General features: G+C 47.7%; 3 protein-coding genes and 1 pseudogene across 7 annotated transcripts; 2 read left to right on the plus strand and 2 right to left on the minus strand.

The window, feature by feature from the left end:
- Positions 1–15,982: 15,982 nt before the first annotated feature.
- On the plus strand, positions 15,983–16,916 carry OR1I1 (olfactory receptor family 1 subfamily I member 1; the record flags this gene model as incomplete). Its single annotated transcript, XM_082651131.1, is given in 7 exon segments — positions 15,983–15,997; positions 16,001–16,242; positions 16,244–16,368; positions 16,371–16,546; positions 16,549–16,728; positions 16,732–16,768; positions 16,771–16,916. Coding segments are annotated over 7 exon segments (921 nt in total).
- Positions 16,917–27,763: 10,847 nt separating this feature from the next.
- Positions 27,764–33,611, plus strand: SYDE1 (synapse defective Rho GTPase homolog 1; the record flags this gene model as incomplete). 3 transcript variants are annotated; one of them, XM_082651115.1, is made up of 8 exons in its annotated part: positions 27,764–27,879; positions 29,445–29,786; positions 29,888–30,532; positions 30,711–30,925; positions 31,579–31,705; positions 31,919–32,079; positions 32,679–32,904; positions 33,206–33,611. In XM_082651115.1, the coding sequence occupies 8 exons, from the start codon at positions 27,792–27,794 to the stop codon at positions 33,607–33,609; spliced, it is 2,208 nt and encodes a 735-aa protein (XP_082507241.1). In that variant the 3' UTR covers positions 33,610–33,611. The 3 variants fall into 3 exon arrangements, with proteins under 3 accessions (XP_082507241.1, XP_082507242.1, XP_082507240.1); XM_082651116.1 differs by having other exon boundaries at positions 27,792–27,879; positions 29,631–29,786; XM_082651114.1 differs by lacking the exon at positions 27,764–27,879 and having other exon boundaries at positions 29,333–29,786.
- Positions 33,612–34,623: 1,012 nt separating this feature from the next.
- Positions 34,624–44,472, minus strand: ILVBL (ilvB acetolactate synthase like). Of its 2 annotated transcripts, none has more exons than XM_082651122.1 (16): positions 44,344–44,472; positions 43,664–43,808; positions 42,234–42,435; positions 41,984–42,111; positions 41,760–41,898; positions 41,560–41,671; positions 38,805–38,904; positions 38,573–38,670; positions 38,327–38,463; positions 37,212–37,346; positions 36,047–36,161; positions 35,788–35,957; positions 35,641–35,711; positions 35,487–35,558; positions 35,205–35,310; positions 34,624–35,075 (listed from the first exon to the last, which is right to left on the minus strand). In XM_082651122.1, the coding sequence occupies exons 2-16, from the start codon at positions 43,796–43,798 to the stop codon at positions 34,897–34,899; spliced, it is 1,899 nt and encodes a 632-aa protein (XP_082507248.1). In that variant the 5' UTR covers positions 43,799–43,808; positions 44,344–44,472; the 3' UTR covers positions 34,624–34,896. The 2 variants fall into 2 exon arrangements, with proteins under 2 accessions (XP_082507248.1, XP_082507247.1); XM_082651121.1 differs by having other exon boundaries at positions 44,096–44,356.
- An 8,194-nt stretch (positions 44,473–52,666) lies between these two features.
- Positions 52,667–56,393, minus strand: LOC309819945 (olfactory receptor 10T2-like; annotated as a pseudogene). The gene is made up of 2 exons: positions 56,334–56,393; positions 52,667–53,641 (listed from the first exon to the last, which is right to left on the minus strand). The product of its transcript is annotated as an olfactory receptor 10T2-like (transcript).
- Between the last annotated feature and the right edge of the window lie 14,703 nt (positions 56,394–71,096).

Genomic DNA, 71,096 nt, shown 5'->3' on the forward strand with positions numbered 1-71,096 from the left:
TGTGTGAAGGCAGGACGTAGCTACCGTGCCTGTGAACTCATAGAAAAATAGTGCTCAGGAAGCATATGCAAGTTCAGTGAAACATCTCCCCTTATTTTTCTGCAAAGCAGTCTGAGAAACTGAGCAGCTTGGGGACTGGGTGTCCTCACCCCACATCTGCCTGAGAAATAAGTCCGTTTCAGGTCTGAGATGCTATTGCTGTCACTGTGAATAATGTCAGCCCACACGTGGACATCAATCTTGTATTGATGGAAACCCAATATGGAATAAGGCAGTGGTTTTCAAGCTTTGCTGTACGTCAGGGCCATCTGTGGCTTTTAAAAGTCCTGTGGCACCATATACTTTGTGGACCTTTGTGTCTGACCCCTTTCACTTGAGCATGATGCTTTGAAGGTCCATCTATATTGTTGCATATATCAGAGCTTCATTCTTTGTGTCTGAATAATATCCCATTGTATGGATGTATGACATTTTGTTTATGCATTCATCCATTGATGGACATTTGGGTTACTTCCACTCTTTGGCTATTGTGAATAAGAATAGGCAAATGGGGCTTCCCTGGTGGCGCAGTGGTTGAGAGTCCGCCTGCCGATGCAGGGAAAACGGGTTCGTGCCCCGGTCCGGGAAGATCCCACATGCCGCGGAGCGGCTGGGCCCGTGAGCCATGGCCGCTGAGCCTGCGCGTCCGGAGCCTGTGCTCTGCAACGGGAGAGGCCGCAACAGTGAGAGGCCCACGTACCGCAAAAAAAAAAAAAAGAATAGGTAAATATATAGAGACAGAATTAATCCAGAGTTCTAGTTGAGAGAAAGGGAGAGTGGACTGCTTAATGGGTACGGGGTTTCCATTTGGGGTGATGAAAATGTTCCGGAATAGACAAAAGACATGGTTGCACAACATTGTGAATGTACACAATGCTACCGAATTGTACCCTTTATAATGATTACAATGGGAAATTTTATGTTATTTATGGCCTAGACCCCACTAAACTGCTTGGGCCCCAACTAAACCAGATCTCTGGGGTTGGGAGCCAGGCTTGAATATTTTTTAAAACTCCCTTGGTGCAGCCAAGTTAGAGAACCAGTGGTGTAAGGAAAGGAGGAAGAACCATGTGAATTAAACACCTACACTCCCCAGGGCTCGTTAAGTGCCGTTTCCTCCAACACCCCCCCCCCCAACTACACTCTCATCACTTCTAGTCATTTCCTGTCACCTCATCTGGTGTATTTCCATGTTAAGTGCATGTCACCATCGAATTACCTTGTTTATTCATTTGTTCAATTATTGTCTCTTCCTACAAAACCAGTAGTGTTCAACCTTGCAATGCATTCAAATCACCTGGGGCCCTTTTTTAAAAACATACCAATGTCGGGACCCCTGCATGATCACTTAAGTCAGAAACTTCTGGAGGAGGACACAGGCATCTGAAGTTTGGTTTTGTTTTGGTTTGGTTTTTTTTGCGGTACGCGGGCCTCTCACTGTTGTGGCCTCTCCCGTTGCGGAGCATAGGCTCCGGACGCACAGGCTCAGCGGCCATGGCTCACGGGCCTAGCCGCTCCGCGGCATGTGGGATCTTCCCGGACCGGGGCACGAACCTGTGTCCCCCACATCGGCAGGCGGACCCTCAACCACTGCGCCACCAGGGAAGCCCCATCTGAAGTTTTTAAGGGCTCTCCCAAGCAATTGCAGTATGCAGCCATGGTGGAGAAACACTACCCTGCAATGTAAGCCCATGAAGACTGTGACTACAGCCCCAGGAACAGCTGACCCAGAGCCTGGTCAGGTGATGCCAGGCCACTGTACAGAAAATATTTCATTGTATCCTCAGAATAGTTCCCCAAGTAGATTTTAGCAGGTGAGGCAATGCTGGCTCAGAAAAGTTAAGTGATCCGTCTGCAGCCAAGCCAGCATGGGAGTGTAGTCCAGGGACAACCCAGCCCCCTTTCTGTGCTAAACCAGGTCAGGGGGCTCCTCTGGGTTCCCACAGCATCCTGTATCCTCATCTCAGCATTGGTCACCCTGACCTCTGTCTATGAGCTGTCTGGGTACCCCCGCCAAGAGAACTCCATAAGGACCATTCACCATCAGAAGATAAAATAATAAAATGTTATCAGATAATAAGATTAGACAACTATTGAATTCATCAACTTAATTAGTTGATTAATTAGCTGACAGTTGCTCCAATCCACGGTGACCCATCTTTTTCTGCCTTACCATTCTGGTTCACACGCCACTAAGATTTCTTGAGCGCCCCCCGCCAAGTCCTGTGTTCCATGTTTTCATACTGCAGTCTTGATGAGGGAGGTGGTCTTATTCCCAGTTTATACCTGTAGGGTTAGGCAGCATGAGTGTCGATTCTGACAAAGCCAAGCTCCCAATTCACAGGTCTTTACTGAATGTTTTCCATGAAGTTTGCTAGGTGCTGAGTAAACAACAAGCGTGGCTAATGTTCTCACCAGCCAGCAGTCCTTTCAGGAAGACAGACAACAAGCCAGAATTATTAGAGCAGTGTGACTGACCAGTAGAAATGCAGGGAGCCCTGGAAATTGGGATCTGACCTAGTCCAGGGAGTGTTCAGAGGTGGCTTCCTGCAGAAGCTTCATTTCACCTGAGATCCAACTGATCTTTTAACAACCAAGAGTTAACAAATCACTCCCCAGTTCAGAATTCCTCAGTGGCTTCCCATTGCCTATCAAATAGGGGACCAATTCATTTTGCTTTGCCTGGGATTTCTCCAGGCTTTTTAGCACTTAAATCCCTGCATCTCAAGAAATCCATCAGTCTTGGACAAACCAAAATGGTTGTTCTCCCAACCAAATCCAGACTCCTTAGAGTAGCTTCAAGTCCCTTCACGATCTCATCCCCTCCTAGACTCACTTCTCACTACATGAACTCAACACTTACCTGCACTCACCCCTCACCACCTGGACTCACCTCTCACCACCATCACTTACACTTTATTCTCTAGCCACACAGAAGCAGGCGTGGTACCCTGAAACCACTGAGATCTTTCCTTCTCCTCTGCTACTGCCCATGCTGAGATCTCTCTTCATGGGCTGCCTCCCCCAAATGCCCACCTGGAAAGCACCTACTCATTCCTCAGGTCTCCGATGAAATACCAGCTCCTCTGGGAAGTCAACCTGCAACTCTATATAACCTTATGCATGCATCCCTCCAAAGAGTCTTTACACTAGTCTTTCTCTGGCTAATTGTCAGGTAACTCTAATATAATTAATCAGTTTTAGATTAATTAACTAACAGTTACCCCAGCCCGTAGTGACACATTCTTCTCTCACACACTGGTAGTGTATAAACATGTGTCTCATTGGAGCAGCCAGGGCCTTCTGATGTTTTTGTCATTGATAGACTGAGGAGAAATTGATAAGGAATCATCTCTGCCACCCCCGCTTTCAGGAGACTACTGGACATGCCACAGCCTTCATCCACCCCGCCCTTCCTCCTTGTGACCTCCTATGACTCTGAGCGCAATGTTCAAACACGGTGCCTACACAAGGGACTGGTTTATCTGGACCCATCTGCTTTTCTGTAGAAAGGTTACCTCAGGAAATGCCCTTTTCAACCCTGGGCCCATGGGGCTGGACACACAATGGAATACTACTCAGCCATAAAAAAGAATGAAATAATACCATTTGCAGCAACATGGATGGGACTAGAGATTATCATACTAAGTGAAGTAAGTCAGAAGAAGATGAATATCATATGATATCACTTATAGGTGGAATCTAAAATATAGCACAATGAACTTATCTATGAAACAGAAACAGATTCACAGACATAGAAAAGAGACTTGTGGTTCCCAAGGGGGAGGGGCGTGGGGGAGGCAGGGACTGGGAGTGTGGGGTTAGCAGATGCAAACTATTATACACGGAATGGATAAACAACAAAGTCCTGCTGTATAGCACAGGGAACTATATCCAATATCCTGTGATAAGCCAAAATGGAAAAGAATATTTTAAAAAGAATGTATATATATATATAATATATATACGCACATACATATATAAAACTGAATCACTTTGCTGTACAGCAGAAATTAACACAACACTGTAAATCAACTATACTTCAATAAAAAATACATAATTTTAAAAAATACATCATTTAAAAAAAAGGTTGCAAGAAGGAAGAAGAAGCATAGCTTAGCTAAAATGTTTGACATGGGATGAGGATTGGATATTGGGTCCAGTTTGATTGGGTCTTTCTCTGGTTTTTGTTTCTCTTCCAGTGAACAATGTGTGCTTTTTACACCATCACAGAACAACATGACGACATGTTTCCCAATCTCTGTGGATGAGTCTGTGCCCTCCCCAGTGTGTTGTTCTATCCTCTCCTGGAATGGTCAGAGCTTACCTGGCTCATTTGGAGGAAACATGAAAAGGGATGCTTCTCACACACAGCTCAACAGCCCCCAAGCCCTACCAATGCCCAGAAAACTTATGGTTGAGACCTGGTCTTTAATTAACACTTGTGACAGTACTAGGGATAATGAGGCATTTTGCAAGATCTGTGCGTGCTGTTGGTGACAGTGAGGATGCAGGAGGAAGAAGAAAAAGAGATGACATGAGATTGTAATCTTCACAAAGAGAGAGACTACATCAGTTTTATTTACCAATGTCAACCCAGCATCAGAGTACTCAATAAATATTTGTTTAATAAAATGAAGGAAGAGGAGAACTAGCAAGGAGAAGAAGGAGAGATGGAAAAGAAGCAAATATAACATTCTCCTATATGCCAAGAACTAACATTGTTGGGTGCTTTACATACAAAATACCTCTCTGAATCTCCCCAGCAGCCTAGGAGGTAGGTCTTCATCTGCCACATGAGGAAACTGAGGCTTATGGGAATATCTTGTGCTGTTGAGGATGCAGGGAAATGGGCACTCTCTCATATATTGTTTAAGATTGTTCATCAAATTGCTAAAGCCTTTTGGGAAAGCAAGCTTGAATTCAGAATTTATCAAAAATTTTGATGCTGGGGCTTCCCTGGTGGCGCAGTGTTTGCGAGTCCGCCTGCCGATGCAGGGGACATGGGTTCGTGCCCTGGTTCGGGAAGATCCCACATGCCGCGGAGTGGCTGGGCCCGTGAGCCATGGCCGCTGAGCCTGCGCGTCCGGAGCCTGTGCTCCTCAACGGAAGAGGCCACAGCAGTGAGAGGCCCACGTACCGCAAAAAAAAAAAATTTTGATGCCTATGCCCTTTGATTCCACCTCTAGGAGCCTCTCCTCCAGAAAAGGCTCAATCTTGTGCCTGAAGAGGAATGTGCAAGGTTGCTAATGGCATCATTACTTGTCGTGGTGAAAAACTGGAAACACGCGAACTGTCCATCATCAGGAGGGTGACTAAACAAATTACTGTACAACCATTCTATAGAATATTGTGCAGCTTATAAAACCAATGGTGTTGCACATGCACTGGAATGGCTAAAATGAAAAAAAAGAAAAGAAAATACCAAGTGTTCGTAAGCGCCCCCTTAGCCTTAGAACTTAGTTGTAGTTTAAACTCTAAGCCATTACACAAGACAAAATAATAATAGTTTAGTCATTAAACAAAGTCAAGGAACTTTAGTTATTCCTCACGGGCTATAGATAATATTCTGAGCCATATCCTGAGAGCTGTTTTGCAGATACTGAAACCCCCACCAGGTGGAGGAAGATGACTACATGATGACCAAATTGTAGCCATCACATAAGCTGCTCTATATCACACAGTTCCAAAAACTGGCCTCAAAGGAATGGGAAGAAACCCTGGCACTGAAGATTAAACTGTACTTAAAACAACCAAGACGACACTGATCAGAACACCACGTTCCTGATTTCAAGATGACCGTCAGAGCTGACTGTGCTGCTCTGCCCCGTCCCTCTGCCAAAACACTCCTGAAACTCCCCTTTAAAAGTTCTTGCCCCCTAAGCGGCACTTGTGAGTTTGTTCTTGGACATCAGTCCACCTTCTCCCCTGGTTGCCGGCCTCTGAAATAAAGCAACCTTTCCGTTCCTACCAACACTCGTCTCTTGAGTAGTGGCCTTTGAGTGGTGAGCGGCAGGACCTGAGTTTGGTAACATGCTGTCATGGATTTAGAGCCCTCATGCACTGCTGGTGGGAGGATAAAAATGGTACACCACTTTGGAAAATGGTTTGGCAATAGCTACTGAAACTATACATACGCGTTCCCTATAATCCAGCACTCCCACTTATAAGTGTATACCCAACAGAAATGTGTACATATATTCATTAAATGGGATGCGCTGGATGTGCATAGTTCCATAGCTCATAATCTCAAAAAAACACTAGAAACTACCCAAAGGTCCATCAATAATAGATTGGATACATGAGCTGTGGTATATTCACACAATGGAATACTAGAGAGCATATGTCCTCAATGGGAGTAATCTTTTACCTCCACTAGGGCAAAAATTAACTTGGGGGGAATAAAAAATATACAAATATATATATACAATATAGATATAAATAGAGATAGGTGGTTAAATAAATAGAGTATATCTGTGATATTAAATTTCATGGAGGGGCAATTAGGAAAATTGTGTAAAATGGCTTCTTGGTGGGGGGTACTAATGAAAAAAGGATTGAAAAATAAAGTGATAAGATTGAAGATCTACAGACATATGCAAAAAAAGCTGAATCTCCCATAAAAGAAGAATGAAATATTGTCATTTGCAGCTACATGTATGAACCTAGAGATTATCATACTGAGTGAAGTAAGTCAAAGAAAGACAAATACTATATGATGCCACTTATATGTGGAATCTAAAAAGTAATGCAAGTGAATTTATTTACAAAACACAAACAGACTCACAGACACAGAAAACAAACATATGGTTACCTAAGAGGAAAGGGAGGAGGGTTAGATTAGGAGTATGGGATTAACAGATACACACCACTATATATAAAATAGATAAACAACAAGGACTTACTGTATAGCATAGGGAACTATATTCAATATGTTGTAATAACCTATAGTGGAAAAGAATGTGAAATATATATATATCTGAGTCACTTTGCTGTACACCTAAAACTAACACAATATTGTAAATCAACTATACTTCAATTTTTATTTTTTTTAAGATTTTTTTGATGTAGACCATTTTTAAAGTCTCTATTGAATTTGTTACAATGTTGCTTCTGCCTTATATTTTGCTTTTTTGGTTGCCAGGCATGTGGGATCCTAGCCCCACCACCAGGGAATCAAACCCACATCCCCTGCATTGGAAGGTGAAGTCTTAACCACTGGACCATCAGGGAAGTCCTAATACTTCCATTTTTGAAAAGCTGAATCTCACAAACACAATGTTGACTGAACGAAGCCAGACACAAAGGAGAGTATACTGTGCGATTCCACTCATATAAAGTTCCCAAAACAGGTAAAGTTCATCTATAATGTTCTATACCAAAAGAATGTCTGGGGAAGCCAGAGGCAGAGTGATGATAATAAAAGAAGCTGGAGAAGGAATTCAGGGGCAGGGAGCTGGTCACATTGTTTTCCTTGATCAGGGCCCAATTGCATTGGTGCGTTCAGTGAGTGAAAATTCATTGACCTACGCACATGATTTGTGCTCTTTTCTGCATGTAGCTTATTCTGCGATTCAAAGTCTCTGAAGAGAAAACCAAAAATGAGTTTGTTCCATATGAACCGACATGGAAAGATGACTCAGACATAAAATTAAGTGAACGAAGCAGGTTATAGAACAATTTGGTAGAATGAGCCAACATATGTAACAGCTACGACTGTGTACGTCAGTGCAGAAGTGGAGATATGGAGAAAAACTGCCCAGTCTTGTGCCTGAATAATCTCAAAACAAAAGACCTGGGGGAAGGGGAAGGTTCCAGTTTTCAAAAGCTTGTTATTGTGGTAAAATATACAAAACATAAAATTTATTATTTTAACCATTTTTAAGTGTCTACTTCAGTGGCATTAATACATTCACATTGTTGTGCAACCATCACTACCATCCATCTAGAGAACTTTGTAATCTCCCCAAACTGAAACTGTATCCACTAAACACTAACTCCCCATTCCTCCTCCTCCAGCCCCTGGCACCCACCATGCTACTTTCTTTCTCTATGAATGTCAATATTCTAGACACCTCATATAAGCAGGATCATGCAATATTTGTCCTTTCGTGCCTGGCTTGTTTCACTTAGCATAATGTCCTTTAAGTTCATCCATGTTGTAGCATATGTCAGAATTTCCCTCCTTTTTAAGGCTGAATAATATTCCATTGTATAGATATACCACATTTTTTACCCATTCATCCATCACTGGACATTTGAGTTGTTTCCACCTTTGGGCTATTGTGAATAATGCTACCGTGAACACCAGCGTGCAAACATCTGTTCGAGTCCCTGTTTTCAATTCTACTGTGTATATACCCAGAAGTGGAATGGCTGGATCAAATGGTAATTCTGTTTACTTTTTTGAGGAGCTACCATACTGTTTTCCACAGTAACTAGAGCATTTGGGGGGAATGTTCCAGTTTTGTTGAATAATTTCGGTATTGTTTGAATATTCCAATCCTAGGTACAAGCTCAATAGATATGAAAGCATACATCTACACAAAAACTTGTATGCAGATGTTTATAGCAACATGATTCATAATGGCCAAAAAGTGGAAACCACCCAAACACCCATTAATGTATGGATGGTTGAACAAAATGAGGTATATCTATAGAATGGAATATAATTCAACCATAAAAAGGAATGACACGCTGATAAATGCTACAACATGGATGAACCTTTAAAACATTATGCCAAGTGAAAGAAGCCAAAACAAAAGATACATATTGTATGATTTCATTTATATGAAATGTCCTGAACAGGGAAATTTACAGAAACAAAAAGTAGAGAAATAGTTTCCTAGGGTTGGGATATAGGAGGTTGGGGGAGAGCGAAATTCAGGGCAATAATTAAAGGGTACAAGGTTTCTCTTTGAGGTGATAAAAATGTCCTAAAATTGACTGTGGTGGTGGTTGCACAACTCTGTGACTACAGTATAATCTATTGAATTGTACACTTTAAACAAGTGAATTGTATGGTATGGGAATTACATCTCATTAAAGCTGTTAACATAAAATAAGGGTACTATGCTAAGTGAAATAAGTCAGACAGAGAAAGACAAATACTGTATGAAATCACTTACATGTAGAATCTAAAAAATAGCACAAACAAAAAAGATGCAGACTCACAAATATAGAGAACAAACTAATGATTACCAGCGGTGAGAGGGAGCGGGCAATATAGGTATGGGAGAAAGGAGGTACAAACTATTGGATGTAAGATGGGGCAAGATGGGAATAAAGACACAGAACTACTAGAGAATGGACTTGAGGATATGGGGAGGGGGAAGGGTAAGCTGGGACAAAGCGAGCGAGAGGCATGGACATATATACACTACCAAACGTAAGGTAGATAGCTAGTGGGAAGCAGCCACATAGCACAGGGAGATCCGCTCTGTGCTTTGTGACCACCTAGAGGGGTGGGATAGGGAGGGTGGGACGGAGGGAGACGCAAGAGGGAAGAGATATGGGAACATATGTATATATATAACTGATTCACTTTGTTGTAAAGCAGAAACTAACACACCATTGTAAAGCAATGATACTCCAATAAAGATGTTTAAAAAAAAAATGCCAAAAAGGCAAAAAGCCATACTCTTTGTACATCATCAAAAAAAAAAAAAAAAAAAAAAGCCAGCTGGGTTACTTACAAGACAGAAACAGACTCACAGACTTAGAGAATGAACTTATGGTTACCAGAGAGAGGATGGCGGGGAGAGAAAATTAGGGAGTTTGGGATTGACATGTACACACTGCTATATAGCACAGGGAACTCTGTTCAATGTTCTGTAATAATCTAAATGGGGAAAGAATTTGAAAGAATTTGTATAGATACATATATATGTATAACTGAATCACTTTGCTGTACACCTGAAACTAACACAACATTGATAATCAACTATGCTCCAATATAAAATAAGAATTTTTTTAAAAAGCCAGTTGGGGAGAAGGTAAAAATAGAAGGATTCCAGGAGGTAGAGAGGCCTACTGGAGAAACAGAAATGAAAGTCATAACATGGACACCCCAACACCAAAAAATAAAGCCCACCAACAATTCGAACACTGTGTGACAGAGAAAGAGAAATATGGTATGATATCGCTTACACGCTGAATCTAAAAAGAAATGATACAAATGAACTTATTTACAAAACAGAAACAGGGACTTCCCTGGTGACACAGCGGTTAAGAATCTGCCTGCCAGTGCAGGGGACACGGGTTCAATCCCTGGTCCGGGAAGATCCCACGTGCCACGGAGCAACTAAGCCCGTGCACCACAACTACTGAGCCCACACACCTAGAGCCTGTGCTCTGCAATGACAGAAGCCCTCAATGAGAAGCACACGCACCACAACGAAGAATGGCCCCCACTCGCAGCAACTAGAGAAAGCCCATGCACAGCATCAAAGACCCAACACAGCCAAAAATAAATAAAATAATAAAAAATAAATAAATTTATAAAAAAGAAAATAGACACAGACGTAGAGAACAAATTTATGGTTATCGGGGGAAGGGTGGGGGGAAGAAATAGATTGGGAGTTTGGGATTGACATGTACACACTGCTAAATTTAAAATGGATAACAAACAAGGACCTACTGTACAGCACAGGGAACTCTGCTCGATATTATGTAACAACCTAAATGGGAAAAGAATTTGAAAAAGAATAGATACATGTACATGCTTAACTGAAGCACTTTGCTATACACCTGAAACTAACACAACATTGTTAATCAACTATGCTCCAATATAAAATAAAAAGTTTAAAACAAATAGAGGGAAAAAAACTATTCAAACACTGTGAGTCTGTTTCTGTTTCACAGGTAAGTTCATTTATATCATTTTTTTAGATTCCACATATAAATGATATCATATGATATTTGTCTTTCTCTGTCTGACTTACTTCACTTGGTATGATAATCTCTAGGTCCATCTATGTTGCTGCAAATGGCATTTCATTCTTTTTTTTTTTACTGCATTGGGTCTTTGTTGCTGTGCGGGGGCTTTCTGTAGTTGCGGTGAGCCGGGACTACTCTTCGTTGCGGTGCACAGGCGTCTCATTGCGGTGGCTACTCTTGTTGCGGAGCACGGGCTCTAGGCGCCCAGCCTTCAGTAGTTGTGTCACGTGGGCTCAGTAGCTGTGGCTCGCGGGCTCCAGAGCGCAGGCTCAGTAGTTGTGGCGCACAGGCTTAGGTGCTCTGCGGCATGTGGGATCTTCCCCGACCAGGGATTGAACCCATGTCCCCTGCATTGGTAGGTGGATTCTTAACCACTGTGCCACCAGGGAAGCCCCTCATTCTTTTTTATAACTGAGTAATTTACCATATGACTGAGCAAGTATATGCCGCTCCTGGGCATATATCTAGAGAGAACCATAATTTGAAAAGGTACATGCATCCCATTGCAGCACTATTGCAGCACTATTTACAGTAGCCAGGACATGGAAGCAACCTAAATGTCCATCGACAGAGGAATGGATAAGGAAGATGTGGTACATATATACAGTGGAATATTATAATTTAAAAACTGGCCTTGGTAAGCCTTACACCAGGTCAGTGAAGACCGATCCTTTCCTGTGACTGACAAGAAGTCATTTTCACAAGGGCGTGCTTTGAAACCCCAGTGCCAAGCACAACACATGACCTATGGTCAAGGTATCTTTGATACACTTATTTATGTGACATATATTTATTGATTATTTACTACTTCCCAGGAGCTTTCATTGGTGAAACTAACAGTATAAAGTCCCTTTCCTTGAGGAGTTTCCATCATGATGGAATGAGTGAAAGGACATGGATTCAGGCATCTGAGCGTCCTGGGGAGGGGCTTGGACCTCCAGACCACGCTGCCTGAGAACTGTAATGAGGCTCATTCCGGGCTGAGAGGGGACACTAGGGGGTATCTAGTGAGAGTGAATCCCTAGTGATGTCTCCACCTTGTCACCCACTCCGTCATCCCAAAGCACACGTACCCCAGAGAACAGGTCACAAGTGGCAAGAATACAAACCAAATAATTAGCATCTTCTTTCTTAACAAGAAGACACGTGACTGAAACGCCCAAGAGCCCCCAAACTCTAAACACCCTGCTGTGTCCCTGGCTCCCTGTTCACAACCACAGCTGGGGTGGGAACACATGATTCCCCTCAGCCCCCATAGACATCAGACTCGCCCCAGCCGTCACAGCTGAGTGCTCTCCTCATGCCATTCCTGGTGGCTTAGCACTGACCTCAGGATCCTCTGGGAGCCAGTGAAGAAGGAGTATGCCAAGACCATACTCTTGGTAATACCATCCTGGTAAGTCAGTGAAGGATGGAGAAGGGGAGTGAGCTGGATGGGACTGGGGAGGAGGAATTTCCTATTTCCCTTCCTGGATGGAGAGAGAAGGAGAGAGAGGAGAGAGAGAGAGAGAGAGAGAGAGAGAGAGAGGGAGAGAAGAGACTGAGACCAATTCTATACCCTCTGAGTGGAAAGGAGGTACAGAGGGCAAGCTCTCTGTAGCTAGTCATGTGGAGAAAAAGCATTTAGGGTCTGTGGTAGGGGGACACCAAAAACCACCTTTCTCCAATGTGGTGGTTCTCCAAGTGTGGTCCTGGGCCAGCAGCAGCAGTGTCCCCTGAGAACTTCCTAGAAATGTTGATTCTCAAGCCTAATCCCAGACACTCCGAGGCATGGGCACAGCTATAGGTGTTTTCACCGGCCCCCTATGTGACACTGATGTACACTCAAAGCTGAGAACCACTGGCCTAGCGCAACCAAGGACTTCATGTCAACAAACAAAGACAGTTGCAAATGTGTTTCCAGGAAGGGATTCACAGTAATGTATGCATCCCGGAGAAATCCGAGCATCACCCTACAAAAGCCTCAAACCCAACTCTAAAAATCCTTGCAAAGTAACTAAGTCTCTGCTGGAGACCTCTTGAGTTTACCAAGGAAGAGCTCGTGCTGCTCACCTTCCTGAAGCCCCCCTTTCACCACCTCTTCACCTCCAATGGTCCTGTTGCTCAGAGTAGGTATTTGCATCTCTTCCTTGTTCTTGAAACACCTTGGGGTCACCTGTCACCTTTCTTATACAGACTGACCTATATACTGTGTTCTCCCATTTACGTCAGTAAACCTTAAATCTTTACAGAGACCAATGTTCTTGGAAGGCAGGTATATAAGAATCTAAAACACTTGTCATTGAAGAGGTTAACCTAGAACATGTTGACAGCACAGAGTTTATCTTTGAAACACCGCTGCATATAGGGTGTGAGTGGCCATACTCAGAAGCAGTGGAGTTTGAGAGAGTGAAAATAAATCTCACTTGAAATAACAGCCCAAGTACCTGCAGACTTAGTGCCCCTAGCACCTCTTTCAGCCCCAGTCTTCTCTCTTCTTCTTTTTTTTTTTTTGGCTGCACCACGTGGCATATTGAATCTTTGTTCCCCACCAGGGATCGAACCCGTGCCCCTGCAGTGGAAGCGTGGAGTCTGGACCACCAGGAAAGTCCCAGCCCTAGTGCTCTCTTTTTCTTTTAATTTATTCATTTATGGCTGCGTTGGCTCTTCCTGGCTGCATGCGTGCTTTCTCTAGTTGCAGTGAGCAGGGGGCTACTCTTCGTTGCGGTGCGCTGGCTTCTGATTGCGGTGGCTTCTCTTGTTGCAGAGCCTGGGCTCTAGGCACACAGGTTTCAGTAGTTGTGGCTCACGGGCTCTAGAGCGCAGGCTCAGCAGTGGTAGCGCACGGGCTTAGTTGCTCCACTGCATGTGGGATCTTCCCGGACCAGGGATCAAACCCACGTCCCCTGCTTTGGCAGGCAGATTCTTAACCACTGCACCATCTGGGAAGCCCCCCAGCCCCAGTGCTCTTATCATCAGTTGTGGTCAACACCATCTCCCTCTCAGGGTTGTTGTGAAACCCGCACATTAAAAACTGTGGCTCCTTAGAAGGCGCAACACTTTATAGACATTGTCATTAAATGCCTCTGATGTGTTCTTGTCAGCAATTGGTTTTAAGACCTGGGGACCTAACCAGGTAAGAAATGAGGTAAGCAAAGGGAAATCCTCTCGTGGCTGGAAAGAGACAATATTAAGGTTTCACAAGGACCTGGTGAATCATGCCAGGTTGATTTTTTTTTCTATATCATCTGTGTATCATAGAGACATGTATATGTACATGTATATAGAGACAGTGCCTATAACCTAACACGTTCTCTATGAATGTTCATTAACTTAAAGGAAGGATAAATATACCCACTGGGAAATGGAGACTTAGAAAGGCAAATGCAACTGGCTTTGGTGGTCTTGTATGAATGCAACAAAGATTTGCTTTCTCTGGACTTTTGCTATGAAGCCTCTAAGTCCCAATAAATAATGGGGACTTTCCAAATAGATGGGGAGATAAAACTAGGATCAAATCCATTAGCAACTGAAAATGGGTGAATGACAATAGTATCAAACATGCCTATGTGTTTGCATTTCTTTAAACCTTGTTCTCTTGTGTTCATTCCTTTAGTCGATATTTTCTTATCAGTTCATGTCAGCATGTTATTTTACAAACTCGCTTTTCTGCATCATATTAACTCCAGGAATATACATATAGCACATTCTGCTTTCCATCAAGTAGGCATTTGATCACACCTTTCTCGTTGTTATGGAAACAGCTTATCTTTGAATAGTCGGTGCTGGGCCTGGAACTTTTTATTTTGAATAAGATTTTTGAACAGCTGTTTGACATGATATACACAACAGTGTATATTTTACTGAGGGTGCAAAACTGTTTCATTTGGCAGTGACAGTTTGTCTAGAACATAGGAAAATATAAAATTTCTTGTCCTGCGAAGCTACTGCTGAGAGCAAATATACTTCCAAAACGCCATGAGCTTTAAATCTCCAGAGATTCTCTTCTTACTGTGAAAGCTCTCTTTAAAACTTCTATTTATGGTCTTCCCTGGTGGCGCAGTGGTTAAGAATCCACCTGCCGATGCAGGGGATGCGGGTTCGTGCCCCGGTCCAGGAAGATCCCACATGCTGAGGAGCAAGTAAGCCTTTGCGCCACAACTACTGAGCCTGTACTCTAGAACCCACGAGCCACAACTACTGAGCCCGCATGCCACAACTACTGAAGCCCACGCACCTAGACCCCGTGCTCCACAACAAGAGAAGCTACTTCAATGAGAAGCACATGCACAGCAATGAAGAGTAGCCCCCACTCGCCACAACTGGAGAAAATCCGCACGCAGCAACCAAGAGCAAACACAGCCAAAAATAAATAAATAAAAATAATAAAACTTCCACTTAACCAGCTCTCTGGGTTCACCCAACATCTCTGTTTCCCCTGAAAATATACTGAATGCTGTCCCAGTATGCTGAATTCTTGAAGCCAGAGGGCTACTCACTAGCCAGCTGAAACATTCCTGCTCAGTTGAGTTATTTTAAATAATCCCCAACCTGATTGTGCTGATTGTAGTTGCTGCTGCAATTATATTGCTTAAATACTACCATATAAATTAACAAACTACAAGAGAAAGGAGGAAGGAAGGAAGGAAGGAAAGAAGGAAGGAAGGAAGGGAGGAGGAAGGAAGGAAGGAGGAAGGAAGGAAGGAAAGAAGGAAGGAAGGAAAGAAGGAAGGAAGGAAGGAGGAAGGAAGGAAGGAAGGAGGAAGGAAGGAAGGAAAGAAGGAAGGAAGGAAAGAAGGAAGGAAGGAAGGAGGAAGGAAGGAAGGAAGGAAGGAGGAAGGAGGAAGAACATGGATGGTTTTGTGTGGGGAAACAGAAATCCACAGAAGGGAGCTGTAAGGATTCCATGGGTTTTCACAGAACCTACGGGTCTGTAGGGAGCTGAGACTGGAACTCCATCTCTGACTCCCAGCTTTATGTCGCTTCCCTCTCCCCTTTTATCTTTCACAGTAGACACAGACTGTCCATGGAACCAGAAAACTGAACAGCAGTCTCAGAATTCCTCCTCCTGGGACTCTCGGAAAAGTCAGAGCATCAGATCTTCCTCTGGGCTGCTCCTCTCATGTACCTGGTCAGCGTCTTTGGAAACCTGCTCATCGTCCTGGCCAACATCACAGACACCCACCTCCACACACCCGTGTACTTCTTCCTCTCCAACCTGTCCCTGGTCGACGTCTTCTTGTCTTCCACCACCGTCCCCAAGATGCTGGTGAACCTCTGGACACAGCCAAGCCATCCCCTCTGTATGCCTTGCCCAGATGCATGCCTTCCACCTGTTCGGGACCATAGACAGCTTCCTCCTGGCCGTGATGGCCATTGATAGGTTCATGGCCATTGTCCACCCTCTGTGCTATTGGCCATCATGAGCCCCCGTGTGTGGGGGCTGCTGGTGGGGGAGCCATGGCCGATCACCAACCTCCAGTCCCTTGTGCACACCTGCCTCATGGCTCAACTGACCTTCTGTGCCAGCTCTGAAATCCCCCACTTCTTCTGTGACCTCATACCCCTGCCGAAGCTCTCCGGCTCAGACACACACACACCAACGAGCCGGTGATCTTTCCTTTCGGCATCATCTTGGGCATCAGCTCCCTTGCGTGCATCCTCTTCTCTTATACTTCCATTTTCCAAGCAGTCTTCACGATCCTTTCTGCTCAGGTCAAATGGAAAGCCTTCTCCACTTGCAGCTCACACCTCACCGTGGTGTTACTAAACTAGGGCACCATCTTCACTGTGTACCTGCAGCCTGTATCTCCCGCTCCTCTCAGAAGGACAAGGCGCCTGCTCTGATGTGGGGGGTGGTCATCCCCATGCTGAACCCCTTTATCTACAGCCTAAGGAACAAGGACATGAAGGCAACCCTGAGGAAGCTGGTCGGCAAAGTGGCCCCCTCTCAGTCCTAGGGCAGAATAGTTGTTCGGCACCTACCACGTTCCAGGACCACTGTTGAGTGCCTGGGACACAGGGATCCATCCCATCTCTGCCCTCAAGGCATTCAGAGTCTGGTGGGGGTTAGAGACCTGTCAATAAATAATCACAGAGCAACTTAGTAAATGTGTCATATGAGATGAACGAAGTGCTACCGGAAGGGAATGTGCATTTTCCCCATGGTTTATCTTCCCCAAAGATCAGAGTAGCAGAGAAGACTTTGGAGTAACCTTAAATTCTCTGGAGTATCAGGCTTATAGTGTTGCTACATGGATAATCCTAGTGGAATGAAAGGTTAGCTACACTCATTTTAATATTGATAAAGACAATGTGTATTAGTCACATGTATTACATCACTGTGCTTCCTAAGTGCCTTGGGGGAGGACTTTGAGAGGATCTGTTGAGATTAGCTCACTTGCTCTTGGATTCAGCAGCCACCAGCCTCAGTCTCACAGGGGGTCTTGTGGTCCTGACTTTGCATGGGGATAACTGGCATAAAAAAGCCACCCCATTCCCCGGATTGGGACATAGGAGATGCTGGCATTTGGATCATGGGTATTGTGATTCAACAGCCTGGCACTGGACCCTGGAGTCTGCATCCTTAACAAGCTCTCCAGGTGGTCCTGAAGCAGGGAGTGCGCAGAGCACGGTGGGAGGACACTGGCCCTGGATTAGCTCCAGAGTCTGTGTGTTTCCTGTGATGTCCATCACCTGACTCCAAACCCAATACGATTCTACCAGTGCTATCAGCAACCAGTGTATGGGGTGGCCGGGAACTCATGGAGAGTTAGTGGTAGGGGTTGAATTGTGTCCTCCAAAAAAGACAGGTCGATGTCTAACCTCTAGTACCTCAGAATGTGACCTTATCTGGAAATAGGGTCTTTACTGAGGTGATCCAAGTAAAATGAGGTCATTAGGGTAGGTTCTAATCCAATATGACTGGTGTCCCTATAAAAAGGGAGAATTTGGACACAGACATGCACCTAGAGAGAATACCATCTGAAGATGGAGACAGAGGTCACGTTGACGCTTCTACAAGCCAAGGAACACCAGCGATGACCAGCAAACCACCAGCAGCTAGGGGAGAGGCAAGGAACAGACTCTCCCTCACAGTTCCCAGAAGGAACCAACTCTGCTGACAACTTTGATGTGAGTCTTCTGGCCTCTAGAACTTCAAGAGAATAAATTTCTGTTGCTTAAGCCATGCAGTCTGTGGTAATTTGCTATGGCAGCCCTAACCAACTAATACAGTTTGTTTAGGAAGGGCCAGCGTCGTGCAAAGACCAGGCCCAGATATATCATCTCAAGTCCATGACGTACCCTGTGTTCTGGTTAAGGGAGTTGCGCCACAGCTGGAGAAAAAGCTGAAGAATTCAAGCTGCGTGGATTCAATTTCTGGGTCTCAGAATAATGACGATAATGACATCGACAGCTGAGATTTATTATGTGCCCTGTACAGGGCTAAGCCCTTTATATACATTACCTCATTAAATTTTTAACAAAAACCCTACAAGGTAGGTAATATAACTCCTTATTTTGTAGATGAGGAAACTGAAGCTTGAAAAGTGAAGCTGCTAGTAAGCCATAGCGAAGATTCAGAGGACTCATCCCACAGCCCCAGGTCTTAACGACACACGATATTGTCTAGAACTCGGTGCCTAAAGCAGGGGTTTGCAAACTGCAGTCCATGGGCCAAATCCATCCAACAGCCTGTTTTTTGTATGGCCTGCAAGTTAAAAATGGTTTTTACATTTTTAAATGGTTGGTAAAAAAATTTTTTTTAATTTTTCTTTTTTCTGGCCGTGCCACACGGCATACAGGATCCCAGTTCCCGACCAGGGATCGAACCTGTGCTCATTGCAGTAAAAGCGTGGATTCTTAACCACTGGACCACCAGGAAAGTCCTGGAAATTTTTTTAAAGTAAGACTATATTGTGACAGATTGAAATTATATAAAATACAAGTTTTAGAGCACTTAAATAAAGTTTTATGGGAACACAGCAACACCCATTAGTTTATGTATCATATATGACTGTTTGCAAGCTACAAGGCAGAGTTGGGTAGTCTTGATAGAGACCCCGTGGTGTGCAAAATCTAAAATATTTACTATCTGGCCCTTTACAGAAGGATTTGCTGACCTCTTTTCTATAGAAAAAGTAAAGCCTGATACTCAAAGTTGTCCGTAAATCAGAGGCATCAATATTATTGGGAGTTTGCTAGAAATGAAGACTCAGATGTCATACCAGACCACTAAATCGTAATTTTAACAACCCCAGGGGAGTTACATGAGCCTTAATGTTTGAGGATCACTGGGATAGATGGGGGGTGGAGGGAAGCTGTAGAGATTTGGAATTTGAATAGACCATCTGTTCAGAAATATGAGTGAACCATATCTGGGGCATTTTCCATTTTTCCCTGCCCTAGACAGGGTCCTGGAGAGGATGATGGTCCATGTCAAATGCTTTGAAAGAACTGCAGCTACAGTTGTAGTAAATGGCCATTAGGTGGCGATAGTGCCATTTCACAAAATGGATTAAAAGGGGCTCTTTTTCAGAAACACAGATCCTGGCTGTGATCTGGCCCAGTTCCACCCACCTCCGGTGTAATCATCCCCTGGGAGCGAACAGCACTTGCAACGTTCTCTTGGTGGGACAGAGCCCACAGTGAGGGGAGAGTGAGTATGCAGGGAGCTGTGGTCAGACCTCACCACAGGGATTGGACAAAGGGCAGAGGGGACAATGATAAGGGTTGAGCAGGTGTATGGGAGGGCAGGTGTTTCAGAACAAGCCTGCTGCTAAGTTATACCATGGGTTAGGGGTGAGCAAACTTTTTCTGTAAAGGACCAGAGAGTAAATATCAGCTTTATGGGACATACAGTCTCTGTTGCAATGACGACTCAGCTCTGAGGCTATAGCGAGGAAGCCACGGTAGAGAGTACATTGCGGAAGGTGCGTGGCTGAGCACCCATGAAACTTTATTGACACTGAAACTTGGATTTCGTATCATTTTACATATCACAAAATATAGTACTTTTTTTTAACCATTGCATTGAAAAATGTATTAGAGTCATCAAAATGATGCAGAAAGATTCTCAACTAATATCTACCTTCTGTGCATTCCTCTTCCCCAAATGGTAGCAATAACATATAGCATGTAGGGGGTTTCGTTTGTTTGTTTGTTTGTTTTTGCGGTACGCGGGCCTCTCACTGTTGTGGCCTCTCCCGTTGTGGAGCACAGGCTCCGGACGAGCAGGCTCAGCGGCCATGGCTCACGGGCCCAGCCGCTCCGCGGCACGTGGGATCTTCCCGGACCAGGGCACGAACCCGTGTCTCCTGCATCGGCAGGCGGACTCTCAACCACTGCGCCACCAGGGAAGCCCCGTTTGTTTGTTTTAAAGAAAGTAAAACATATTGTAGACATGGATCTGGCTGTTTGGGTTTTAGTGACAAGTATTGGTCCACTCCTTTTCTCCCCTCCCCTCCCCCACCCCAGAAACCCTCCTACATACTTGCCTCTCCTAATATGGCTGGCTACCTTGCAACAGGTGCTCCCAAACATAACAACTACCAAAATATCTTGACTACATCTCACAAAGAGGAAATCGGGAAGAAGGTTCCACCTTCTGTATCAACTGTCTAGGTTCCACGATTACAGAAAAACTAGTTAATTTGCAACCCAGAAAATCCTGTCTAAAATCTGCCGTCTAATGTGGGCTTCCTAAAATTACGTCTCACTGGACATGTTAATCCTATGGTTATCACTAAGTCTTCTCTCATGGGCACTAGGTTTGAAAGTCTTAGTTACAAAACAAAATTATCAAAAGTAGAATGAAATTTGGTTCATGAATTGTAGTCTTTGGTTTTCAACCATTTAAAAAATTTAAAAACCTTTCATAGCTCAAGAGCCAGATTTGGCCCTCAGGCCCTAGTTTGCAAAGCCTTGTATAGACGGATGGGAGTGACAAGCAGCAGGGAGACCAAAAGGGACTAAAAAGTGAGAGGTGAGGCAAGCTGAATCCCAGTATCAGAAAAGAAAGGGATAAACAAAGATGGTGCCACAGGACCTTTATATATGCTGCTCCTGTCTCTCCACTCCCACCCTGAGTTAATGCCTCCCCAGTTTTGATATTTCAATGCAAACCCCACTTTAAGGAAGCCTTCCCTCACCCACTCCCTATCCCAACTACGTCAGGTGCTCATTATCCCCTCATTCTCCTCACCATATCAATGATTTTTACATTCATTTGTGTGACTCTTTGATGAATGTTTATTTCATCCACTTAACTGTGAGCTGAGAGCCAGGGAGACATACCTCCATGGTCCACAGGGCTCAGCAGCCACTCAAAATTTACTTGTTGAGTGAATTAATGAATGAATGAATGAACAAATGGATGAATGAATGGATGGATAGGAGGATGGATGGATGGATGGATGGATGGATGGATGGATGGGAAGGCAATGTGATGGCAAGACTATAGGATGCCACACGAGGTGGTCGGGTAGGCTGGGTTGGAACAGAGATGTCTAACAGTCAATAATAAATTGCTACAGTTGCAATGTAAACTTCCCCTCCACTCTCCCAAACTTCAGTAAAACCCATTCCACACCCAGAGGCCTTGGGTGAGTGGGTTTCTGATGAAATCAAGGAGAGGAGTAAGTGCCTCATCCTATAGACCAGGAACATTGAGCTTACAGTGAAACTATTTAATTCAGCAACAACAGGAGATCATGAGAAAGTAATCATCTAGAGATCTGCCAAAATCTCAGCAAAGATGTTGGAAGAGGTTTGAGCCAATCTTATCTAGATCTGAAGGAGAAGAATGACCCTGGACAGTATGAAAGTACACTAACATTTCTTTCTCTCCATATGGGATTTTATTTGGTATTTAAAGCAGTTTTAGAGATTCATATACTGAGGATCATAGAGGGAAAGTGACTGTCCCAAGGTCACATGCTGGATTAGGGTGGGGTGGGGAGGAATTCCAATCCAACCTGGTATGACCCTAAAACCTGATTCCTCCCTCCACCATGATGCTGGATGGCCTCTGAGGTGGGTGACTTTCCCAAGATCATGCTGCAGCTTGGAACAGTTCAAGTTGTGCCCATGTGGGGTTCTGGGGGACAAAACGTACCACCAGGGTGGATAGAAAGCCACTCCCAACAAGACATGAGGAAGGATTCAGTAAGGCTTGAGCCCAAGGTCCTGGAAAGGGAGCTCCTACTTCCAAATGTACATTTGCCAGAGGTTTGAGGAGTCACTTCCTTCTCTATGAATCTGTGTAGTGGGAGGTCCCCAAGACCACACTCAGGTTCAATGATTCACTAGAAGGACTCACAGAACTCAGCAAAGTTGTTATATTCATGGTTTATTATAGGGAAAGCATACAGATTAAACTCAGCAAAGGCAAAAGGCACATGGAGCAGGGTCCAAGAGAGACCAGGCACAAGCTTCCAGTTGTCCCCTCCCTGTGGTATCACGTGGACAGTGCTTAATTCTCCCAGCAATAATGTGTGACAACACACACAGTGTACTGCCAACCAGGGTAACTCCCTTGAGTCTTGGTGCCCAGGATTTTCACTGGGGGTTGGCCACTGTTTTAGTTTCCTAGGGCTGCCATAACAACACACCACAGATTAGGTGGCTTTAACAACAGAAATTTATTTTCTCACAGTTCTGGAGGCTGGAAGTCTGAGATCCAGGTGTCAAAGATGGCCATCTTCTCCCTGTCTCTTCCCATCATCTTCCCTCTGTGTGCACACATGTCTGTGTCCAAATTTCTTCTTCTTAGGATGGCAGTCATATTGGATTAAAGACTTCATTTTTATTTAATCACATGTTTAAAGACTCTATCTCTGGGACCTCCCTGGTATGCAGTGGTTAAGAATCCACCTGCCAATGCAAGGTACATGGGTTCAATCCCTGGTCTGGGAAGATCCCACATGCCATGGAGCAACAAAGCCCATGTGCCACAGCTACTGAGCCTGTGGTCTAGAGCCCACGAGACACAATTACTGAAGCCCATGTGCTGCAACTACTGAAGCCCACACGCCTAGAACCTGTGCTCCGCAACAAGAGAAGCCACCGCAATGAGAAGCCCGCGCACGGCAACAAAGAGTAGGCCCTGCTCACTGCAACTAGAGAAAGCCCGTGCGCAGCAACAAAGACCCATTGCAGCCAAAAATTTTTTTTTAATTTTTAAAAAGACTCTATCTTCAAATACAGTCACAGTCTAAAGTACTGGGGGGTTAAGACTTCAACATATGAATTGGGAGGGGCACACAATTCAGCCCATAACAGCCACAGACATGGCTCATCTTAGTCTCTGGCCCCTCCAGAGGTTAAACTGATACAGTGTGGCCCAAGGCCCCCACTATAAATCTCACTGTTAGCATAAATTAACTGGCATGGCCCCCAGGTATACAAAGAGATTCTTACCAGGTAGGATACTCCAGAGGCTTACAGGCTACATCCCAGGAGCCAGTCAAGGGCCAGACCTTTCTTTGGAATGTGCAGGAGAGCCCGAGACCTGGGAGGGAGGAGGGAGGAGCTAAAGAATGACACGGGGTCTCTGCCTGGCCCTGCCCACCCCAAGCTTCTTATCCCCATTTGATCGGCCACTCTTATCCAGGTTGCCTCCTTACCTCTGGGACAACCAGCATCTGGGAAGCCCTGGTGGCCACGCTAGCACCCCCAGGCCCTGCAAACTGGGCACTAGGGCAGCTCTTGACGTGGCTGCAGGTAGCTAATTGCCAAATGTGTGCCAGGGCCTGTGCAGAGGCCTTGCCAGCAAGAAAGCCCAGCAGAGCTAATAAAAGGGAGGTACTGCGTGTGCAACAGGGGGCCCTGCTGTACCTCAGCTTCAGCTCCACAGCAGCCTGGCAGGGCTTTTCCAAGGGCCATTGGGAGGCTCTGGCCAAGATATGCCGCCCCTCTGACTGCCTCCCAGGTGATACCACATCCTGCCTCAGGAAGATGCCTCATGGTAACTCAACCACCCTCTGTCCCTCTAGTTCCTCAATGCCACCACAGTGGACATCTCTGGGCAGCCACCTCTTCCCTGGTGCCTCTGAGGATGGACTCCCCACCAAGGAGGACTGTGCAGGCTGCTGCAATTGCCTCATCCTGGAATATAACAGATGTATGTGAGCCTCCAGTGTGGGGACAACTGGAATAAAAACAGGAGGTGGAGGAGACTCCCCATAACCAGCTCCATCTTCCATTTCCCAGGAACAAAGGACCCCCAGAGAGGTAGCAGATGGGGGAATTAGCCCACAGACACATGTCCCATTCCCAACACCTCCTATTCCCATAACCTTGATAATAGGGGGAGTTATTCTTCCCTTTGGATGGGTGAGGAAACTGAGGGCTAGAGAGAATGTCTTCATTTGGTGTCTCCCAGAAGCTGATCCTGAGATAAGTATTCAAGGGCAAGTAGTTTATTTGGAAAGTGATATAGGAAATGCTGAAAGGGAGGTGGAGAAGTGAGACAGGGAAGGGAAGGGAATCAGTAAAGAGTGCATTGATATGCAAGTTTCCACTGGGGGCAGCTGGAACTCAATCCCATGGGGACCTCTGAGAATCAGTGTGGAAAACACACCTTAGTCACTCCATACAAGGGGTGAGGAAGCTAGGGTACTTATCCACCAACTTCCATTGTCTGCCACAGAGGTGTAGAGCTCCACTCAAACCTGACCTACCCCCCTGCCTGCATTTCAGCAAATCCCTGTATCTGCTGGGGGCTGATTTATCCATCAAGAATCATAAGCATAGCACATAAGCCAACAATGTGAATATTTGGAGGAAAGAAAACACATACACACACACTCCAAAATCCAAACAGCAACTAGCAAAATTCAGATGAATAATTGTACAAGCTTCACAAAGTGTGAAATTTAGCATTCATAATCATTGTATACAGTTTGTAGATCATTTGTTCTCACTTATCAAGAATTTCTGATTGCTGAGAAAGAATCATTGCCAACTGTGAATTAAATGAGCTACATGTAGCCAAATAAATGCAACAGGAAAAGTACAGAAACCCTGTCAAAGGGTTTACCAAAAACATAACAAATATTGATGTGACCTGTGAGCGTTCTGCAATCATCTGACATGATATGGGTGGGGCCAAGGGCTGCTCTCACCCCTACATTGGTCTCCAGCTCCTCTGAGTTAGAGTACCCCAAAGGACACTAGTCCTACAGCCCTTCCCCTCAACTTGTGAAGAGGTGTTGTCTTGACCCCCGACCTCTCCCTCCACTGTTGGCAGTTGCCTCAAAGGCATCTGGGCAGGGATCTGATGGTGTGCACTCCACTCTCAACCTGACTCCTCCCAAACACACACATCCAAGAAAAATTAGGGACTTCCCTGGTGGTGCAGTGGTTAAGAATCTGCCTGCCAATGCAGGGGACACAGGTTCGAGCCTGGTCCAGGAAGATCCACATGCCATGGGGCAACTAAGCCCATGTGCCACAACTACTGAGCCTGCACTCTAGAGCCCACGAGCCACAGCTCCTGAGCCTGCATGCAACAATTACTGAAGCCTGCGTGCCTAGAGCCTATGCTCCATAACAAGAGAAGCCACCGCAACAAGAAGCCTGTGTGCCACAACGAAGAGTAGCCCCCACTCGCCACAACTAGAGAAAGCCCGCATGCAGCAATGAAGACCCAACACAGCCAAAAATAAATAAATTTATTTTAAAAAATTGTTAAGAAAAATTAACAGAGCCTGAGACCTGTGGGACACCATCAACCATACCATTATGTGCGTAACAGGAATCCCAGAAGGAGAGAAGAGAAAGGGACAGAAAGAATAGTTGAAGAAATAATGGCCCCAAAATTGCCCAACGTTGATGAAAGACATGAATCTACACATCCAAGAATCTCAATGATCTCAAAGTAGGATAAGCACAGAGATCTGCACCAAGACATATTATCACCACACACACACAACCTCCTCTGTACAGGCCTCCATCACTTGGCACCTCATCTCCCACCTGAACATTCAGCAGTGAATAAGACAGACACGTATTACCTGGTCAGCCCCAGTCTGAACAAGGAGACAGATAAACTAACACAAATCACTGAACTATAAAGTTCAAGCTGTGGCAAGTGTTAGAAGAAATGAAACGCAGTGATGTAATAATGACTGGACAGTGGTAGGTGGTCAGGGAGGGGAGGGCCTCCCAAGGAAGTGCCATTGGACCTAAAGGATGAGAAAGAGGCAGCTTCAAATGAACTAGTGTTTTCCAGGCAGAGGGAACTGCAAGTGCAAAGGGACTGGGGCAGGAACAGTTTGATGTGAAGGAGAATCGGAGAGGAGGTCATGGTGGGCCATGAGGACAACAAAGGATATGAGGCCAGAAGTCTTGTTGTGGCTAGATTTTATTTGTGGGAATCTGGATTTTATTTTAGGTGGGGTGAGCAGTTATGGGAAGACTGTTCAGCAGGGATGTGCTATGATCTGATTTCAGGTTTTTAAGTCCACTCTGGGCACAGCATGGAGAATGGAATATAGGAGTGAGGCAGGTTAAATTTTCCAAAATGGCCACAATAATATCTCCCACCCCACATTCTCTTGTACAAAGAATGTTACAAGGTCACCTTGACACACCACCCATTGACAGAGGTGGAGTCTATGTTCCTTTCCCTCGAATCTGGTGCCGGAAGTAACACAGTGTTAACACACTTCCAAGTGTTACTTGGAAGTAACACATTCCAAGCTGGATCAGAAAAGATAATGTAGCTTCTGCCTTTTACTTTTTTTTTTTTTTTTTTTGCGGTACACGGGCCTCTCACTGTTGTGGCCTCTCCCGTTGCAGAGCACAGGCTCTGGACGCGCAGGCTCAGCGGCCATGGCTCACGGGCCTAACCGCTCTGCGGCATGTGGGTTCTTCCCGGACCGGGGCACGAACCTGTGTCTCCTGCATCGGCAGGCGGACTCTCAACCACTGCGCCACCAGGGAAGCCCTGCCTTGTTCATTTTTGAAGCCCTGGGTGGCTATGTAAGAATCCCAACTACCCTGACTACTGAACTGCTAGGAGGAACCCAGTTCACACCAAGAGGCCTGTGGAGGTACCCTAGTCCACAGCCCCTGCAGAGGTCCCAGCCCACACCTGGCATCAACTGCAAGTGAACATGCCTCCAGGTGATTCTGGTCCCTCATTTGTTGAATCACCCCTAAGCCTCTAAGTCTTTCCAACTGAGGAGTAGAAACAATCAATGTCAGCTCTGCCCTGCCCCAATTCCTGACCCACAGCATCTGTGAGCATCATGAAACGGCTGTTTGGGATGGTTTGTTAAAGAGCAGTAGTAACTGGAATTGGGGGGAAAGGGGAGTGGAGAACTGGGTGGAGGAGGGAGGCACCAGAGTGGCATCCGGGAAACTAAGGAAGAGAGGGTGTCATCAAAACGAGTGGTGCCAGGGCTTGCACCAGGCTGGAGCAGTGGATGGGAGGAAAGAGGAGGGATTTGTCCAGGATGCATTTTGGAAGTAAACCCCAGAGAACTTTCTGTAGGCGATCACCAACGGAGGGTGGATAAGAGGAAAGACTAGGACCCGCGACTGCGCCTAGATATTCAGAGCTGGAGCCCAGGAAGGTAGCACAGAGCCCCCGTTCCCTCCCCGTCCCGGCCCGGGCGACTGACTACATCTCCCAGCATCGCTCGCTCAGGCCGCGGGAAGGGGAAAAAAAAAAAAAAAAAAAAAAAGTTTGGGCCAAGCATTCCCGGAATGCGCTTCCTGCTGGCGCGGGGCGGGGGGCGGGCGGGGAGGCCCGGGCGGGGCGGGGAGGGCGGGGGGCGGCGCGGCCGGAGCCCGGGGCGCGCACTCCGCCCGGCCCGGGCCCCAGCATGGCCGAGCCGCTACTCAGGAAAACCTTCTCCCGCCTTCGGGGCCGGGAGAAACTTCCCCGGAAAAAGTCGGACGCGAAGGAGCGCGGTGAGAGGGGGAGGTGGGGAAGAAGGGGCGCCGAACCCCACCCGGCCTGGAAGCGGGTCCCGGGGCCCCAAGGATGGACAGGGGAAGCCCTGCGGAGCCCCCTGCGGGCCGGGGTTGGGGGCCGGGGCACGCAAAGGACCTGAAAGTAACGGGCTGGGGGGAGAGGGGGCGCGGACCGTTATGTGCGCCTGGCCAGGGATGCCAGCGCTTCGGCTCCTTGGGAGGCCCGGGAGGGGGCCTCGCCCCTGACAGGAAATGGGGCCGAGGCAGAGCGCCTGGAGAGTGCAGGGGAGGAGGAGCTGGGAGGCCTAGAAACTGGGGCTTATTCAGGCCGGGCAGGGGACACCCTGAGCCCTGGAGACCTGGGATGGGAGATGGGAGCGTACTCCTGCAGAGGGAGAGAGGTGGTGCATCAATCATGGTGGCTACCCTCCACCCCCTCTCACCTATTAACCAGTGACTGCAGCTACACCCAACCTTAGGCAGCCCCAAGAAACTGTCCCCTTTATACAGATGGGGAAACTGAGGCACGGAGCAGTTGGGTCATTTACCCAGTGCCAGGGAAGTGACTTAACAGCTCTGTGGACTATGCTACTAAATGAACCCAGAGAGAGGGTCCTGGGGAGTGGAAATCTGAAGTGACCAGAGGAGGGAGTCCTTAAAGAAACGGGCAGGACCTTAAAGAAATCAGAGCTGCGTGGGACAGGAAGTCCCAGAAAGGAAGGAGTTAAAGGAGGGAGGGCAGAAGACTCCATGGATCTGACCTCCCCCCAGCCCTTCCCAAAGATTCCCAAGGTTCCCAGAGCAGAGACAAGGGACAGGGGTGCCCACGCACAAACACACACAGGAAACAGCCCGGGATGTCACAGAGAGGAGGATGGAGCAGGAGGGGGAGGTCCCAAGGGGGAGGCATTGACCGTGGGGGTCAGTCCTGGGCTGAGAGACGGTGGCAGGGGTTTGGAAGACAGGCAGGGAGGTGGGGAGTGACATGCTACAGGTATGGGAGAACCCAGCAGGCACTCACTCACTGTCGTGCCTGCTCCTGTCTTCCAAGCAGGCTAGGCAGCGTCCACTGTGGGCTATGCGCTTGACCAAGGTATGAGTGCCTCTGAAGTGCTCTCCATGTTGAGCTCCCCGAAGCCTCCCTGAAGGGCGGCATCAAATCCCCACATTTCACAGGAGGACACTGAGGCTCAGAGATGGAAAGTGACTTGCCCAAAGCCACCCAGTGAGAAGGGGCAAGGGCAGGGCTCCATGCAGAGTAAACGAGAGGTGTAGGGAAGTAGAGTGGGGAATGCAGGGCCCAGGCCCAAAGAAACCCCACCAGACCTCTGAGGCTGGAGAGCAGAGGGACAGAGTTCTGTTTGGGATACCAGGGCCAGGGAGGTTGGGGAGGAGGCCGCAAGCTGGTAACAGATGAGACTGCTGGCCTGCAACCACCCATTCCAAATGAATGTGTGGAGTGTCAGAGCTGAGTGCATTCTCCTGCTGGGGGAAGAGCCCTGGGCCGGGACTGCTCTGGGAGCAGTGGGAGGCCAAGTCTCACACCCCTTGCTCTCTGCCAGGCCGCCCAGCCCAGCGCCCGGAGCCCAGTCCTCCAGAACCAGAGCCCCAGGCCCCGGAAGGATCCCAGGCTGGAGCAGAGGGGCCCCCCAGCCCCGAGGCATCTCGGAGCCCGGCTCGGGGTGCCTACCTGCAGAGCCTGGAGCCCAGCAGCCGCCGATGGGTGCTGGGCGGGGCCAAGCCACCAGATGAGGCCACCTTGGGGCCCGGGGCAGCTGGCAGTAGGGAGCCTGCTGGTGAGATCTGGTACAACCCCATCCCTGAGGAGGACCCCAGACTCCCGGCACCTGAGCTCCCAGGCCCACAGCCAGGCTCAGCTGAGCAGGAGAGCCTGGCCTCCCCAGGTGAGCACAAGCCTCACACCCCAGGACCCCCAAGATGACTACAAGCCTCACCCCCATCCCGAGCCCAGATTTCTGGACCCTGAGGTCTGCTCTCCCCATAGGCGCAGCCCCCGCCAGTCCCCCAACCAAAGCCTCCCGCACCAAGTCCCCAGGCCCGGCCAGGCGGCTCTCAATGAAGATGAAGAAGCTGCCCGAGCTGCGGCGCCGCCTGAGTCTGCGGAGCACCCGGGCTGGCCGAGAGCGTGAGCGAGCCGCCCCCGCGGGGTCCGTCATCAGCCGTTACCACCTGGACAGCAGCGTGGGGACCCCGGGGCGGGCGGCAGTGTCTGAGGGCGCACGGGGCCTGAGGGCCGGTTACCTCAGTGATGGCGACTCTCCTGAGCGCCCAGCGGGGCCCCCGTCGCCCACCGCCTTCCGACCCTATGAGGTGGGCCCATCGGCCCGGACGCCCCCCACTGCACTCTGGGGCCGCCTCAGCCTGCACCTGTACGGGCTGGGGGGGCTGCGACCGGCACCTGGGGCCACTCCGCGAGACCTCTGCTGCCTGCTGCAGGTGGATGGGGTGGCCCGGGCCCGAACGGGGCCGCTGCGTGGGGGGCCAGACTTCCTGCGGCTGGACCACACCTTCCACCTGGAACTCGAGGCCGCGCGGCTGCTGCGGGCCCTGGTGCTGGCGTGGGACCCCGGCGTTCGGCGGCACCGGCCCTGCGCCCAGGGTACTGTGCTGCTGCCCACGGTTTTCCGAGGTAGGATGCGTGGCTGCAGGGGAGGAGGTGTAGGGCACAGGATTCAGCTCAGGGCTCCCTCCTTCCTCCAGAGTGCCCAGGGTACTAAGCCCAGGATGGGGCGTGGGTTGGAGTAGAGACCAGGGCACGGGAGCCTATGGGGGCAGACTAAACTCAGGAGGTCCCCTTGTGTCTTCAGGGTGCGAGGCCCAGCAGCTGGCTGTGCGCCTGGAGCCCCAAGGGCTGCTGTATGCCAAGCTGACCCTGTCAGAGCAACAGGAAGCACCAGGCACAGCTGAGCCCCGAGTCTTCGGGCTGCCCCTGCCACTGCTGGTGGAGCGGGAACAGTCCCCGGGCCAGGTGCCCCTCATCATCCAGAAGTGTGTTGGGCAGATCGAGCGCCGAGGGCTACGGGTAAGTCCCTCACCCCACCCTAGCTAGGCCCAAGACCTCAGAACATCTCCCCAGAACACCCAGGGTATGGAGGCCAGGCTTCCCCCTACCCCACCTGGGGAACTCCTGGCTCCAATCCCAGCCTAGACAAGGGCAGGAGCTCCGGCTCCCTCCAGACCCCTAGCACCTAGCCCAGAATTCATGGGTCATCTGTTCATTTAGTAACGTAGGATCCCAGCCGTTCTGGAGCTCAGAGTCTGATGGGGGAAAAGACATGACTCTAATAAATCACATATGTACAACTGTGGCTGGGATAAGAGCAAAGAAACTGGGAGAGCTTAAAGCAGGACCTGACCCGCTGGTTGGGGTAGTCAAGGAAGGCTTTCCAGAGGAGGTGACAAGTAAGCTGAAAATGAGTCAGAGTTTCCTGAGTCAAAGGATGTTGGTGCCAGGACAAGTGATCCAGAGGGTCTACAGGGCCAGGCTGTCCAGGCAGCCAGGTGGGATCCCCAATGACAGGCGTCAGAGGAGCAGGAAGGCAGCCAGTGAAGCGACAGCCAGCCCCCAACCTCTCAGCCCATTGCCACTGTGATCTAGGCCTCTGGCCCTCACCCACAGGGCCCTGATCAGTCTGTGGCCCTGACAAGAGGACATCTCTCTGCTCCTGCCCCCAGGTGGTGGGGCTGTACCGTCTGTGTGGCTCAGCAGCCGTGAAGAAAGAGCTTCGAGATGCCTTTGAGCGGGACAGTGCAGCTGTCTGCCTCTCCGAGGACCTGTACCCTGATATCAATGTCATCACTGGTCAGCATGCCCCTTCTCTCTCCTGCCTGCTCCCCATTCAACCCTCACCTCAAGGCAGTCCCTGTGGTCCCTCTGGGACCTCACCCCTTCTGTTGGCCTTGTTTTCACCTTCCTGCACCTATCCTCCTCCTGTTCCCCTGCTCCCAGCCCCAGCTGAATCTCCAGCCTCAGAAACCAGGGGTGCCCTGACCAGAGTGGGCCCTGTATCCACAGGCATCCTCAAGGATTATCTGCGGGAGCTGCCTACCCCGCTCATCACCCAGCCCCTCTATCAGGTGGTGTTGGAGGCCATGGCCCGAGAGCCCCCAAGCAGGGCTCCTTCCAGCACTGAGGGCACCCGTGGGCTCCTCAGCTGCCTGCCAGATGTGGAGAGGGTGAGTTGGGCCTGGTGGGAGCAGACAAGACAGGGAGTGGGCTGACATCAGCAGAATGTTTCACCCATGCCTGGGCCTGTGATGGCCATGAATGTGTGGCATTGTTACAATTCTAGAAAATAGGTGCTATTAGTATCCCCACTTTATAGATATGGAAGCCAAAGCCCAGAGCAGTTGAGTGAGTTACTTAAGGTTTCACAGGCAGAATGTATCAAAAATACAGACTCTGAACACAGGTGTGTCAACCTACCATAAGGGAAGTTCCTGGCTGTGGTATCCTGGACAAGTCCCGACCCTCTCTGTGCCTCAATATCCTCATCTATAAAATGGGATTAATACCAGCCCTGCCTAGCACACAGAGGAGTAGGCTCAAGCCCAAGTTCTGCCATTTCAAAGTTGAGTTACCTTTCGCTTCGGTCTCCCCTCCAGCAAAATGGGATCATAATACTAATACCTAATGGTTAAGTCTTAGCTGGGTCATCACCCAGCTATGAGACCTTGAACCTCAGTTTCCCCATTCTGAACCGCCTTAGTCTCCCTCAGGAGCGACAGGGGACCGGCTTTGCTCACCTCATGCTCTCCCAACCCTCTCCTCTCAGGCTACACTGACGCTTCTCCTGGACCACCTGCGCCTTGTCTCCTCCTTCCACGCCCACAACCGCATGACTCCGCAGAACCTGGCCGTTTGCTTCGGTCCTGTGCTGCTGCCGGCGCGCCAGGCACCCGCCAGGCCCCGCATCCGCAGCTCTGGCCCGGGCGTCTCGAATGCAGTGGACTTCAAGCGCCACATCGAGGTGCTGCACTACCTGCTGCAAGCCTGGCCAGGTGAGCTGGCCCTCGCCCCCGCCCCCGCGCCGCCGATCGTAGCCAGGCTGCCGCTACGATGCTTTCTCCAGTGGCCAATCAGAGTCTCGGGCTTCAGGCAAGCCGCGCCCCCTAGTCCGAGTAAGCTGGTACCTGGTTGCCTCAGCAACCAGTTCTAGCTCAGCCAGTGAAATCCTGATCCGGTCGAAGGCCTTGCCTTTCGACCGGCCAATCAGGGGCCTGGCTACCTAAGCAGCCAATCAGAGGTCTAGTCGCCACCGCTGGGCGTGACATCATCCAAGCCCTCCCTCTCCCTCCGCAGATCCGCGCAGGCCCCCAGAGGCTCCGGAGCTGGTCCCGTACCTGCGGCCCAAACGACAGCCGCCGCTGCACTTGCCGCTAGCGAGCCCCGAAGTGGTGACTCGGCCCCGCGGCCGGGGCGGCCCCGAGAGCCCGCCGAGCAACCGCTACGCCGGTGACTGGAGCGTTTGCGGGCGGGACTTCCTGCCTTGCGGGCGGGACTTCCTGTCCGGGCCGGACTACGACCACGTGACGGGCAGCGACAGCGAAGACGAGGACGAAGAGGTTGGCGAGCCGACGGTCGCCACCGACTTCGAAGACGACTTCGAGGCTCCCTTCAACCCGCACCTGAACCTCAAAGACTTTGATGCCCTCATCATGGACCTGGAGAGAGAGCTCTCCAAGCAGATCAACGTGTGTCTGTGAGCCGGGCGGGGCCGGACCCCGATTACTAAGGCCGGGCTCCTGGTTGCTAAGGCGGTGCCCTAACGACCTAGGGGGACCAGACCTGTAGCTCAGGCCTAGCTCCTGGTTCCTGGGGAGTTGCCTAGTGACCAGCCAACCCATTGCTGAGAATCATTCCTCGTTTCCAGTGCTCAACATTTGGGCACTGGGTGCGAAGGCCGGGGATTGGGAATTTTCGGGACCAGCTATTGTGGCCATCTTTTCTGAGTATCAAGGGCTTCTTCCCGGCTGCCAAAAGGCAGTTCTGCTTGCAGGGCTGGCTGGCCTCTCTTGCTTCCCCTTAGCCAGGGAAACGCCAGTTACTGTGAGCATCACCCTGGGATGGTGAGACACCCCCCCAGTTCAGTCCTCTTGCTGCTGCCAACCAAATCAGTATTAGCTTTGAGCACTGCACTCTGCTTCTCCCTCGGCGGGCCCAAGGACTATCATGAGGTACTGTTTGAGGCAGGGTGGGGGAAAGCCCCTATCCTGGGCTCTGGCTGGATAGGAGCAGCCTGAGGCTTATAGGAAAACAGCTGGTTTCCCCACTCTCTTTTCCGAGGAAAACCCCATAATTGCCTCAAACCAGCAAAGTAGATAGCAGAGTATGGCCCTTCCCCTCCCCAATTCTTCCTCCCCATTCCTGAACAAATTGAGCACTTATAAGACCTCCCTTTCGGAGGGGCCCCACCTGAAGTGTCAGGCTGGGGGCATTTTGGTACGGAACATATTTATTGCCTCCGTGCGTGTGTGTCTGTGTGTGAGGACTAGTGTGCATGGACATGTCTAGAGCAGGCATGTGGGGCTCTTTCAGGGACCACAGAGTGGGGAAAGAGTTTGCAGTGCCCAGGCACCCTGAAATCTCCAGTAATGGTGCCTCAGTGAGCCCCAGAGTTCCAGTGGGAGAGTAGGGTCCCCTCCTGTCTCCTCCCTCTTTCCCTCACTTCCATCTTTGTGGACAATAAATAAGTATGCACAGGTTCTGGGATGAGTACTTGGGCCCACATGGACCAGAGGTGGTTTATTCAATGTGTAAGAGAGAAGGGGAGAAAGGACACAGCTGAGCCCACAAAGAAAAAGGCCCAAGGGCTCTCCAGTGCTGCCAAGGAGCCTCTCTGAGCTCTGAGCCCTCCAGCCCCTCCTTGTCCTCAGGGAGGGTTCTAGGGTCACTGGGCCTCATGGGATAGGCCCTGGGCAAGCAAGGATGAGAAACCAGCTTGGCACAGTCCAGGGGTGGGAAGAGAGCCAAGGGCACTGACCCATGAGGCCCTACACGGCAATGGAGCCATCTCGGAAGTCCGTCCTCCCGATGAGGATGTTGACCACGACTGGGTGGCCATCTTGGCACTGCTGCTGGGCATCGTGCAGCACCTTGACCACCTGATCCTCACTCTCTCGTGAAAGTAGCAAGCCCTGGGCTCCCAGCCCCATGGCCGCCTTGTGATAACCTAAAAGGGGAGATCAAGTCAGAATGATGGCAGAACCCAGCCTACCATGCAGCTAGCCCAGGAGAGGAACATACATTCAGCTGGGCCTGAAACAGCTTTCCCCCGTCCCACCCATTCCAGGCCCCTCACCCGTGTAAGCCAAGCCACAGGCCACATTGCTGCCCAGACAGGGCACCTGCTCCCGGGAAATCTGGGTCCAGCCAGCATCGTTCCCTATCAGAGCCATCACTGGGATCTGCAGGGAGAGGATGAGGCCAGGCCACAGCCTTCAGTCCCAGGGCTTGGCCAGCCACAGGTCAAAGACAGGGACAGGACCCCTGCGAGCCAAGCAGCCCCCTCCCCAGCCCACCCCACCCCTGATGACATCTCCCAGAACCCCAGGCTATGAGCTTCCCTTGGTCACCCGGTCACCTTGTGTCTGACGAAGGTGTCAAATTCGATGAGGCTGTAGCCAAAGGCTCCATCCCCAAACAGGCACCAGACCTGAGGGGGTACCAAGGATGGCTGGGGTGGCTCACAGCCCAGAAAGCGGCGAGCCTCCTGCCCCCAGCACACTCTGACTCACCTCGGCATCCGGCTGACACAGCTTGGCGCCAAGTGCAAATCCCGCACCAACCCCCAGAGTACCGAAGGCCCCTAGAAGAACCAAGAGCAGGTGGGTGTGAAGGGGCCCCGACGATGCAAGCTGCCCCAGGCATAGGCCCGCCCTTACCAGGATCGAGCCAGCGCAGGGGGCCACGGGGCTGCACCAGGTGGGCGGCTGTACCCACGAAGTCCCCACCATCGACCACCAGAATGGAGTTGTCGGGCAGAGTTTCCTCCACCAGCTGCAGTACCCGCACCGGGTTAAGGTGCTCGGCTACAGGCATCGATGCCTTCTCCCTGTGATGGAGGAACGCAGGTCAGCAGAGCCAGCGGCATGGGCCCCCGGGAACCCGCAACCCCCCAGGTCCACTCTACCCAGCCCCCACCTAAAGGTCTGCTCCTTCTGTCGGTCAGCCTGCCGAAGCTCCTCTGCCCAGTCTGAGGCCCATGTCTGGCCCTGAAGGCCCTGTGCCAGCTTCACCATGAAGGAGCCCACGTCTCCTGGGGAAGGAAGAGGGTAGAGCTGCAGGGAGATGGCCTCCTCCTGCCCTTCAAGCACCAGAGGCCCAAAGACAGCAGGAAGCCAACAGGCATCTGCGCAGGAGGCAAAGAAGCAGGCCAGGGGGGTCCTAGCACAAAATGGGTGAAACACACCCCAGAGCCTGCCGGAACCAAGTCAGGGCAACAGGGGTGTGAGGGAGAGCAAGGCCAAAGAAGCTAGGTTTAGGGAGCACAAAGTGGGTTAGAAACTCACATCAGCCTCTGTCTCCTGCCTCCCCATCACACCCCAGATCAGGCAGTCCTGTCAATTCTGCCTCTGAAACACGTCACTAAAAACACCTCCATCCTCCAAGCACATCTCTACAACCCAGGCATGCAGAGTGCTTGTACAGTGAACAAATAAACAAGCCAGTGATGATGTACTTTTCCCCATCTCCATTTTAGAAATGATCACACAGGCTCAGCGAAGTTGAGTTTCTCCTCCCTCTCCATCCCCACTCCAGGCCTCATCGTTTCTGTCCTGCCCTAACAGGCCCCTTGCCTCCACCCGGTCCCCTCCAACTCGCTGCCCACCAGCTGCTACAGTGGATCTTCCCAAACATGAATGCAAATGGTGCCACTTCTCTGCTTGACACAAGTTGCCTCTCGCCTGCACCGCAGGGTAGAGTCAACGTCCTTGGAACGATGGGCAAAGCAGGGCCTGGAAAGGCCATGGAAGAGGACTGAACAGGGGTGGAGGAGCCACAACAGGACAAGAGAGACCTCGGGGCAGGTCCTAAGGGCAGCAGGCGACATGGGAGAGTACAGACAGGGGATGTGATCACACGCACATTCCCAGGCCTTCCCTCCAGTGCCCACCCTACCATTAGTTCATCCAGAAGCACCCCATCAGTCTAAGGACCAAATATGCGTCTCTGGCCGACTCGGGGCCCCCCTGGGGCACGGTCCAGGCCTTGGTCACCAGCACCCAGCTCGAGCCAGCTGCAGCAGAGGCCAGGAGGAGAGGAACCGGAAAGAACACATATGTGTGGGGGGCTGCTAGGGGCTCACCCTGCACAGCCTCCTGGGGCTTCCAGAACATGTCTGAGTTCATCAACATCTCTTTCCGGTTACGGTTGACGATGATGATCTTGCTGCTGCGGCTGAGGACACGGCCATAGGACAGACGGAAGTCACACACCGTTCCTGGGGTAGGGGACAGAGTCTCGGTGGACAAAGGGCCAGCATCCTGGGGAGTACCCGCTACCTTACTTAATCCACCATGGTAGACTGAATGCATAAAGGTCTTCACCTCTCCCTGTACCAGTGTCACCTGCAATGAGACTTCGCAGCTCCCCACCCCATGAACCTGGGCTGGCCTCAGGACGTGCTTTGGCCCACAGAATGTGAGAGAAGTGATGGCATGCGTTCCTGAGGCCAGACCTCCAGAAGCCCTGCAGCTTCCACTCTCTCCCTCTCACATACTTGCTCCCCAAGCCCTGCATGTTTCTCAACATCCACCAAGTGAACAAGCCCAGGCTAGCCTGCTGGAGGATGAGAAACATGGAGGAGGAGGTAGGGGAGAGTGAAAGAACTCAGTTACCCCAGCTGAGGCCAAGCTAGCCCAGCCTACAGCCAACCAACCCCCAAGTTACAAGCCAGCCCAGCCTGGATCAGCACAGCTGCCTTCCCGCCTCTCTGAGCGCAGACTCAGGAATGAGCCCTACCAAAATGACAAAAACTACCCCCTAACCCCAGGGGGGTCTTGAGAAATGATACGTGCCTTTTAAGCCACTGAGTTCACGGTGGTTATTACACAACAATAGCTAACTGATACCACTATTATGTCTCTGGCAGGATTCAAGCACTTTATGTAAAAATATATATGCTGTAGGTGTACGTGCTGTGTAAATGCTGTGTAACGCGTACAAATACAAACGCTGTACACAAAGTACCAAGGTGCCCGCTAGCTCTGTGTAAGGCTGGGTCACAGGACACAACTGCAACCTGGCGAGGGTTCACCTGAATTTCAGGTCCAGGGGAAGGGGGGTGGTGAGAGGTAGGAGGGTGGCTGATTATGAGAGTGGGGTGCCAGCCAGTACCTGACCAGGAGGGGCAGGGTTACACGATTAGGGAGGTGCCTAGTGGGAGGGAAAGGAAAGGGAGGGTGGGAGGATGAGGCCCACCTGCCAGGACCACAACATCTGCCTTCTTCAGGGCGGCGCTGCGGTTCTGCCGGATGTGAAGGGGGTGGCTCCGGCCCAGCAGTCCCCGCGCCATCCCGCCCAGGAAGCAGGGGACACCCAGGGTCTCCACAGCAACCCTAGGGGTCCAGGCAGAACAGAGGTGAGTGTGGCCAAGGGCCTGCCCCTCCTCACAGGGCCCCAGGGGACCAGGGATGTGACAGTAAGGGCAAGCCTGAGGCTTCTCACCGAAGTTTGTCTGAGGGTGTCGGAGGCAACAGGGCCTGGCTCCCGAGCAGCACCAGGGGCCTTTTGGCCCGGCTCAGGATCTCAACACAGCGCTGAACCTGGGGCAAGAGGTGGGGCTCAAATAGCCACCCCTGAGTCACCATCAGCCCCCAAGATCACAGCCCCAGTACTGGGTCAGAGAGAAGCCACACAGCAGGTGGGGGTCCCTGGCCAGGGCACAGAGGCAATTCACCTGCTGAGGGGAAGCCTGAGGGATGTCCAGAGGCAGAGGCCCCTCAGGCTGAGGCTCCCAGGCTCCTGCAAAGAGGTTGGCCAGGTAATTCTCTAAGTACCTGCGAAGGGGAGAGGAAGAGTCAGTTACCAGGAGTCATACCAGGGTTCCAGAAGCTGAAGGAGGAGAAGGACCAGGAAAGGGACCAGGAAGGCAGTAGGACAGGAACAGAGGTACAAAAGCAACAGCCCAGGGACAGACAGACCCCAGTGGCTGAGTGCCCAGTGGCCTGTTTCCCCTCAGAAGGTTCTGGTGACCATCCCAACCTGACACAGACCCTCAAAACCAAGTGCCACCGGCGTGGAGTGCCAGAATCAGGGGCCATGGCTGCGGGGTCAGACGGAGGTGGGCTTGAGTCTGGCTCTGCTGCTTCCTGTGTGACTGTGGGCGAGTGACCCAACTTTTCTGAGCTTCCTCCTCTGAAAAATGTAAAAGGGAACATCTCTCCCAAGGTTCAGTGATCTAGCCACTCAGGATATAAAGCACATTGCAAAACACTCGATTAATTGGAGTTATTAACAATCGTCCGTACCCTTGCCTTCTCTGGCTTCTGATGTCTCCTTACTCATTGGGTCACAGGGCCCTGGAGACACAAAGATAAATCCCGCTCAGCCCTGCCCTCAAGGACACCCAATCCAGCCAAAAATACACATGTGGGCATCAGCCGGCTAGAATTAGTCAGAGCCTGAAGCTTCTGTTTCTCTTTCGAGGAGGAGTAAAGATCGCAGAAAATGAGAAGAGACCAAGGATGGAACCATGGGGAACCCTAACATGGAAAGAAAAGGCAAGGCACTAGCCAGCCCTGCAGGGGGCTAGTTCCCTAATCATGTCGGAGGAAGGTTGGGAGACACCTTGCCTTACGCTTGGTGTGACACTGGACTCAGCCCTATTCTTATTTAAGATAATAATGGTTAATTCCTTTATACTTCAGCATATGCTTTGCACTGTCAAAATAATCTCATTTTATTCATCACAGAATCTCAGTCTAGAGAGAAAAGGCAACGTTGGTCCATCTTACAGATGAGGAAGCTGACATCATATATTTAATCACAATATGTGTAAGTCAAATCATTATGCTGTAACCCTTAAACTTACACAGTGCTGTATGTCAATTATATCTCAATAAAACTGGAAGAAAAAAAAAAGGTTTAATCATTTGTTCAAGGTTAACACAGCTAGTTAGTGGCAGTCCTGGGATTCGAACCCATCTCTCTGGACTTTCATTTCACTCATTATAGATGGAACACAGCTCTGTGGATAAAGCATTGAAGGTTCCTCCGGGCTGAATCCTAGTGCGCCATTAACAAACTGGACAACTTCATGCAAGTCATTCAACTGCCTTGGGTCTCAGTTACCTAATCTATGAAATGGGCATAATAATACCTCTGAGTCTTAACTCAAAGGGTTGTTATAAAAGACATGTGAGTAAACCTGCTACTCCTTGAGCTGGCCCTCGAGGTGCTTCTCACACGCCCGTGTGCAGGGACCTGTCTGTCCTGTTCATGCCCATCCAGGTACCTAGCACATAGCAGCACTCGCTAAATATTTGGAGGGGGAATGGAAGGCAGAGGGGCAAGGACAGGCAAATGCAAGGGACAGAGGGCAAAGAGGAGGAGGAGGAGGAAAATTGATTCTCCTTTCTTTTTTTTATTTTCTTTTTGCGGTACACGGGCCTCTCACTGTTGTGGCCTCCCCCGTTGTGGAGCATAGGCTCCGGACGCGCAGGCTCAGCGGCCATGGCTCACGGGCCCAGCCGCTCCGCGGCATGTGGGATCTTCCCGGACCGGGGCACGAACCCGTGTCCCCTGCATCGGCAGGCGGACTCTCAACCACTGCACCACCAGGGAAGCCCTGATTCTCCTTTCTGCACCCTGTTTCAGCCAGGCCTACCTCAGTGGTGACCAAAAATGGATCCTTTTCATGTACCTCTGCTAGGGCTATGCCCCTACTTAGAACCCTTTTTATCCCGTCAACAGAAAGAAACTCCCCCTTGAAACTTGTAGCTCTTCCAGGAAAACCTTCAAGCTTGTCCCAGGCCAGCCCCACTGACCTGCTCTCTCCAACATCCTGGCCACTCACCACTCAGAAGTCCCATAGTGGTCCCAGACTGAGCTGTGCCCATGTCATGGGCCCATAGGGACACATTGTTCCCTTATCCTGGCCTGCTGGAGGTCCAGGCACTCATATGTGATCCATCCAGATGTATCCCACAGCTACCACCCAGATTCCAGACCACCATCATCTCTCATCCCAGTGACCACCACACCTCCTCCCTGGCTTCCCAGCTTCCACCTGACCCGAAAGTCCACACTCCAGCAATAGCCAGAGGGAACATAATAAAAACCCAAGCCAGGGTATCCCGTGCCAATGCTTAAGGCCCTGCAGTGCCTCTCAATGGACCTCAAATTAAAAACAAAGTCCCAGGTCTGCCAAGTGGCTCCTGCTGGCTGCTCTGAGCTCAGTCTCTGCCCCTCTCCCCTTTGCTCACCTGCTGCCACCACATGGGCCACTTTGCTTTCCCAACCCACCAACTTCATTCCTGCCTCAGCACACGTGCATATTCTATTTCCTCTACCTGGAATGCTCTTCCCACGGCTGGCTCCTCTCAACTGATGTGCAAATCAATGAATGAGTCAAAGGAGAGATGGGTGCTAGCAGGAGGTTGCAGGAGAAGCCAGAGGATAGGGGAGGGTATGGTAGGAGTTGGGCTACTTACCAGGAGACCCCTTGACCCACGAGGCCCTTGGGCGGCTTAGCTGGCACCATCTCCTTCTGAACCATGAAGTAGGGGTACAGCACATCGATAGGCAGTTCCACAAACACCGGGCCTGCATGGACAGGGAGAGCGCTGAGTCTGCTGTGTCTCCCAGCCCCCAGGCCCTAGGGCCTGACCACTGCCCAGCCCCCGCCCCGCACCTGGGGTGCCCGACTGAGCAGCAGCCATCGCGGCCCTCAGGGTGGGGATGATCTCCCGCACCCTCTGCACAGAAGCACAAAACTTGCAGAGTGGCCGGAACAGGGACATCTGATCAATAGCCTGGAGTGCGCCCCGGTTCTGGTGGAGACAGGAGTCCAGGGAGTCAACACATGAGAACTTCCAGGTTCCCTGGGGCCCCTGCCACCCCTCAAGAAGAGGGTACCTGCAGCAGGGTGCTGGCAGCCCCACCCAGAAGCAGGACTGGGGACTGGGCTATCTGGGCATTCTTCACCGCAGTCACTGTGTTGGTGAGGCCGGGGCCCGCTGTCACCGCCACCACGCCCACTGTCCCTGAAACACAAACCGTGTCACAGCTGTGTCCACCCTCCTGGCCAGCCCCCCCATCAAAAAACCCTGCCCCTCAAAGACATCCCAGTCTCACCAGCCCCTAGCCCTCTCCACTCTGCCCTCACCGGTCAGGCGGGCCACAGCATCAGCTGCAAAGACGGCTGTGACTTCGTGGCGGGTGTCCACCACGCGGATACCCAGCTTCTCACAGGCCACCAGCAGTGGGGAAATGTGCCCGCCGACCAGCGTGAAAAGGAACCGCACGCCATGGGCCCTCAGCACGGCTGCCACATTCTCCCCACCATGCCGGATGCTTGCCTTGTCCACCTGGGCCCGAAAAGGGGGAGAAGCGAGATTGTCAAGGACCAGGGCACGGGCACCAGGGCAGGTGGGAAGAGGGACAATCTCCCTCCCCCAGGAAGGAGGGCAGGGTCGGAGGGCAGGGGAAGCTTGGTGTTGCTTAGGCACATATTACACTATACACCTGGCTCAGAGTAGGACATATCATCTTATCAGATCCTCCTGACGTTATATCCTTTTACAACTACAGAGATCAAGACTCCTGAGCAAGACTCAAAGTCCCATAGAACCAATGCTCTTAAAGCCCCCCACTCTGTAACACTGCCCGCCTCAGGGATGGTGGAGCAAGCAGGAAGAGAGGTTAGGGAAGGTCGATCCACAGAACCCAAGGGAGTTTGGCCAGGGGCCATCTGCTGGGACTCCAGAACGGCCTGCTCTCCAGTATCAGGGCATCTTACTTAATGTGACTGCTGACTCCAGCCTACCAGACTCCCTCCTACTCACTGGGCCCAGTTAACAGGCCGCCAGCCGCCATGTGCCTGACATGGGAGCAGCCTGCTGACACAGACAGTGCTTCTGCACAGCAACGCACACCAGAGGCCTTTGCCTTAAATCTCCACAAATCCTCAAGTTGCTGCTGGTTAGGAGAGGAAGGACTGGGGAGAGGGTCTGGGGAAGGGGTAAATTTCTGAGAGAGAAGGCAAGTAGTTCAGAGCAAGGTCTGTGGGGTCAGCTCTTCCCCAAATAGGTCTCCTAACACAAGCTATCACACAACCTCTCTGAGCCTCGGTTTCCTCTTGTGGAAAATGAAGACAGAAACAAGAGTATCTATTCCGGAATGTATTGGGTACGTGGGAAAATCCCTCCGAAGCGCTGAGCTCAGCAGACAGCAACTGTCACAAAAGAGTCACAGCCGTCCACGTCCTCTGGTGCCTGCTCTCTGCACTCTGACCCCATCGCGTTATGGAGCACTGCTCCGTGAAAAGGGCTCGAGGCCCCTGAGGAAGGAGGTGGGCGGGGGGTTGAGTGCCCAGGCAGGTGTAGCCTCCCTGTGACCTCTTCCTAGAGGCAAAGTCCAGAGCCCCGTAAGCAGCTCAGCAACAGCGACAGGACACTGGAAAGAATCTCCCGACCAGTCCCTCTGGATTAACCGGACCTCACTCTCCCCGCCTATAAAATGGGTTAGCTGGAAAGAACGCTGGAAGTCCACTCCTTTGGCTGCCCCCGGCCCGTCTCCCTTGTATTTCCCCTGAACCTTGTGCATCAATTGATAGAAGAGCCCCAGGCGGTGAGCGGCGCCCAGCAAGGCGGCCACTAGCGTCGCGAAACCCAGGAGCAGGAAAGAGGGGAAGAAGCCCCCAGCAGGGGCGGCAGCCGCGGGCGTCTCCATGAGATGGCACCTAAGGGAGAAAGGGCAGGGCTAGGACGTTGGCACGACAATTAAATTATCCAGAAGAAGGCACGCCCCCTCTCCCAGCCCAGATCCCGGGCCACGCCCCTTGGCACGAGTTTCTGCGCGGCCACGCCCCTTACACCCCCAGGCTCCGGACCAGGCCAAAACTCTCAGGGACCTGGCCACACCTCTTACAACGCCAGCCCACCCCCCTTACGTCACCACAACCACCTAACGAGGTCACCACAGGTCAATGCGGCGACAAAGCCTCAAGATAGCTATTTTCCTACTTACCTACTTCTCAAAGGATCGGTGGGAAGCCCCGCCTCTCTTTGACATCAAGGACCCGAATCTCAGCCCTAGTGGTGAGCCCACCCCACGTCTACGCCAAGTTACCGTGCACGACCCTCTCCACAAGCCAGACCCCTCCCCCCTAGCAAGCGCCCGGGCCCGAGCCTGTCCCCCGACCCCAGGCCTCGAGTCGAGGTCAGGTTGCATCGGGATGCTTCTCCAACCCCCGGGGCATTTTAACCTTCACCTACAGGAAATGGCGCTAACTCCAGAGGAATTCCGCTCCCTTCGTGTCACGTGAACAGGCGCGCGGCTTGAACAGGCTGGGCCGGACAGCTGTGGCCTTGCCCCTTTTGCCCACTTGGATCCGGGGCGCCCTGTAGTCCGGCCCGACGCGCGTGCGCTCAGCTTCAGGGCACCTCCTATAAGAGCCCTGTCTCTACTGGCCGCCCGTTGCACAAGCTCCGCCCTCCCTCGCTTCCCATTGGCTCGCACTGCAGGCCTCACGCTTTTTTTTTTTACAAGAGGCCACGCCCCTCTGCGGCTTCCAGTCGCCGGGAGTTTGGCGCGATCCACCTTCCTCGGCCTTCCATTGGCCCAGCATTGCAGGCCCACAGGTTCCGGGCCTTCCGAGCCCAGCCTGCTTTCCACACCGGGCGTGCTGTACGCCCCTTCACGTTGGCCGAGCATGGACGATTTCGGACCTCCTGCCCAGTGTCCACCATCCGGGACTCTCACCCCAAACAAACCCTGCCCCTCGCTCTAGCTCCAGGCCCTGCCTCCCATCCCACCGCAATTCAGCGAAGGCAGAGGCCCGCCCCCTCTCCCCTATCCGCGCCTACGCTGTTGCCTCTACCCTTGTAAGCCCTGCCCACTTCCCCGGACGCTTGGAGTTTTTCTGCTTCCGGTGCAAGCGAATGGGCCCTCTGAGTGGTACCCGGTTCCAACCAGGGCTTCACCACGTTGCAGCCGTCTGGCATCTGGAAAATGATCTCCCCATCAGTACAGGGGGAGTAATTCTGGTCCCGAGCGCCCTACTTCCCTCCAAGACTGACTTCCATCCCTTGTCAACTTCTGGGATTTCCTTCCAAGGATTCCACCCCATCGTTAATTTTATTTTATATTGAATCATTCCTAGGTTTTCATTTCACCCATTAAAAAGAAAAAAAAAACCTCCGATGGCCCCACATTCTCCACTTGTGACTGTCCATTTGCTCCTTTTTTTAGCAAAATCCATCTATACTTAACTGTCTCCGTAAGCTCTTCTCCTATTCTTGAACCCACTCCAAACAGGCTCTTACCCGCCTCTCTATAAGAGCTGCTCCGGATTATTCCAACAGTCTCCAAACCAGTCCCTCTCCCCACTGTCTCTCACCTACCTGCTCAACCCCACCCTCCTTGCCAATATGAACAGGATAAAATGCAAATGTCCTAGAAGGGCCTTCTGGGCCCAATTAAACTTCCAGAGCCAATAATGAAATAGTGATTATCTTATGTCAAGCACTTACTATGTGCAAGCGCTGTTCCATGCCCTTTTGACATATGAACTCATTTAATCCTCACAACAGCTCTGGAAGGGAGGTGTATTAGCAATATCCCCATTTTATAGATGCTGAAACTGAAGCACAGGGAGGTTAAGGAACTGACCCAAGGTTGCACAGCTTGTAAGTGATAGAGGCAGAATGTGAACTCAAGCAGTGCTGCCTGGGCCTCCAGACTGGAAACACTTCAAGAATGGGCCTGTGCTTCAACCACATGGCTCCCTCATGCCTATCACAGGGTGTCATTTTGGGGACCCACCCAGATACCACTGTGGTTATGTTGAATTTTATTCTAAGTGAGCTGGGAAACCAGAAGGGGTTTTGAATAATCTAAGTCACACAAAACCTGCACATGATTGTTCATAGCGGCTTTATATGTAATAGCCAAAAACTGGAGAAACCAAAATGCCCCTCAGTAGGTGGTTACAAAAACCGTGGTCCATCCATACCATAGAACACTGCTCAGCAATAAAAGAACAAAATATGGTAACACAATAACTTGGATGAGTCTCAAACAGTTATGCTCAGAGAACCAATTGGTGGTTGTCAGAGGCAGGGGGTGAGGGGTGGAGGAAACGGATGAAGGTAGTCAAAAGGTACAAACTTCTAGTTATGAGATGAGTAAATCCTGGGTATGTAAGGTACAGTGTAGTAACTACAGTTAACAATACTGTATTGTATATTTGAAAGTTGCTAAGAGAGTAGATCTTAAAGGTTCTTATCACAAGAAAAACAGTTTATAACCATGTAAAGTGATGAATGTTAACTAAACATACTGTGGTGATCATTTCACAATAAATACAAATAATAAATCATTATGTTGTATAACTTAAACTTATACAATATCATATGTCAATTATATCTCAATAGAACTTGGCGGGGGGCGTGGGGGAGGAAGTTCCCTGGCGGTCCAGTGGTTAGGACTCTGTGCTTTCACTGCCGAGGGCCCAGGTTCAAAAACTGGTCAGGGAACTAAGATCCCACAAGCTGCGTGACATGACCAAAAAAAAAAAAAAAAAAAAACTTAAGGGGAAAAGCATTTTCTACGCACAAGCTCAAAAAAAATTATGCTAAATTGCTAAAAAAAAAAAAATTATGCTGAGTGAAAGAAGCCAGTCTCAAAAGGTTACATATTGTGTGACTCCATTGATATGATAATCTCCAAGTGACAAAACCATAGTGTAGGAGGACAGATCAATGGTTGCCAGGGGGTACGGAAAGTGTGACATATGGTGACAAAACCATAGTGTAGGAGGACAGATCAATGGTTGCCAGGGGGTACGGAAAGTGTGACATATGGACATACGGAAAGTGTGACATATAGCATGAGGAATTTTGAGGGGTGATGGAGCTGTTCTGTATCCAGATTGTAGTGGTGGTTGCATGTGTTAAAATTCATTGAACTGTACACTAAAAAATCTGTTTTACTGTAGGATGCTTTAAAAATAAAATTATACATGTAACTTCATACATATGTGTGTATATAGACAGATATTATACACACTCACACTATGTAAATAAAAAAAATTTTTTTTGGCCGCACCATGCAGCATGCGGGATGTGGGATCTTAGTTCCCCGACCAGGGATTGAACCCGGGCGCTTGGCAGTGGAAGTGTGGAGCCCTAACCACTGGACAGCTAGGGAATTCCCAATAAATAAATAAAGCTAGTGTATTTAAAAGATACACTAGGACCAAACTGAAATTTTTCCTTGAAGTAATCATCAGCCTTCAAAGAGAACTGAGAAAGGGAATAAATTTCTGCCTGCGCAATTCAAAGGTTTCTTTCATGCCACATGCAGGATATGTTACTGTTAAGAGCTTCACATTTTGGGAAACAGTGAACTTACCAGACCTTTCCTCATCAATCCTCATATTTATGAGTTTCAGAGAAAGCACAGGGTCTAAAAATGTCAAAGAGGGAAAAAACCATGTGTCATGGTTTAATGACCTTCGTTTAACGACCTCTGAGACACAGAGAAGGAAAGGGACCTTCCCACGTCTCAGCAAGTGGTTCAAAGCTAAACTGGAACCCAGATCTCCAGACCCCCTGGTTCAGTGGGCATGAGGGGCCTGTGTTTCTAAGCACTCTTACAGCCTTTAAGAAGGAGCCCAAGGCACCAGGCTCCTTCTAAACTGTGATGCAAGGCCGCAGTCCTTGCTTCCATCTCCTTGAACCAAAGACAGCGCCACCTGGGCGGCTAGTCATCCTCACCAGGCAGGTAAAACTGTGAGTCTTGCAGAGCTGACTGTGTTTACTGAGTCTATAGCCTTCTGGGAAGTGGTTAGGAAAAGCCGGATTATTTGTTATATTTGTTTGCTACTTCTTGCCACTGTCGTTAAAGAGAGAGATGTACGGAGGCAAGCAGAGGTAGCAGGGACTCTAACAATATTGAGGTAGTCTCTCTCCATGCAGACTACAATTTAAATCGACTGAGTCTGGTGATTTGGGGGGTTCAAAGGGAAGCGATACAAAGTGGCCCTGAGGAGGCAGTTATAGCAAGAGATTAACCATTTCTCAGCATCCTTGAGAGAATGCCAAGGTCCAATCAAGTATAGAAGCCAGGAAATAAATGAGGGCATCATTCAGGTTTAAGAACTACGCCAGGTGGATGAACCTTGAGGACATGATGCTCATTGAAAGACAGATACTGTTATCATTCCACTTCTATGAGCCATTTAGAGTAGTCAATTTCATAAAGAAAAGACAGTAGAATGGTGGCTGCCAAGGGCTGGTGGGGGGCAGGGGGTGGTGAGGAATGAGGAGTTAGTGTTTCCTGGGGACAGAGTTTCAGTTTTATGAGACGAAGAGTTCTGGAGATGGATGGTGGGGGTGGTGGCACAACATTCTGAATGCACTTAATACCACTGAACTAACATACATTTCAAAGTAGTTAAGATGATCAGTTTTATGTTGTATGTATTTTGCCACAGTTTAAAAAATGAAAAGGAAAAAAAAAGAGCCATGCCAGCGGAAATCTTTGGCTGTGGTTACTTGCCCATTTAACTGCCTGAAGAAAAAAAGACCAGACACCTACTAAATTTTTGAGAGAAACTATGAGCTTGGCCTGCAAAAGATCTCTGGCATATAAAACAATGCCCCAGGGAGTTCCCTGGCGGTCCAGTGGTTAGGATTCAGCACTTTCACTGTGGGCCTGGGAACTAAGATCCTGCAAGCCTCGAGGTGAAGCCAAAAACAACAACAACCAAACAAAAACAATGCCCCAAGTTTGTACCATGAGGTCCTTAAAATCATACCACAGGAAATGGAATGAGAAAGCTTCAGAAGTGGTGATGGGGAAGAGAGGCCAGTGAGGAACCTCCCAGAGGATACAGCCAAGGACCATGGGCAAAGACCATTACTCTCAGCAATGGCAGTCTTCACAATTCCTGCCTAACTAAATATTTTAATTGCTAAATTCAGTGATTTCTGTGGGCTTCCCATGCTTCCACTGAGGTTTTTGGTTTACTATGGCTTTAACATTTATTTTGCATGTAGATTGGAAGTTTTTTTTTCAAGTCTGTGGGTCACCAGCCACAAGAAGCCATTCCAGGGCTCGAAGAACAGTGTGAATTAGATGCTGTGAATGATTGACTCATCAGGCTATGACCTCGGAGAGGATACTCTATATATGAGGAGTGCGTGGTTGTGGTATGACACTGAGTAGAGGGGCACCAGTCCTTCTGGTTCTGCCTAGGAAGATGCCTTCAGATGTTTCAGCACCAAGATATTTACAAGACAAAGAAATCCTTCTCTTGCTAATACTGCCTGCCTCTCATAGCATAACTTTTTAAATTGTAATTGGGGCAAAATACACATACCATAAAATTTACCACTGTGACCATTTTTAAGTGTGCAGTTCAGTGGTTGCTAGGTATATTCACATTGTCGTGCAACTATCACCACCATCCATCCCCAGAACCTTTTCATCCTGCAAAACTGAAACTTCATAGTCATTAAACAACTCTCCATTCTCCCTCTCCCGGCTCCAGCCCCTGGTAATCACTGTTCTACTTTCTGTCTCTATGACTTTGATCTCTCTAGTTACCTCATATACACAGAATCCTACAATATTTGTCCTTTTTTGTCTGGCTTATTTCATTCAGCATAGTGGCCTCGAGATTCATCCACGTTGTAGCATTTGTCAGACTGTCCTTTTTTAAGGCTGTATAATATTTCATTGTGTGTATCTACCACGTTTTGATTATCCATTCATTTGTCAGTGGGTTCTTGGGATGCTTCTACCTTTTGGCTACTGTGAATAGTGCTGCTATGAACATGAGTGTACAAATGCTTTCAATTCTTTTTTTTTAAGATTTATTTATTATTTGTTTATTGACTTTGTTTATTTTTGGCTGTGTCGGGTCTTAGCTGCAGCATGCAGGATCTTCGTGGAGGCATGTGGGATCTTTCATTGTGGTGTACAGGCTTTCTCTTCTCTAGTTGTAACATGTAGGCTCCAGGGCACATGGGCTCTGTAGTCGTGGTGTGCAGGTTCCAGAGTACATGGGCTCTGTAGTTTGCAGCTCACAGGCTCTAGCTGAGGCACACGAGCTCAGTAGTTGTGGCATGCGGGCCTAGTTGCCCTGCCGCATGTGGGATCTTAGTTCCCTAACCAGGGATTGAACCCCGTCCCCTGCATTGTAAGGTGGATTCTTTACCACTGGGTCACCAGGGAAGTCCATCAGTTCTCTTCTATATATACCCAGAAGTCAACTTGCTAGATCATATGGTAATTTTATTTTTCATTTTTAATCTTTTGAGGAATCACCATACCATTTTCCATAGCAACTGCACCATTTTATAATTCCATCAACAGTGTGCAATTGTTCCAATTTCTCTACATCCTCACCAACACTTGTTATAATGGAAGCCTCATCACTAGTGTTTATCTTGCTCTTTTTTTCTAGTTTCTTGAGGTGTAAAGTTAGGTTACTGACCTGGGATCTTTCTTCTTTTTTAATGTAAGCGCTTACAGCTATGAATTTCCCTCTGAGCATAGCTTTTGCTGAATCCCACAAGATTTGGTATGTTGTGCGTTCATTTTCATTTATTTTAAGTATATTCCAATCTAACTTGTAATTTCTTCTTTCACCTATTGGTCAAAGGTGTGTTGTTTAATTTCTATATATTTGTAAAGTGTCCAGTTTTCCTCCTGTTACTCATTTCTTATTTCATTCCATTGTGGTCAGAGAAGATACTTTGGATGATTTCAATCCATCATCTGTGTTTAATTAAACAGAAGTGAACTACTAAACTACAAAACTCACTTCACATCTATTAGGATGGCTAAACTCTTCAAAACCGGAAAATAACAAGTGTTGACAAAGATGTGGAGAAATTAGAACTCTAGTACACTACTGGTGGGAATGTAAAATAGTGCAGCCACTATGAAAAACAATTTGGTGATTCCTCAAAAAGTTAAACAGAATTACCTTATGATCCAGCAATTCCACTCCTAGTTACATACCCAAAGGGATCGAAAACAAGGACTCAATCAGATACGTATACACAAGTGTTCATAGCAGCACTATTCACAGTAGCCAAAATGTGGAAACAACCCAAGTGTCCATCAACAGATGAATGGATAAACAAAAAATATATATATCCATGTGAATAACATGGAATATTATTCAGCCATAGACAGGAATGAAGTTCTGATATGTGCTACAACATGGATGCTCCTTCAAAACGTTATGCTAAGTGAAATAAGCCAGACACAATAGGACAAGTATTCTATGATTCCACTTATATGAAACATGTAGAATAGGCATATTCATAGTGACAGAAAGTAAGTTAGATGTTACCAGGGATGGGGAGGATGGGGGAATGAAGAGTCATTACTTAAAGGGCACACAATTTCAATTTAGGAGGATGAAAAAAGTTTTGGAAAGAGATGGTGGTGATGGTTGCACAAACTTGTGGATGTAATTAATGCCCCTGAGTTGTACACTTAAAAATGATTAAATAGTAGAAATTCATCTCATGTTCTTGTAAGTGGCTAACCATTATCCTTAATTTTGAGGACGAAAATGGTGGTAATTTGAAACTGAGCTTCAAAATTTTAAAAAGGAGATGGAAGAACTTAAAACAGCTTAATGCCATTTTCAAAAAGAATAAAGCAAACTAAATAATATTAACAGTTCTTATCCATTCATTCAATCAACAAATATTTGTCAGCTGAATCCAAAATACCAGGCTCCATGCTATGCCCTGTAAACACACGTTATTTTTGGACCTTACACTGTAGTGAGGGGTTGTACGAAGACCTTACACTGTCTAAAGGAGACAAACAATAGATAATAAGGTCATTTTAGTTAGTGATAAATACTTGGAAAAAATAGTATCAAGAGACTGAGAAGACAAACCACAGACTGGGAGAAAATATTTGCAAAAGATGTATCTCATAAAGGACTGTTATCCAAAAAATACAAAGAATTCATAAAGTTCAACAATAAGAAGAAAATTTTAAAAGGATAAAAAGTTTTGTTATATATATTTCACTACAATAAAAAAATTTTAATTCTTCCTTTTTTCTTTCTTTCCCCATCATATACCAAAGAAATAAAAGACCCAAGGGGGAGAGAGGTGGCCAACAATCGTGAAAACATCCTTTAAGTGTGACAGGAAAAATAAAGGCAGCCTTTGGTTGGTAACATTCATTCTCCCCACACACACACCCCAAAAAAAGTGAACTACTTCTGAGCGAGACAAAATAAAAGGATGCTGGACCGGGTGCCAACCCCTGTTCACTGCTAGGTAAAGCACTGCCCTCCACTGCCCGCCAGCACCGGGTAGGGTCAGGGCCGCCCTCCACTAGTGACCGTCATGCGCTGCAGACCGCCTTGCAGCCCAGCAGAGTCAAAGAAGTGAAAACGAAGGGAAAGGGCAGCCTTTATGGAGTTCATGCTGGGTCTCAGGCACTGTTTGTAAATTGCCTCCCCCAGGCTACTTCATTTAAGGTTATGGGAGTGGCCTCTGTTTTCCAGGTGGGGGAACTGAGTGTCAGGCAGGGCAAGTGTTCATGAAAAAGCTAGACCCGGAACTTAGGACGAGTGTTTATTTTTAAAACTCCGCGGCTTCGCTCCAGGGTCCTCCTCGATGCCACCCTCACATCTTTATTGCGCAGAGTGTGTACCACCGGGTTCAGCAGCGGTGTCACCACCGTGTAGAACACAGCCACCAGGCTGTCCCGGTCCGGGTTCCCTCTGGACTCAGGCCTCAGGTAGATGATGGAGGCGCAGCCGAAATGCACAATGACCACGGTGAGGTGGACCGCACAGGTGGAGAAGGGCTTGTGCCGGCCGGCTGCTGAGGGGATCCTCAGGAGGGCGGCCACAGTGAAGGTGTAGGAGAGGAGGATGAGGAAGGCGACCAGCACCACGAGGATACTCAGGAAGAAGAATGCCAGCTTTGCCGGCACTCCCCTTGCAGCTGAGCTTCAGGACCGCGTGATGTCGCAGAAGAAGTGTTCCACGCGTTCGCTGCGGCACAAGGGCGAGGAGAAGATCAGGCTGGTCTCGATCAAGGCCACCGAGGACCCGAAGCAGAAAACCAGGGCTCCCAGGTAGAGGCAAACTGTGGGTCTCATGATCACCCAATAACGCAGGGGATGACAGATGGCAACGCAGCGGTAGTAACCCATCAGGGTAAGGAGGAAGCAGTGGGTGCATCCCAGGCCCAGGTATAAGAACATCTGAGCCCAATAGCCAGGGATGGAGATAGCTCCACTCTCCATGAGCAGATGACCCAGCATGTTGGGGATGGTGACCAGCGTGTAGCAGGTCTCAGAGAGGGACAGCACGGCCAGGAAGCGGTACATGGGAGTGTGAAGGGTCCGATCCGCATGTATGATGGTGATGATGGTGACATTGCCACCCAGGGTAACCAAGTATGTGAGGAAGGACAGTGCAAAGAGGGTGGTCCTCAGGCCTGGGAAGGTGGAGAAACCCACCAGCATGAACTCCGTCACCAGCCAGGTGGCATTTTCCCACTGCTTCTCTGGAACCTGAGAGGAGAAAGCAGAGGAAATGGAATAGGACAACTTAATAAGGCTCTGCTAAGCAACAGATATCAGTGAGATAGGATAATCATCCCTTTTTCTTTTACAAAAAAAAAAGAAAAAAGAAAAAAAGGAAAGAGAGACTCAGAAATGAGGTCACTGTTTTCCTCATATCACCCAGCTAGCAGCTCTTCAACAGACGAGAAAATTACAGATATGGAAATGACCTGAGTGCCAATTAACAGATGAATGGATAAAGATCGGTACATAGACACATTGGAATATTATTCAGTGGTGAGAAAGAAGGCAATAGTGCCATTTTCGACAATATAGATGGACTTTGAGGACATCATGCCAAGTATGATGTCAGACAGAGAAAGAAAAATACTGTATGATCTCACTTATATGTGTAACCTAAAAGCCAGACTTGTAAAAAAAAAGAAAAAAACAGAGTAAAATGGTGGTCACCAGGGCCTGGGATACATTGATATATTGTAATATGATTACCACTGTAGCCATATTCAGCATCTCTATCATGTCACATAATTATTATAGTTCTTAGAGTCTCTAAGTAATCCTTGCCTCATCTCCAAAGCCATGGGTGGTGGAGTGGGGAAGGGAGACAGACACTAAAAGTGTATTATCAAAGTTTTGACTGAAATAAAAACACACAAAGTGAGAGCTGTGAGTTTCAGCTTTATTTGGGGACTTTCTGAGGACTACAGCCCAGGAGACAGCCTCTCAGAGAGCTCTGAGCAACTGCTCCGAAGAGGTGGGGGGCAGGTCAGCATATATGTAATTCTGGAGAAGGGGATGAGCAATCAAGCACACCTCTTCGTAGAAAATTACTGCTGGTCACAAGGCACAGTTATTTTAGTTAATGATTTTAGTGCTTTTCTAAGTATGGGAAGATGTAAGAAATTGGGTGCATAAAAGTCTCTCCTGGGGCTTCCCTGGTGGTGCAATGGTTAAGAATCCACCTGCCAACGCAGGGGACACAGGTTGGAGTCCTGGTCCGGGAAGATCCCACATGCTGTGGAGCAACTAAGCCCGTGCGCCACAACTAATGAGCCTGAGCTCTAGAGCCTGCGAGCCACAACTACTGAGCCCATGGACTACTGAGCCCATGTGCTGCAACTACTGAAGCCCGCACGCCCGGAGCCCATGCCCCGCAACAAGAGAAGCCACCATAATGAGAAGCCCGCACACCACAACGAAGAGTAGTCCCCACTCGCTGCAACTAGAGAAAACCTGTGCACAGCAACAAAAACCCAGTGCAACCAAAAATAAATAAATAAAATAAATAAATTTATTTTTAAAAAAATCTCTCCTGAAAATATCTAACTATCTGAAGGGCTGTTCTGTCAGTTTTCCCAGAGCACAGAGAGCCTCATTCCTGATCTCCACCCTGAACCCTTTCAGGGTATGTTGAAGGTCAGTGACTGCAGTGGCCAATGACTCAATTCTTGAAGAGCCCGGTGGCCAGTGACATTCTTTAGTGGGACCACTACAATTTAATCCCAGCTGGAGGTCCCTGAGGGGCAACAAGGGAAGTGGGATGTTTGTCCACCAGCCCCCAATCGTCTTGCTCAAGAGTTTTGACCGGGAGGCATTAATCTCCCAGTACTTCCAAACCTGCCACATGTACAGGGAATTCAAAGTCTGGCAGGTAAGGAAGAGAATAAGCGCCAAGGGGATATGGTCCAGGAATTTACAGGGTCCTCTACAATCTGTGTGAAAAGAATACCCAAGAAAGGCAAAGCCTGTAGCATCGATATCTGAAATGAACAAAGGAATACTTTTGGGAGACCTAATACCCAGGGCTACATCAAGTCTTCCATGAGCCCTAGGCACTTTTGCCTTCCTCCATAAAAACTGTTTTTGTTTTTGTTTTTGTTTTAAAAAGGGAATTCCCTGGCAGTCCAGTGGTTAGGACTCTGCAATTCCATTGCAGGGAGCAGGGGTTCCATCCCTGGCCCAGGAACTAAGATTCTGCAAGCCTCGCAGAGCAGCCAAAGAAAAAAAATCGTTTTAAATTTTTATTTAAATTTTATTTTTTAAATTTTTATTTAAATATAATTTAATTTATTAAATAAATTAAATACAATTTAATTTTTTAATTTATTTCAGTTTTATAAAAATTTAAAATTTTACATTTTAGGACTGTGTTGGTGTAAAATGAATATAATTTTCACCCTAAAAATTTATTTATTTCTTCTGATCTTAGACAGTAACACAATTTCATGAGCCCCCTAATAGTATTGCAGGCCCTAGGCCTTGTGCTAATAAATACATCTGTGTTAATTAAATGGAAAATAACTCTGAATTATTGACCTTTTTTTTTTTTTGGCCACGCTGCTGGCATTCGGGATCTTAGTTCCCCCACCAGGGATGGAACCCGTGCCCCCTAGTGGAAGCACGGAGTCCTAACCACTGGGCCGCCAGGAAATTCCCATAAAATTATTGACCATTTTAATTCAAACAATGAAGCATTAGTAAAAATCCTGGATTGGCGATAGTTTTATTATTTTATAATCAAGTAACCAGCTAGCTCAGAAAAATACGTATAACCTATTTTGGAATGTTTCTGAATATTTTGCACTCATTTGGAAAATGGTCCTAATGTAATCTTTCCCTGCTTATCAAGAGTTAATTGGTTTGGAGAGAAGCACATTTCAGCCTTGAAATCCTGAAATACCGACTCTGAGACGAGGATGGGTGGAGGCGGGGGAGAGGTGAGTCCTGATTTATGCGCCATCTAGTGGCATTTTGGGTAATCTGCAAGCCGGTGACCCTTAGGGGATAATAAATAGCTGTGCCCCTGAAATTACTCACCTGCAGCAATGGAAGGAGAGAAATTGAGAATGACCCTTTAAATGTTTTGGAAGTTTGTTGAAATTTTAATTTGTGAAAAATAAATTTTAGATTATTATTATTATAGTTCTGAGAATATATAAAGTAGAGAAAAACAACAAAAATGTGCTTGGTCAAGTCCAAAGACATTCTGTTTATAAAGACTAGTCAGGACTATCAAAGAACTTAACAGGTGCAAAAAGTGAGGAAGGGATGCTCATTTTTCATGAAGAAAGGAAAACCAGGAAGCAGGAAGTAGGCAGCCCTGTTGATCAAGCCAGCGGTGCAAACTTTTTCTGTAAAAGGCCAGATAATGACTATTTTAGGCCATTTGGCCTGTACGATCTCTGTCACAACTGCTCAGCTCTGCCCATCTAGTGTGAAAGCAACCACAGATAATGTATACGTGTCCATGACTGTTTCAATAAAACTTTATTTACAAAAACAGGCAGGGGGCCAGATTTGGCCCTCAGGCTATAGTTTGCCAACACCTGATCCAGCACAAATAAAACTAAAAGAATATTCGACTTAGGGAAATTCCAGTGAGGTCCTCTGAGGGATTCACACTGAGAAAAAAAAGCAAAGCCTGACTTGAAATCTTCAAAAACTAAATAAAGCAAAATGAAACTCCAAAGCTAAGAATTTCAGACTCCACTTAAGAAATCTAGATCTAAGAAAAGGCATACTTGACAGAGATGCCCAGAGCATGTGTCTGAAAGAGACTTTTTTATTTCAAATTAAACTGCATCAGAAAGAACACCAGAGCCTTTATATAGTGAGAATTATAGAAATCCAATTAGCTGGAAGACTTCACAGAGGAAAAAATGTAGTTGGATTATGACCGCTAAAAAAGTGTAATTTCTGAATATCACAAAACATTGTTAAATTGAAGTAAACGTATAGGCAAATCATAAACTAGAAAATGTTGTGGCCCTAAAAAATCTTTGGCTCTTCTTTTGCACAGCAAAGAAAACCATAAACAAAATGAAAAGACAACATACAGACTGGGAGAAAATATTTGCAAATGACACAACTGACAAGGGCTTAATTTCCAAAATATACAAACAGCTCATACTGCTCAATATCAAAAAAAAAAACCAATCAAAAAATGGGCAAAAGACCTAAATAGACCTAAATTTTTTTAAATTATCCAATTGGCAAAGATTAAAGAGGAAAATGAGTGCTGGGTGTTAATGAGTGTGTGCAGAACGAGGCCGTCTACTGTCATCTTTACATTGCTGGTTGCAGGAACATGCAATTTGTCATTTATCTGAAGTCCTACTTTGGTTCTAAAATTCTGCTTCTAGATTTTTCTCATAAAGAAATTATCTGACTCCAGGTACAAGGATATTCATAGTAGCATTGTTTAAAGTTAAAAAAAAAAGAAACAACATAAGTGTTCAATAAAATGCCCTTACAAATCATTAAGAGGGGAAAAACCCCTAGAACTTTAATAGGAGAGAAGACGGACTATCATTAAAGTCACATCTTTGGGCTTCCCTGGTGGCGCAGTGGTTGAGAGTCCGCCTGCCGATGCAGGGGACGCGGGTTCGTGCCCCGGTCCGGGAAGATCCCACATGCTGCAGAGCGGCTGGGCCCGTGAGCCATGGCCGCTGAGCCTGCGCGTCCAGAGCCTGTGCTCTGCAACGGGAGAGGCCACAACAGTGAGAGGCCCACGTACCACAAAAAAAAAAAAGGTCACATCTTTGAGAATAATTGATGACATGAGAAGAATTCTCATTTATGTGTTTTCTGAGAAATGTGTAACAAAATAATCAAATCCTAATTGACTCACTACAAATGCATGTGTTTTTTATTCTTTTTTGTATGTCCCAATTTTCCTACATCGAATAGGGATTTTTGTAAACAGAGAAATAACATTTCTTGGAGGGATTTTTTTTTTCCTCTGGGTAAATATTTTTTATTGTTCTTAAAGAAGTTTAATGAATCTGGTTTGGAAAAAGGAAGCTAAGGGTAGAGATAAAGAGGTTCCCTTTGAAATACAAAATATGCTAACGCCATTTGTGATGAACATTTTCAATATATGATCTGAAGAGCAAATGTCTAGTAAAAACTGCAAATAGGTGGGTGACTTGGCTCCCTGGCAAGCCATGAGGAAGACTTTTTAGGAAGATCACAGGAAGCATGTGTGGGGACCTAAGGGAATTAGAGGAATTTTCGCGTGAGTTGATGCTTTTTAGAGGGAGAAGTCGAGACCAAGTTGATGGACTCCCGACTGCAGTTGCCACATGGGGAAGGGGCCCTTCATAATATTAACACAAGCTTCCTCCAGGAATGTCAGCCTTTCTTGGGCCTCATGAATAGGTGAATTGGGAAGGAAACACCCCTCAACATACACTCAGTGTAGGAGTCTCCTCGACCTCAATTATCCAGCCTCTACTTACCTGCCTCCAGTGATAGGGAGGTCACTAACTGATAAAAATCCCCATTACATAAAGCAGAAATCCTGTGCTCAAGACAGTGACAGGCAGAGACAACAAAATTGAGCTCTGGAATCAGAAAGACCTGTGTTTAAATACTGGCACCTTCACTAACTAGGAGCAACGTGACCCTGGGTAGCTGGCTTTGCCCCTCTGAGCCTCATCTGTGCAAGTAGATATTGATCCTCTGAGCTTACAGATAATAGTGAGATTCCCTAAACAATGGTATGAATCCTTTGGTCTCAGACTCCTTGCAAGGATAGCTGGGATTATTATTCTCGGCTTTGAACTGCTGGGGAAGCAGAACATAGAGGGGATCATCTGCTCACATTCTCATAGTGATGGTACCAAGATTTGAAGCCAGGAGTCCGTCTCTGGAGGCTGTGCTTCAAGGGCTGCAAGTTTTGCAGGCTCACCTTTCATGCTATACACATTCATTGAGCATCAGTTCTGTGCCAGGCACTGCTCTGGACACTAAGGACACAGCAGGGAATTAAATGGGCAGAGATCCCAGCTTTGGAGGAGCAAAAGGCTCTAGGGAAGTGAATCAGGAAATAAGCAATGAACATGATAACTAAATAAGTGAGACCGTATGTTGGAAGACAGTGCTACAGAAAAAGAAAAAGCAGAGAACTTAGGGGGTAATTGAGGGGTCTGAGGAGGGCTGCAATTTTACATAAGACCGTCAGAAAAGGACTTGCTGAGGTTTAATGCTCAGTTGCTCTGAAATTTCTTGTTTCCCCTCCTTATTTTCAGATCTCACCTTGAGGGCTGGGAATGGACCAGGGTGGCTTGTCCCAGTTTGGCAAAGGCCCCAAATTCATGCTTGAAAGAAATTAGGAAATCAGTCAAGAAATTGCATGGGGAAGAGCATTTCAGGTACAGGCAACAGCCCATGCAAAGGCCCTGGGGCCAGACTGTGCCTGGAACAAGAACCGCAAGGACAAACAGGGAGATAGAGGGAGTGATTGAGGTGGAGGAAGGAGGTGAGGGCAGAGAGGTGACTGAGCTGAGCGTGTCTTGTGGGTCAGAGTGAGGACTTTGGCTTTTATACCAAGTGATGTGGGAGCCACAGAGGATTCTGAGCAGAGGAGGGACATGACCTGACTCAGAGGCTCCCAGGTGCTCTCTGGCTGCTGTGGGATAACAGAATGTGGGGGGACATGGATGACAGCCAAGAGACCAAGGAGGAGGTGGCTGAGCTGTTCCAGGTGAGTGATGTTGGGTGGGGACCACGGAGGTGGTAAGAGGTGGCCGATTCTGGACAGGTTGTGCAGGTGGAGTCCACTGAATTTCCTGATGGGTTAGATACGGGTGTGGAAGAAAGAGCAGGGTGTGGGAGCTGGCAAAGCTGTATGAGGGGGCGGGGGGGGAGGGTGGGATCAGTTCAGGCAGGATGAGAGGAGATTCTGTTCATCTCAGGGCATGCTGGGGCGGACACACGCCGAGCACAGTGGACTCATGGCAGGCACCTCTCCGTCCTCACCACGGAGGTGGCATCTGCCCAGTCCAGAGAGAAGGAAGAGTAAAGAAGGAAGCCCTGAACGTGGCTAAAAAAATTTATTTATTTATTTGTTTGTTTTCTTTTGTTTGTTTTTTGGCTGCATTGGGTCTTCATTGCTGCGCGCGGGCTTTCTCTAGTTGCGTCGAGCGGAGGCTACTCTTCGTTGCGGTGTGCCAGCTTCTTATTGTGGTGGCTTCTTTTGTTGTGGAGCTCTAGGCATGCAGGCTTCAGTAGTTGTGGCGCACAGACTTAGCTGCTCCGTAGCATGTGGGATCTTCCCAGACCAGGGCTCGAACCTGTGTCCCCTGCATTAGCAGGTGGATTCTAAACCACTGAGCCACAAGGGAAGCCCGTGGCTAAAATTTAACCCTGCGGCAGCTGAGAAGCTATGAGTTTGAGTTTGCCTCAATGTGTCCAAAGTCCGCTTTCCAATTGTGACCAGTGAGAGTGCCTGGCCAAAAGGAAGTCAGGTTACAGGACTAGAAAGTTCCTTATTTGCATACCTGGAACCCGTGACAATTGCACCCATGGACAGATCTCCAGGCAAGCTGCTTGTTTAGTGGGAGAGTTGGGACCCAGTGAGTCCCAAGCTCAGGGGCACGCCCATGCCCCCCCCCCACACACAGTGAGGGTGAAAGCTGAGGAACACATGGGACTCTAGGATCTGGAGTCTTTCCTTTTCCATCAGGAAGCCTCCCCCAAAACTGGTGCCCCTTCCCCATCGCCTTTGAGCTCTCACTGCTAAATGACTCTATATGTGTATGTGTGCATTTGTGCCCCTGAAGCTCCCAGATACATGTATGTGCGTGTGTGTGCCTGATGCTTGCAGGGCACACATGTGTGTGTTTTGCACCCCAACTGCACGCATTAGCCCCACCCTTCTCCCCCTGTCTGCTCACATGCCTGTGCAGGTCAAGGTTCTGGTGTGTGTTCTGGAGGCAGGTCGGCGTGCATGGCAATGGACAGTTCTCCTTGAGGTCTTCCCTTCCCTTCCTAAGCAAATATCATCTTCTCCATCCCCCATTCCACACAGAAAACAGAATTGAACACCTTTTGGGCAAATGTCATCCAAATTCGGCCCTGTTGGCTGTTTTCAGTTGAATGCTCAGTCACTCCGGCATTTCTCTCTCCACCAACTCATTCTCAGATTTCACCGCTAGGACTGGGGATGGACCAGGGTGGCTTCTGCAGCCAGGGGCCCTGAATCCATATTCACCATGGCCGAGGGAGGCTCCCACGGTGCCTGCCGACATCACTCTCCGCTCACTGCCTGAGAGAGGAGGGGCTAAGGACCGGGGTCTTGTTATACAGGGGTTCCCTGGAGCTGCTGTCCCAGGGGCTCCCCAGACACTAACAAACCCCCCAGGGCTCAGGCTGTCAACACCCTGTGGGGTTTTTCCCTCCTGGAAACTGGAGACCCCAGGGTCTGCTTCCCCAGCCCACAGGCTCTGATGGCAAAAAAAAAGTGGGGAAAGGACTAATTATGATTTCTTTCTGTGGATGGTGGTCACAAATGTGCTCCTCACTCCATCCATTCTCCCCAGTGGCCGTCAGTGCCCACCACGAGCTGGGCAAGGCTGCTGCCCCAAGGAAGAGGCACCCTCCCTGCCCTCCCCTAAAAGGAGGAAGGAAGAAGTGGATCACTTTGACGTTGGTGTACAAATGTTGCCCAGGCTTAACTTCTCATGGTTATCCCTCTCCTGCTCTCCCAGAATTAATTAGTTGCCAAGTCTTCTCTATCCTTTCTCCTCTACTCCCCCCCATTCCCTTTGCCCCATCCTAACTCAACCTGCATCCTTCTCACCCATCGCAAAAGCATGCAGCTACTTCTCCCTTCAGTCCATCCTCTGCACCGGCCAGCAGAACAGAAGACTCTGGCTGTGTTTCCTCTCTACCCAGGGACCTTTCACGGCTCCCCATTGCTCTCAGAGTAAAGTTTAAAATTCCCCATCTTCATTTTCAAGACTCACATGATCTGGCCACAGCTACCTCCTCTAGTTCTACATCCAGACATTGTTCCAGGCGAAGCAACATACATCCATTGATTAAATTACCAATAAGTGGGCTTCCCTGGTGGTGCCGTGGTTAAGAATCCGCCTGCCAACACAGGGGACATGGGTTCAAGCCCTGGTCCGGAAAGATCCCACATGCCACGGAGCAACTAAGCCCGTGCTCCACAACTACTGAGCCTGCACTCTAGAGCCCGCGAGCCACAGCTACTGAAGCCTGCGCACCTAGAGCCTGTGCTCTGCAACAATAGAAGCCACCGTGGGCTTCCCTGGTGGTGCAGTGGTTGAGAGTCCGCCTGCCGATGCAGGGGACACGGGTTCGTGCCCCAGTCCGGGAAGATACCACATGCCGCGGAGCGACAAGGCCCGTGAGCCATGGCCACTGAGCCTGCGCGTCTGGAGCCTGTGCTCCGCAACGGGAGAGGCCACAACAGTGAGACGCCCACGTACCGCAAAAAAAAAAATTAAAAAAAAATTCCTCCAGCTTTATTGAGATTAACTAACATACAACATTGTGCAAGTTTGAGTAGTATGATGTGTTGACTTAATATGTTTATATATTCCAAAATGATGACCACCATAGCAGTAGCTAACACCTCCACCCCATCACATAATTACTACTTCTTTTTTGTGGTGAGAACATTTACAATCTATACTCTTAGCAAACTTTCAAGTGTACATATATACAGTATTATTAACTATAATACCATGATGTACATTAAATCCCCAGACCTTAACCTTAAAATGGGAAGTTTGTACCCTTTGACCAATATCTCCCTCATTTTCCCCTCCCTCAACCCCTGGTAACCACTACTCTACTCTATGTTCTCTGAGTTCAGCTTTCTTAGATTCCACATATAAGTGAGATGATGCAGTATTTGTCTTTCTATGTCTGATTTATTTCACTTAGCATAAATGACCTCAAGGTCCATACCTGTTGTTACACATAGCAAGATTTCCTTCTTTCTCATGACTTAATAATATTCCAATATGTATATATACCATATTATATATATACATATAATACACACATGTATATAATATTATATATATTTCTTCTTTGTCCATTGCCTGACACTTAAGTTGTTTCCAGACCCTGGCTATTGTGAACAGTGCTGCAATGAACATGGGAGTCTGAGCTGAGCACTTTAACATCATGAGTTAAATTTCATGACTATACATGAGTACAGTCTCATGATTTTGCACGCCCACCTACTCTACACCAACAACCCCTGTCATAGTTGAAGTTCCCCCAGAAGCAGACAAGGATTTGATAGGACGTAAGCTTCTCTGGGAGGTGATCTCAGAACACACAAGTAGGAGAGTGGAGAAATGAGGAAGGAAAGGAAAGGAAGCTCATGAAGCACGGGTCATCAAGCAAGTTACCCCTGTGTCAACTGGGGTTCATTCCCACTGGAAACCACTGGGGGCAGCAGAGAGCATTCACCACAGAGGGGAGAGGGAGCTGATGTATGTATACACCCACTCCAGTCAGTCAGTGTTCAGGGAGGACCCTGGGGGCATTCATTCCCCAGTGCTCCCAGCCTGCTGAACAAGTGAATAGAGTAAGCTTTTGTGGCCAGAGAAAGCCTTCAGGCAAATAGATGTTGGCTGGCTGTTGGAATGAGACTGGCTGTTCCACTGACTGTTGGAATTGAGACTGAAGTGGTCAGAGCAAGGAGATATGGACAGAAGGCTGACAATATCTGCTACACCTGGTTTCTCCCCTTCGTCTCTGACTACTCCTCAATCTCTTTCTTCTCTCCAACTCTAACACTGGAACGGGAGTCCAGGACCCCACTCTTTTTTTTTTTTTTTTTTTTCTTTTCGGTACGCGGGCCTCTCACTGTTGTGGCCTCTCCCGCTGCGGAGCACAGGCTCCGGACGCGCAGGCTCAGCAGCCATGGCTCACGGGCCCAGCTGCTCCGCGGCATGTGGGATCCTCCCGGACCGGAGCATGAACCCACGTCCCCTGCATCGCCAGGCGGACTCCCAACCACTGCGCAACAAGGGAAGCCCTCCAGGACCCCACTCTTGACTCTCTTCTCTCTCCCTAGGTGATTAGTATAATCATATGGTGTTAAATGCCATTCCTGTGCCAATGCTCCCTGAAGATATATCCCAGATCAGTCATTCCCTCTGAACTCCAAACCCATAAATCCAACAACCAAAATCAATCCATGTCAGGGAAGCAGACTAAATGTCCGTTGACAGAGGCATGGATAAAGAAGATGTGGTACATATATACAATGGAATATTACTCAGCCATTGAAAAGAATGAAATAATGCCATTTGCAGCAACATGGATGGACCAAGAGATTGTCATACTGAGTGAAGTAAGTCAGACAGAGAAAGACAAATATCATATGATATTGCTTATATGTAGAACCTAAAAAGAAACAATACAAATGAACTTATTTACAAAACAGAAACAGACTCACAGACTTAGAAAACGAATTTACGATTACCAAGGGGGAAGGGTGGGGGGGAAGGGATAGTTAGGGAGTGTGGGATTATGTACACACTGCTATATTTAAAACGGATAACCAATACGGACCTACTGTATAGCACAGGGAACTCTACTCAATATTGTGTAACAACCTAAATGGGAAAAGAATTTGAAAAAGAATAGATACAAGTATATGTATAACTGAATCTCTTTGCTGTACACCTGAAACTATCACAACATTGTTAATCAACTATACTCCAAGTGGTGGGAGGGATAGATGAAAAGAGAATGACAAAATATTGATAATTATTACAGCTGAATAATGGGAAAATAATTCTTTCTCCTTCTGTGTAAATTTGAAAAATTTTTCCCAATAAAAAGTTATAAAAGAAAAAAAAACTATACTCCAATATAAAATAAAAAGTTTGAAAAAAAATCAATCCATGTCAGAGTGATGACCTCCAAAAATTCTCTCCTCCATAAAGCAATGGGAAAACTGGAAATGGATAGTGGTAGTGATGGCATAATCTTGTGAATAGACTACAATCCACTGAATGGTACACTTTAAATTTGTGAATTTTATAGTATGTGAATTATATGTCAATTAAAAAATCAATCAATGTGGGGAATTTCCTGGCGGACCAGAGGTTACAACTCCGTGCTTCCACTGCAGGGGGTCACGGGTTCAATCCCTGATCGGGATGCTAAGATCCTACATGCTGCACGGTGCGGCCAAAAACAAAAAAATCAATCAATGTAATCCACCGTATTACCAAACTACAGAAGAAAAAATATATATTGACACGGAAAACCACTTGACAAAATGCAGCACTGTTAACACACTAGAAATAGGAGAGGACTTCCACAACTTGATACACTTCTACCCAAAACCTACAGCTAACGCTTTACTGAATGGTGAAAGATTAAATGTTTTTCCCCAAAGATGAAAAACAAGACAACGATGTCTCCTTTCACCACTTCTGTTCAATATCGTATTAAGGTTGTGCCTCATACAATAAGACAAGTTCCCAGATATGATACAAAAGCACGGTCCGTAAAAGAAAAAACACTTTGATTGGACTATTAAAACTAGAAACTTCTGCTCTGTGAAAGATATGGTTAAAAGAGTGAAAAGTTAAGCCATGGAGTGGGATAAAATATTTGCAAATATCTGACAAAGGATTTCTATCTAGAACATGTAAAGAACTCCCAAAAATCAACGGTAAGAAAACAAAGCAATTTTTTTGAAGTATAGTTGATTTACAATGCTGTGGCAATCTCTGCTGTACAGCAAAGTGACTGAGTTATACACATATGGACATTCTTTTTTTATATTCTTTTCCATTATGGTTTATCACAGGATATTGAATATAGTTCCCTGTGCTATACAGTAGGACCTGGCTGTTTATCCATCCTATATATAATAGTTTGCATCTGCTAATCCCACACTCCCAGTCCTTCCCTCCCCCATCCTCCACCTGCTTGGCAACCACAAGTCTGTTCCCTATGTCTGTCGATGGACATTTAGGTTGTTTTCATGTTTTGGCTATTGTGAATACTGCTGCCATGAACAGAGGGGTGCATGTATCTTTTTTAATTATAGCAAAACAACTTTTAAAAATGGACAAAACACACTGGAACGGACATTTCACCAAAGAGGATATACAGATGGCAAATAAACACATGAAAATATGATTAAATCATTAGCCATTAGGGAAATGCATAGAAAACCCACAATGACATATCTCTGTGCATCTAGTAGAATGTCAAAAGATAAAAACAAACAACAGTAACAACAACAAAAATAACCTGACAATACCAGTGCCAGTGAGGATGTGAACAACTGGAAGTTTCAGACATTGCTGGGGGAAATGCAAAACTGTATAGCCTCTCCTGAAAACCATTTGTCAGCTTCTTATAAAGTTAAAATATCTTCACCATATGACCCAGCAGTTCCACTCCTAGATATTTTTCCTAGGAAATGAAACACATGTCCACACATGCACACAAAATGTTTATGACAGCTCTATTCATCCAAAACCCAGAAACGATGCAGACGTCCTTCAATAAGTAAATGGTTAAACAAACTGTGATATATCCTTATGGTGGAATACGACTCAGCTATGAAAAGGAGAAACTACTGAAACATGAATCCCAAAGATTATTCAGCTGAGTGAAAGAAGCAAATCTCAAAAGATTACATAGTGTATGACTCAATTTATATGACTTTTTTTGGGAAAAGGGAAAACTAAAGTGATGGAGAATAATAGATCAATGGTTGCCAGGGGGTAGAACTGATGAGAAGGTGTGACTAGAAAAGGGCAGCATGAAGACGTTTCTTTTTATTTTATATTGGAGCATAGTTGATTAAAAATGTTCTGTTAGTTTCAGGTGTACAGCAAAGTGATTCAGTTATACATATACATGTATCTATTCTTTTTCAAATTCGTTTCCCATTTAGGTTATTACAGAATATTGAGCAGCGTTCCCTGTGCTATACAGTAGGTCCTTGTTGGTTATCTATTTTATTTTATTATTTTTTTTAGGTCACATCGCAGTTATGCACAGGAGGACTTTATATTTTTAAATTACTTTATTTATTTATTTTTGGCTGCATTGCATCTTCGTTGCTGCGCACGGGCTTTCTCTAGTTGCGGCGAGCGGGGGCTACTCTTCGTTGTGGTGCACAGGCTTCTCATTGCTGTGGCTTCTCTTTGTTGTGAAGCACGGGCTCTAGGTGTGTGGGCTTCAGTAGTTGTGGCACGTCAGCTCAGTAGTTGTGGCACACGGGCTTAGTTGCTCCGCGGCATGTGGGATCTTCCTGAACCAAGGCTCGAACCCATGTCCCCTGCATTGGCAAGCAGATTCTTAGCCACTGTGCCAGCAGGGAAGTCCCTGTTTATCTATTTTAAATACAGCAATGTGTCCATGTCAATCCCAAACTCCCAGTCTATCCCTACTCCCAAACTTTTCCTCCGGTAACCATAAGTTCATTCTCTAAATCTGTGAGTCTGTTTCTGTTTTGTAAATAAGTTCATTTGTATCATTTTTTTAGATTCTGCATATAAGCAATATCATATGATATTTGTCTTTCTCTGTCTTACTTACTTTACTCAGTATGATAATCTCCAGATCCATCCATGTTGCTGCAAGTGACATTTTTTCATTCTTTTTAATGGCTGAGTAATATTCCACTGTATATATGTACCACATCTTCTTTTACCATTCATCTGTCGATGGACATTTAGCTTGTTTCCATGTCTTGGCTATTGTAAACAGCACTGCAGTGAACATTGGGGTGCATGTATCCTTTTGAACCATGTTTGTCTCCAGATATATGCGCAGGAGTGGGATTACTGGATCTTATGGTAGCTCTATTTTTAGTTTTTTAAGGAACCCTCATACTGCTCTCCATAGTGACTCTACCAATTTACATTTCCACCAACAGTGTAGGAGGGTTTCCTTTTCTCCACACCTTCACCAGAATTTATTGTTTGTGGATTTTTTGATGATGGCCATTCTGACTGATGTGAGGTGATACCTCATTGTAGTTTTGATTTGCATTTCTCTAATAATTAGAGTTGTTGAGCATCTTTTCATGTGCCTCTTGGCCATCTGTATGTCATGAAGACGTTTCTTGGATTGATGAAAGCTATTCTATTCTATATCCTGGGTGTGATGGTGGTTACACAAACCTATACATGTGTTAAAACTCACAGATCTGTACACACTCACACAAAGTCAATGGTACAATATTTTTAATTTGAAAAATTAAAAAATTTTAAATGGGCAAAATATTTGAACAGATACTTCACCAAAGAAGATGTGAATCGCAAATGAGCACATGAAGAGACATATTCATTTGCAAATTAAATGCAAATTAAAAGCACAGTGAGACACCACTATATCACTAGAATTAAATTAAGCTAAAAGGACTGACAATACCAAGTATTAACAAAGATGTGGAGCAACTGGAATTCTCATACATTGCCAGTAGGGATGCAAAATCATGCAGCCACTTGGCAAAAAACTTTAAAAGTTAACAAACATTTACCATGAAACTTAGCCATCTCACTCCTAAAAAAAACCTGAGAAAAATGAAAACGTGTGTCCACACAACTTGTATGAATGTTCATTGCAACGTTATTTAAACACCGAAAACTAAAAATTACCAAAATGTCCCTAAACTGACAAATAGATAAACAAACTGTGGCATATCTATAACACACGACACGCATACCATCGTCAGCAGTAAAAACGACTACACATAATAAATGATATGCCTAGGGCTTCCCTGGTGGCACAGTGGTTAAGAATCTGCCTACCAATGCATGGGACATGGGTTCGAGCCCTGGTCCGGGAAGATCCCACATGCCACGGAGCAACTAAGCCCGTGTGCTACAACTACTGAGCCCGTGTGCCACAACTACTGAAGCCCGTGTACCTAGAGCTCCATAAAAAGAGAGGCCACCACAATGAGAAGTCCGCACACCACAACGAAGAGTAGCCCCCACTCGCCACAACTAGAGAAAAGCCCATGCGCAACAACGTAGATCCAATGCAGCCAATAATTAATTAATTTAACAAAATGATTGATATGCCTAATAATGTGAGTCAATCTCAAAAGCACAATGCTAACTTAAAAAACAGAAAAAGCCTGACTCAAAAGCCTACACGCTGCACAATTCCATTTATATGAAACTCTAGAAAAGGAAAGACTGTAGTTACGGTGACAGACAGCAGATCCACAACTGCCAGAGCCAGAGGTGCAGAAGGGGACTGACTACAAAGGGGAATGATGAAACATGATTGTGTAGTGGTTATATGACTGTATGCACTTGTCAAGACCCATCAAACTTTACACTTAAAGTGGGTTCACTTTATTATATGTGAGTTATTCCTCATAAAGCTGAACAAAAATGAACAAATAGATAGCTAAAAGATGATAGATAGATAAATTGATACATGACAGCTAAAAGATGATAGATGATAGATAGATAGATACACAGATACATAGATACATGGATAACTGATAGATGATAGATACATACATACATACATAGATAATTGATAGATGGTAGATAGCTAAAAGATAGATAGATAGACAGATACATAGATACATATGTAGACACACAGATACACAGATAATTGTTAGGTGATGGATAGCTAAAAGATAGATAGATATATACATAGATAGATAGATAGATAACTGATAGATGATAGATACATAGATAATTGATAGATGATAGATAGCTAAAAGATAGTTGGATACATAGATATACAGATAGATACATAGATAATTGAGAGATGATAGGTAGGAAGATAGATAGATAGACAGATAGACAGATAGATAGACAGATAGACAGATAGATAGATAGATAACAGATAGATGAAGCTTGGGCAGGGTGTAGACGAGTCATACTGCAGTACATTGGGACTTGCAGTGGTGGAGAGCCTTTACCCCCCTAGGCCAGAAGGGCCAAGGAGAGGGAACAATTATTCAGATTAACAGAGGGCAGCTGGATGGAGAGCACCAAAGCCACCCTGCAGGCAGGGAACCAGGGAAATAAATACATTCTACCCTCTAATCTCCCACCTGTGCCTCTCACTGGCCAAACCCAAGTGGAAGCAAGAGGATGCTTGAGTCCACTGATGCTCTCCACTCAGGTCATCCTCCCAGCGCACAGAGCAGAGTGGAGAAGTGTGAGGATATATCTGGAGGGGCAAACAGCAGACACACAGCTGTATTATCATTGTCTTCTCGGTCAAGAAGTCACCTAGGGGCTTCCCTGGTGGTGCAGTGTTTGAGAGTCCGCCTGCCGATGCAGGGGACACGGGTTCGTGCCCCGGTCCGGGAAGATCCCACATGCCGCGGAGCGGCTGTGCCCGTGAGCCATGGCCGCTGAGCCTGCGCGTCCGAAGCCTGTGCTCCGCAACAGGAGAGGCCGCAACAGTGAGAGGCCCGCGTACCGCAAAAAAAAAAAAAAAAGAAGAAGTCACCTAGGATGTGAATCCAAATGTCCCCAAATCTTGTGGGTCAATGAAGTCACATGCACATGAATCTGAATCCCACTAGTTCATTTTTCCCAACCACTGATGCAGGCTTCCTGTTCCCCCACCTGACACCCCTCCCCCAACCATTCCAGGGAGCCTCCAGAGTGGAAGAGTCTCACATCTGCTTACAAAAAAGTTGGCTCCACCAGGT

This window comes from Grampus griseus (genome assembly GCF_964374135.1).
Source record: "Grampus griseus genome assembly, chromosome: 3".
Classification (NCBI taxonomy): Eukaryota; Metazoa; Chordata; class Mammalia; order Artiodactyla; family Delphinidae; genus Grampus; species Grampus griseus.

What these genes read in the sequence shown, in the direction of transcription:
- ILVBL (XM_082651122.1), bottom strand. Translation starts at nt 43,798, where the DNA reads ATGGAGACGCCCGCGGCTGCCGCCCCTGCTGGGGGCTTCTTCCCCTCT. An exon ending in CTCAGGCTTCCCCTCAGCAG is followed by an intron (nt 38,671 to 38,804) that starts GTGAATTGCCTC and finishes CTCTTGCCCCAG; the next exon opens with GTTCAGCGCTGTGTTGAGAT. An exon ending in ACACCCTCAGACAAACTTCG is followed by an intron (nt 38,464 to 38,572) that starts GTGAGAAGCCTC and finishes CTGGACCCCTAG; the next exon opens with GGTTGCTGTGGAGACCCTGG.